Genomic DNA, 68,230 nt, shown 5'->3' with positions numbered 1-68,230 from the left:
GAGTGTAAAGTTCACGGACACCGGCCCCAAATTTAGTATATTCGATATGAAATCTTTCTATCATATGCCTCAACAGAGAAGAAACATATATATTTTAATATGGACGAATCGACAAAAACATACATAATTTACACTGTTTGGAAAAGTCAACTTTTCAAAAGTAACTTTTAAAAATGCATTTATTTAATAATTTGTTTGTTAGTTGTTTTTTTTTTTTTTTTTTTTTTATTTATTATTTTACACAATATACTTTCCAGTATCCAAATAATTGTTTTGTACACTTCTTTGTAATGTTTTTCATAGAAAACGTAGCATTGAGGTGTATTATCCTGAATTTGCCGAATATCACCGAAATGCCATGCGATAACGTTACGGAAAGGCATGTGATAACAATCGAAGCATGTGATAAACTTTTCATATCAGTCCGCTAAGCACCAATTCGAAGAAATATGGAATTTACGTTAATTTAATGCTATTATCATACAGTAAAAATCATATGTTATTTAGTCTAAGTATATGATAAATACATTTATATGCTTGAAGTGGATGGGTTAATCCATCTCGGTAATTTTTATGTATTATTAATTCATAAATAAAGCTGTTTTTTGCTGGAATAGTTTCAAATTTTGATAATAAGAAAGTAAAACAAAAAAATCTGAACACTGCGGAATCCAAATGTATAACAACTATCATATTCCTGCTTTGGTACAGGCATTTTCTATTGTAGAAAATGGTGGCATTAACCAAGTTTTATAGCTAGCTTAACTTCTCTCTTGTATGACGGTCACATAAAATTCCATCAAATTGACAACGATGTGTGAAAAAAACAAACAGACATTATAGGTTAAAATGTCATAAATAGGGATGCTGCAGTATCATTGTGTTATAATCTTAATCACTATAAAAATAACAAGTATGTAAAAAAAAACCCCAAAAGGTACATAAAAAAGCACATCAGCAAAAAACAAACAAACAAGAATGCAAAAAATTACAAAAGTACAATAACAGAATAGTTTTGGTTGATTAACGAATGAATATGTGAATATATATAATTCTAAAATAAGGGAACACATCACTATGGTTACTGTATGGTTTAAAAATCGTAAAGAATAGATACATCCAAGCATTCAAATTTAGACAAATATTCAACGTTTGACCGAACAACTACTTAGTTCAAACATGTACACAGTTAACGCATGAGTTAGTTTGTAGTGGTGTTCAGTCAAGTGGTAAATAATTTTCTGTTATTTTTTTTTTTTGGAAGGGGGAGGAGGGGTTAGTTTTTAAAACTGCAAGGAAATATAATTTCCGTCTCCGCAATCTCAATTCGTTTTGGTGTTACATAACTGACAAAGTTTTGATAACATCAATTGTATATCAGGGTATAGGTATGAATTAATCGGATCTATTTTATATGTTAAACTGATAGAAGCAAATACATGTTGTGACCCAGTAAAATTTTTGACAAGTAAGATTTTCATAAGAGATTTTTAATTACATAGCACACCATAAAAATGTAAAAGAGTATAGAAAATAGTTTATCAGTACAATTTCCATCCAGAAAATGAAGTCTTCGCGCTTCTTTTTCCAAGAATGAATGCTGTTGTTTGAATAACCGAACGGAAGTAAACGTTATCACCTGTGTTGAGAGAAACAACAACAGTTCCAGAATCAGAATCAAAATCTCCAGGAACATCATCCGTTTCACCAGATGTACTCCCGTATACTTCGCCGTTCACCATCAAGTCATAATAGGTAGCTCCATGGTTACCGGTGTAAAGCGTCCACGCAAAGACGTACGTGCCTGACGATGGAGCAACGAAAACTCCAGTATTGTTGAGGTAGCCATTTCCAATGTTGATTTTGACTACATCAAACACTAGTTGGTTATGTTTTTGTAAACTTGAATCGTCTTTAGACATATAGGCATAGAATGCTATATGATCTAGTGGTCCTACAGCGGCTGCTCGTCGACTGTTCTGTAGACTGCCTGAAATTATAAAGAATGGTTAGTATATCTAGATGTCTATCTAGCTTATAGTCAAGGATCATAGTGTTATCAATTATCAAACGTCTATTTACAAAAATAAAATACTTATAAGGACAGAAACATGTTACTGTGATATGATTATTAATTCTATCAAGTACAAAACAGACACGCTGAGTAGTATTTTTAGTGTGCTATAAATAAAATGATGTGGTATGAGTCTCAATGAGACAGTTCTTCATTCAAGTCATAATGTGTAAAAAGTAAACAATTAAAGGTCAAAGTATGACCTTCAATATGGGTACTTGGCTCACACTGAACAACAAGCTATAGATGGCTTCATAATGACTAGTGTAAAACATCGATAAAATTGATGTAAAAACGAGAAATACTCATGAACTCATCAACAAATGACTACCACTGAACAAACTCCTGACTTAAAATAGGAGCATACAAATACAACGAGTTAAAACGTTTAACAGGCGCCAAAGGAGCAGTACGCGGGAAGCCATGTAACGCTATACGGACACTTTATTCTTATGTTGTTTTTCCTTTCTCGTACTCATGTATGCATCGTGCTTAGCAGAGAAGCAGCACATACGTATTTTCATGTCTTTGGTTTGCCCGGCCAGTGGATCGAAGCCCCGATGTCCGATATTGGTGAGGAACACGTCTACACGAAATCAATAAGGCAGTTGCGTATTTCAGAAGACTAACCCGCATGGGCGTCTATATCAATGTTAGAAAACCTGAGTACTTTATGAGCGGATCAAGTTATATCATATTGTTTGACGAAACTACAATTATTTTTTATTATGGATGCAATAACATATATCTGAACATAATTTAAAGAACATAATATTAAAATAGTTTTTGTATTTTATTTGCTAACCTAATATATCAATGCAAATATTCTCATAAACAAATTAATATCATACGAAATCAAAAGTGTAAAATATAAGGGAAATATAATCAGACCTTATTGTGTTTCATGATGATGAGTCTAATTCAGATGCTATATCATATTTGACTTACTTTCTCCAGTTGTGCTCCCTTTTCTCTTTAACGACTCGTCATGTTTAAATTCACTATGTTCGGTGGACGGAATACTTCCAATTGTTAGATTAATGTCTTTTCGCATTAAAAGATTATCCTCTTCCAATTGACGGATTGCTGTTTTGAATGAATGGTTTTCCTTAATAAGAATGTGGTTAAAACTCTGAAGTTGACGAATTTCCATCTGCTGTTGTTTAACTGCCATACAGATTTCTGAAATTTCTTCTTCAATATTTAATGTCAACACAAAACGAATAACAGTTAACATAATACATAAATCGAACATTTTGATTTTTTTTGTTTTCAAAATCAGACTATGAAATATTCCTTCACTTGATACTCAAAACAATTCTTAAATTTACTTAAACCGACATTTATATATATAGCTTTGTTATCTATACATGTACGTAACTTTTGATTCCGGTGCTTTCTGAATGTAGGAGATTTGTGAAATACGTGTAGGTGTATTATCATTTTCCTGGTTCAAGCTGGTCATGTTTTAGGAAAATTACATTACAATTTTAGTCATAGTGTCCATCATATTTCACAGAAAGGATAAATTAAAAGTGTTACTCTGTACATTGAACTTCATTCAAATAAAATAAATTATTTTATCAAACACTTCAGAAATGTACTGCTTTTAAATTTGTGTCTTCATTCACTCTTATTTATCGACAGCTTTTCCCTATGATTAGAAATTTGACCATTCCACAGCACAAGTTCAAAGAGAAAAACGGTGATAGATAATTGTCTCATTGACAATAACATCACAACTCCTTGTGTTTCTAAAGACGGTCCATAACAATGAATTATTAGGCAGAAAAGAAACAATCTAAACGAAGTGCCTCCATTTCAAAAGATTTGATTATAAAACCATCATGTTCGACAGAGTTACCACTTACTTTGTCAATGATACAAAAATGCCTTTAAGGTAGATAGGGTGTCTACCTCCATCTTGGATTTGGAAATACCAGAAAACAAGGTCTAGATCTTTAATAGAATGTGCAAATTTTTAGAGTAGTAGGTAATTCATGTGTAAGAACTTTCACTTCAATATAGAAAATGACATGTTTTATAATATTTATGGTTGTATTTTACAAAAAACAGAAAACTTATGTTTGATTAATTTTTTTCCACCTTTGCCACATAAGGGGAGGCAACTCAAATGCAGGGGCAGATAATTTAGATTAAGATACTTTTACAATATAATGTGTTAGGAATTTACCTATTTATAATTATATTGTAGCAAGAAAACGGGTCCGGTGACCCCATTTTTTCTTTTTCTTAACTTAAAGCATACTATTAAAGCTATCTTCTCATATGTTATCTCAAAATTCTATGGTGTAGTTTAAGCTTTTTTGCAGAAAATTAGGTTTTCCATGCATAATTTATACAAAATCTGTCAATTTTGAACACCGTGTAGCGTGAAAATAAGCCCGGTGACCCATTCTTTTTATTATTTTATTTAAAAAGGCGTGACATAAACTACATTTTGGCAAATTATTAAAAAATTCTATGGATAAAAATTTAGACACCCCCATCTACCTTAAGACCAAAGGCCATGTTTATTTTTTGCCCAATAATTCATTTTTTATGTAACGTCTTTAAAACACAAGGATTTGTGCCTGGATATAAGCCACGTTTGTATGTTACCGTACGGCATTTGGAAGTGACATGTTTTGTATCAGCAAAACAAAAACATCAAATATCCTGATTACTCAACCTGCTGTGAAGCCCGAATAAGAATGCAAATAAGAACGGACGGTGTTGCTTTATATGCCAAATATTTAACTAATACATAACAGTATACTTATTTATTGAAAGGTTAACTCCTCACTATCCTTTCTTATTTGAATGTCCATGGCGTTTAAATACCAAATCCCTTGGAAGTGTTTTAGATGATTTTATTCTCTGATGCATGACTTTTTGTATTATTAATCGTTTTTGGCTTTTAATACTCTTTCAGTTTATTTTAAATTCAATTTAAACATAATACATAAAAACATTATTGCGAGTACTCTCAAATGGTACTTTCGTGTTTATTTGACCTGTTGATACAATTTGTAATGCTTTTTTGTTTTTTTAATGCTTACCTGTTTAGTGATATATCTCTTCTCTCTATTTCTAATATATATCAGCTTTTAAAGTGTATGGTATTACTATATTTTCCCTTCGGTTCTCATGCTATGCAAAAATTCACACACCTGATTAAAGGGCATTTAAACAGTTTTTTGGGTAATTTCTAGAAATAACAAACAAAAGAACTATGTCAATTGGACCTGCTTTGATACAATAACTGCCCTTAAATTCTTATTGCGGACCTATTTTATTATTGTTATGACTTACAATTCAAAACTAAAATCAGCAACAACCCATCGAAACAACATTTTATTCAAAAATTTAATAACATTTTTAGATATCTAGATGATATATTGGCTCTCAATTACGACTTCAGTATCTTCACTAAAGAGATTTATCCTGCCGAACTGTCTTTAGATCAAGCTAAAACTAACAATGAACATGCCCTTTCCTTGATCTTGGTATCTATATCTTTAACGGGACGCTTAATACCAAACTTTATGATAAAAGAGATGATTTTTCATTTCCTACATGTATTGTTAATTATCCAGTTTTAGATGGTGACGTTCCCTTGTCACCATCTAATGGTGTTTACATATATCAATTTGTTTGATTCGCTCGTGCATTTAACACCGTATTTCATTTCAACGAAACAAGTCTCTGTATTCCTGAAAAATTATAACACTAGGCAGTTTAATATCACAAACTAGTCAAAACTAAATTTTATCATTGGTACAAGGATATCATTTGTAAATGTAAATAAATATGCAGATATCTTATACGTTCAGGTATTCTATTACGTCATATCGCTTCAAGAATGAAATGAGATAGTGTTTGCGCATGAATGACTTCAAAGTGTTTGCGTAGCTCAACGAGTACAGACGTAGTTTGCCTTGATTAATAAAATAATTCATTTAATCAATTGTGTCAACGAAGTTGACAATAAGCGACTACAAAAACAAAAAATCAACGTTGTTAATTTTATTATTTTATATATTTTACGACATCTGCCACAAGTGGGCTACATTGCCGATTTACGACAGCTCGAGAAAAAATGGCAGAAAGAATGGTTAAGAGAAATTAAAAGAGGACGATGTTCTCCAAAGTAAAAGCAATAAGGAGGACGATGTCCTTAGTATGATAGATGCTGAACTAGATATTTCTTCGTCGAAGAAAAAAGGTAAAAGGAGTTCGTCTGTGAAGGCTACTCCCAGCACTAGTAAAATGTCCGGTGCCATGTGTGGTACTAGCTCGGACCCTCAGTCTCTTGATAAAACCATAACTGGTATAGACGGCAACATAGTCATAAAATTGTGACAGTCTATTAAAGAAAACCAGAAAAACAAGATGACAAACTTGAATCTTTGACAGACAAAGTCAACGAAATGTATGACAATGAGTACGATGAGTACGATGATGAAAATGATGATTTAGACTTAGAGCCGCAGGCTAAAAAAGCCAGATCAAATGGTAATAATAATGATGTGCAAGACACAATAAAATATTCAGAACTGTCAGTAGAAAAAACATAACAGATTTGTTTAGAAATGGCATGGATGAGAGCCAGTACAATGAGATGATTAAAGATGAGTTAAACCCTAGACCCGGTAATTGTGACGGGTTGGTTATTGTCAAAACAAACCAGCTGATATGGAATTTGATCTCCCCTTTTGCTCAGACGTGTGAAAAGAAAATGCAAAATATAGAAAGATCAGTTGTAAAAGCTGCAGTCTTGCTAAGTAAGACCGTAAGTAATATAGCAAAAACAGACAATAAAACAAATGAGTTTAGTGAGGTTATTGATGAATGCAATGAAGTTTTAGCATTACTATGTCACAAGCAAGAAGAGATTTTTGTTAAATATGAGTTGAATAATGAAAACACTCATCTGTGTGCACAGTCACAACCCTATACCACCTTTCTCTTCGGAGATGATATATCTAAAGTAGCCAAAGACATAGAAGACTGCTCTAAGATAGCAACTCGTATTCACTTTGGACGTGGAAGTTGAAGGTCTAGAAGACGGTTTGGTAGGGGTGGTAGAGGCAGCTTTGGCCGTGGAAGAGGTAGAGGACGTGGTATTGGTAGAGGTTCTTATGAAAGCCATTCACGTCAAGATTTTGCCAGTACCAGTAATGATTCTGGACCAAAAAAATAGGTTTCAGAAAAATGTAAATAACCAAGAAAAAGATGAGGTTAGTACATTGAATGAGTTTGAAGCAGGTAGATTGAAACGTACATGACTAGTGTCGATTAGAGACATGCATATCATTGTGTGCCTGTAGCACAAGAACATAAAAAAATACTTGAGATTTTCATGGGACGATAAAATATTTCAATTTACCTGCTAACCTAATGAGCTAGCTTCAGCACCAAGATATTTTACAAAAATTATGAAACAAGTTTATTCTAGGTTGAGAAATTTAGTTTATACTAATGCTGGCTATATTGATGATAGTCTGCTATGTGCTGATACACATAAAGAATGTAAAGATAATGTCCAAGAAACAATTTCCCTTATGGAAAACTTAGATTTTATGTTTCATCCTGAAAAATCAGTATTTGAACCTTCTAAAAAGATTATATTTCTAGAAAATATTATAGATTCTTAAGAAATTATTGTTACTTTGCCACTTGATAAAAAAGAACGCATTGCAGAAGAATGCAAAAAATTATATTTAAAAAATATACAAAAATAAGAAATGTGGCAAAAGTAATTGGCTTGATAGTTTCAAGTTTTTCTGCAGTAGATATTAGTAAATTCTTTTACAGGAATTTAGAAAATGAAGAAACTAACGCTCTTAAAAAATCAAATGGAAACTTTGATTCTAATACGGTTAAAATACAGTCAATGAAATATGAGTTAAATTGGTGGTCTTTAAATATATTTACACAAAACAGGAAAATTTCTCGAGAAAATCCTGGTTTCATAATTGAGACTGATGCCTCTGGATTCGGAAGGGGCTGTATTAGAGCAAGAAAAGATAGGCGGACAATGGACAGAAAAAGAAAGAGAAAAGCATATCAATTATTTAGAAATTTTAGCTCTCAAATTTGCTGTGCAATCGTTTAGAAAAAAAAAACCAAAACATAACCATGTTACAGTTTTAACAGACAACACCACGGCTGTTGCATACATCAATAATATGGGAGGTTCAAAATCATTAGATTGCAATGAAATAAGTAGAAGTTTATGGTTATTGTGTATTGGAAATGGGATCTGGTTGTCATGTACCCATATTCCGGGAAAATGAAATACAGAGGCTGATAAAAAATTATGTATTTTTAATGATCAAACTGAATGGAAATTGAGGGATATTGTATTTGATAAAATAACACAAAATTGGGGAAAACCTGAAATAGGCTTATATGCCTCGAGGCTAAATTTTCAAAATTGAAAAATTTTGTGCATGGAAACCAGATCCTCTTGCATCATTTATAGATGCATTTTCTTTGAATTGGAAACATTCTAATTCAGTATACATTTTTCCTCCTTTCAGTCTACTGGGTTCTTGTGTACAGAAAATATGGATGGAAAAGGCCAAAGGAATACTGATAGCACATCTTTGGCCAACGCAACCTTTGTTTACCAGGTTGATGGAATTGTTAATAGACAATCCCTTGATAATTCCAAAATCCAAAAAATTGTTAACAATTCCTCCTTAAGGCAAGGAACATCCACTTCAGAGAACGCTATTTCTGATTGCTTGTCTTGTGTCAGGAAACTATACAGAAAACGAGGGCTTTCTAAACAAACAGCCAATATTATCATGTCGTCATGGAAACTTGTTACTGAAAAACAATATCAGACGTTCACAAAAAGATGGTTTCACTACTGTGGTAAAAACAGATTAATTCAATTCAACCAACTGTAGAATTTATTTTAGGTTTTTTAGCCAGTTTATTTGAAACAGGCCTTTGATATAGTTCTCTTAATACTACTAGAGGATCTCTGTCAGCATTAGAACTGAAATGCGAATGATACTTAGTAGGTTCGCATCCGTTAATAATTAGGTAGATGAAGGGAGTATATAATTTACGGCCTACATTGCCAAGGTATACACACCTTTGGGATGTTTCCAAAGTTTTATTCTATTTGAGGAAACTATATCCAGTAAAATTCATCAGTTTAAAGGATTTAACATTAAAATTGTGTATGTTAATTGCATTAACTAATGAATCCAGAACCCAGTCGATTCATCTTTTAAATGTAAATAATGTAAATAAGTTAAAATCCGAGTTTGTTGTTGAAACAGAGGGACTACTGAAACAAAGTAGACATAGGTATAGGAACCCACAGGTACACTTGAAAGCTTATCCTCAAGATAGGAGACTTTGTGTTTGTACCGTGTTAAAAGAATATGTGTACAGCACAAAACAATTGCTTCAGAAAAAATTCAAAATCGTTAATTAGTTATGTCAAACCACACCAAGATGTTACTAAAGATACAATTGCAAGATGGATTAAAACTATTTTGCAAAGAAATGGCATAGATATGAAGATGTATGGTGCTCACAGTGTGCGCTCAGCAACGACATCACGAGCAAAATTGAAGGCAGTTCCTATTTAGGAAATCCTTGACAAAGCAGGATGGACAAATGAAAGAACATTCTTTTAAGTTTTATAACAAGAAGGTGCTTACAGAAGATGTATTTGTGTCGGCAGTTTTGCAGTAATCTGAAGTTGAAGAAGTACTGTACATGCTGTAAGTAGACACTTCAGCTGACATTCAGGTTTTTGTCATTGGCTTTAAAATCTCATTTAATTCCGGAAATGATATGACGTAACAGAATTAAACAATTAAACGAGACTCTCCTTGGTAAGAGTCGAAGTTTGATTGTGATTCTATGAGTCATAGCATCACTGATGGGATTAAATGTCACCCGCCCGCCTTACTTGAATAGGGTAAGTTACAAAAGGGTAATTGTTTAGTATCCAATACTGGTACGTTTTATTTATAGGAGGCATTACTAAGTTAAATCATTTTTGTCTCTATTTGAAATGAAAAAAAAACCTTCTTTAAAAATTGAAGTCATTCATGCGCAAACACTATCTCATTTAATCCCATCAGTTATTCTATGACTCGTAGAATCACAATCAAACTCCGACTCTTACCAAGGAGAGTATCGTTTAATTGTTTAATTTCATATCCAATAATTATAGTAATTTCTTTATAAAATACACAAATATCGGCATTCACCTCAAAAGCTAATCATATCTGTAAACAGGCTTATTCGTAAAGGATATAGTTACTATACTGTTGACAGGTCATTAAGGATTGCATATTTTGGTATAAATATTGATTTACTCATAGTGTCTTTGCATCGGAAATAAACACATTTATTTTTAAACCAGTTTTTGGCATGCTACGGGTTAGGTTCTTCACATATAGTTTATGATGGTATGATTCTAACCCCTAACGGGAGGGATTGTACTTGATTTTCATGTAATGAAGACATTATCTTTCAATCAATTTAATTAAGGTCTGGAGCTGGCATGTCGGTAACTGCTAGTAGTCTATGTATCATTTTCATTTTGCTTAGTTTCTTTTGTTACCTTTTCTGACATCTGACTCGGATTTCTTTTATAATGAGTTTTACTGTAAGTATTGCTATGTGTTTCTTTATCCTAAATTGTCTAGATGTATATGGGGAGAATTGAGATCTCACTAAACATGTTTAACCGCGCTGCATTTTTGCCCAAGTCCCGAGCCAGGAGCCTTTGGCCTGCGTTAGTCTTGTATGTTTTATTTTTATTTTAGTTCATTTACATTTTTTGAATTGAGAGCGACGTCTATTTTTTATTGAACTAGTACACATTAGGGGTCAGCTGAGGACCACGTCTGGTGCGGGATTTTCTCGCTGCGTTGAGGACCCATTTGTTGCTATCAGCTGTTGTCTGCTCTTTGGTCGGGTTGTTGTCTCTTTGAACTTTTCCTCATTTCCATTCTTAATTTTATTGATAGAGATAACACTTCCTGAAGATTTGCATTTTTTTTAAGATACCTGTCCGTTACTGAACACCGTTTTGTTGAACTCTTAGGGTGATTTGGATTTGTTATATGTTGCTGCGTTGTTTCGTTGAATACACTTTTTTGATTTAGACGTACAACATGTCATAGCATCAAAAGTATTATAAAATACTAAAGTAAAACATCAAAGAAACATTTTGTAATTTGTTTTTTGAAATTTTTGAAATTTTCTTTTTATTTTAAACTATTATATATTGGAATGTAGAATTTGTTTCCATCAAATAATATTGATTTTAGCTGATAATCGTTATAGCATTTGACTATTTTAGGTCTACGATATACTACCAAACCAAATAAATATGAGCTACTAGTACTTTATCTGAACTTTAATGACAAGCAATCTTACAATTCAGTTGTTTCGTTGTTTGTCCAGTAAGTGGAACATATGTACTAAATCCACACCTTATTTACAATCTAGATACAAAATAGGCACTGATAATTGTCTATTTATGTGTTAGATCCGTTTCCGTCTGTTAATTTCTTAATGCCCGACGACATTATCTGTTGTCTTGGTATAATACTCAGGCTAGAAATAATTCCAGTTCACGGCATTATTATTATTTGAGTGAAACTAATGAATTTTAGGTTTGCGAGTATATACGTTTATAATTGCTAATGAAAAAGTTTCAATAAATATGATAGTATATATCACGTATTAACAAGCAATTTGCTCACCCATCGGTGTCGATAAAATATTGAGTCCTACCGAGTCTAAAGATCTACCCAAAAGATTCAATCACAATCATAAAATTTTTCAATAATGTCAAAAGTAGATTTGTCTACGTTCTATACTTCTAATCCCCATGGCCAATTTGAAGATGTACTTCATTTACATCTTTATAATTAACAATGCTGTTTTGTATTTTATACACATTTTTATTTAGGGGCCAGCTAAGGCATACCTTCGGGTTTGGAATTTTCTAGCTGCATTGAAGACCCATTGTTGGACTTCGGCTGTTATCTGGTCTTTGGTCGGATTATTGCCTTGTTCACATATTACCCATTGCCATTCTCAATTTATAACAGGAGCGTTTACCATCGGGCAACCTTCTGTAAAATCTATTTTTTTACACATTCTGAACTGCATCATGCTGAAAGTGTTGTATAGAGTTACCAAGACTATATCAATCTAATTACGATTAGATGTCTACACAGATCATATAATTTTCGTAAATGCTAAGTTTATTTTATAGACAACGTGAAAATTGAGGGTTTAATAAACCAGGAAACAAACCACTTATTATATAACAGTTCATAGAAATAAGAATGTAATAAGAGACTTGAAAACATTATAATACACACATACCGACGCGGTTTCAGATATCTAGATTGCTATGTGTATATTGCCTTTACACATAAAGGATGTCAATAATCCGGTTATGGCGAAAATTCAAAAGAAAATGGTGTATGTTACAGATGCGCTCGACTCCAATCAAAACTGACAAGAATTGTCAGTTTTCCTGCCGATGGTTTGATAGATCTTGCTGGACACTCTGACTTCGTCTACCAATAAACACCACAAAAGAGCCAACAGTGCTGAAAGTGGCATTAAAAATATAATCAATCAGTCAATCGCTTGTTACAAGTTGTAATTTGATTAGGAAGTAAAGATACTTAATCGAACAAATAAATTGAAATAGGGATTATACTCTTCCTGTTCTTCCCTAGTTCATTGTGTACTAATTGACTCTTCTTGTTGAAAATATCATTCCATCAAATGTTTATGACAAAAAAATCAAATATTTATCCCATTTGTCGTATAGTAAGAAGAACGATAACTGTAAATGGTTTTCAAGTGCTTAAAGACCTACACATTCTCTTTACTGTATTGTAGATATCAATTATGCCGTTATCTCTTTTGTTTACATGATTATGTTTTGCGTCATATATAATACTTCGGATGCTATAGGAATTTGCATAACCTGTAGAAAAATCAAGGTCGATGACACATACATGTATTTTCTATAGTTTTATCAACTACTTCACCTTGGAATGTTTGCTACAAATTAAACGACAACGTAACATAAAAATATTTGAACTATTTTGTAGGCCCAAGTGTATAGTTGTAGTGTTTAAGTTATCCCTTTGTACAAATTAAAAATTGTACGAAAAAATTGTACACATCATAATTTGTATGTTGATTGTACAAAAAAAGTGTCTGTATAGATTACAATTTGTACAAAATTTCACAGAAATTCGCTTGTAAGTTGTACAATGATTTTTAACACACTTAGGTGAAAAATTAAAAAAGTGGTTCTTTATCATTATTTTGTGGTGAGTGAAATATGAAATCGGAAATTGCATCACATCGTTTGGCTTTCACATTAAAGTTTAGAAGAGCTGTACCCACCTTTACATTCACATGACAGAAACATATTTTAACTGCTTCACGTCGCAATAGTTAAGGCAAAGGAACTGTTGTTGTTAATAAAACGATGTCTTTCACCACAGCTTCAAATTGACTTTAAGCGAATACATATCCTGTTAAAATCCATACAGCTGTATGTTGCAATTTGGCACCCAAAATGACAGATTTTACATTTATGTTTCAGATATTTCGAGGATCAGTCAGGACACGATCAAACTGAGGAAATCTGTATAATGAAATTAACCCAAAACAATAAGTTCTAATAATAACTGTCTCGGTTATTTGGCAAGTTATTTGTCTTGGATCTATTGGCCACACAGAGCACGCTTCCTGACAAGAACGATCTGTGTTTCAATGTCAGTGTCATATTTCAATTAAGCTATAAGCCAATTATAATTGTCCCTTATGTACATACGACTGACTGTTCTTTCATGTTTCATTCTCTGCTAGGTTCAGAACACTTTAAACACATTTATCCTACTAATCAACAATGCCATTCATGCTTACACGATTGCCTCGACTGGATAAATCACTAAAAGAATGTAAATAAGAAAGCTTGATACATAGATTTGGCAACTTATCAAAGCAATCGACCCCAAAGTAATTAGCTATTGCAAAGTGTTCAAAAAGAGTTAAATGGGAAAGTCAAACGATGTTGTGCAATTCGATGCCGTAATTCACTCGCCTGCTCAAAAGTATTTAATGAACTATGTTTGTATTTTGTCCATAAGGTTTACTGTGTGGTTTTAAACAACAGTTCAATCGTTTGTATCAATGTCATTCCCCCCCCCCCAAATTCCATATTATAAATTATTGCACAAGTTATAAATGAATTTTCGTCAAATTTTGTACATATTGTTTTTGTGCAGGCACTTTTTGTTCAAATTGTAATTTGTAAAAAGTCAAATTACAAATTATAATTTATACAATTGTGTTGTTCAATTGTTTTGTATAACTATTCATTTGTACAAATGGTAAAATTTGAACACAACATTTATACACTTGGGCCTACACATATTAAAACTCACTAAAATACTGAACTCAGAGGAAAATTCAATACGGAGAGTCTCTAATCAAATGGCACAATTGAAAGATCAAACACATCAAACAAAATAGTCAAAAATATGTTTATGTTACGTTGTCGTTTGATTCCAAACAAACACTCCAAGGTGAAGAAGTTGACAAAAATAATAATCTGACGAAAAAACATGTATACATGCTAACTTGTACACTACATATATACTGAAAAGTATACTAAGAGTTCATTTCTCTCAGAATAAAATTGCTAAAGGAACATTCTACATTAACATGGAGTATTTTTTCAAGTTTTTTTTTCCGAGTACAACATTTGATATTGCCTGGTTTATTTTAATGGTCTGTATTTATATTCCCTTTGACATTTTCATTTGTAGGTGTATTCATTCTCAATTACAAAGCAGCCAACAATTAATCAACCAAACATCTGTTAAACGATTTACCAGTAGTCTGTTTGTTTTAATTTACATCATATTAACTACAATTATCCATCTGGGCCAATATCCGTTATGCACATCAAAGTGGGGAAATCAAAAGTTGTTCTTAAACAAAAATCGCTGTGTAGTGAAATTGGACACGTTTCTAATTTTAAAACTGTCTGAGCCTAACCACTTGGGTTTATTTCGAAAGTAGAATACCATAGAATAAATGTGTAAAAACTTGAGATTTTTAATGTTTACATATAGTACTAAATTTTCATAGAAGTTTTACAGTGAAACAAGGGTTTTTATCGCCAGGAGTGGCATCACAAAAATACATTTCAGGTCGGGCTAATTTATTTGAAAAGAGAATCAAACTTCGTACCCAGAAAATTAACCACATATGGGAAAATGTGTCAACTTCAAAAATAGCCATCATACATATACAAGTTTACGATATGGACTGAGGTATAGAAGGAAATGTTTCCATTACACCCTACGGAAAATAAATTACGCATATTGACCTATCTAACCACCCGATAAAAACATTCCAAGTAGTACACTTAAGATGCTCAAGTTTGGATTAATCTAGTTTTACCTAGTCAGATTATTGACTAACTGCCAAACAGATAATAATAAGAACAACGAAAAAAAAAAAACAACAACAACAGGATTTGCGGGTTTCTTATAAAAGCTTTAACTGAAACAAAATTTCTTTAAAGGATTCGGACAAGGTTTTACAGTGCCCTTCGTTTAATCTCAGAAACAAGGTATAGTGAATTAAATGTCTTTATCTTTTCATTTATGATTATACTTAGACATTTGTTCGTCTTTTCAAGCAATAGATATTTTAAATTTTATATTCGTTTGACTAATAATATATTTGAAGTATCTATTGAACATACCCACGTCATTTGCTTCACGCTGCAACATTGCAAAAGTGTATACAACAGTAATTATAAGATACAGCGGAAAAACTTTTGACACATAACACGCACAAGATTACACAAGAACTATACACACACAAACAGGGGCTAGAGGCCACACCTTTTCTGATTGGAAAAATATAATTTTAAGCATATAATTGTCCAAAAATATCTTCTGTTTCCGAGAAATGAACTCCCTCCTTTAAAAGAATCTGGGATCCACCTCTGACATGCATGTACACTCACAATCATTTACTAATATGCTTGTGAATATTTTTTTCTAATTGAATATGTTTGGTGCAACGAAAATCAAAATCAAAATCAAAACCATCTGAAGTTTAATCACCACTACCGTGATTAAACTTCATATGGTTTAATATTAAAGTGATATTTATCTTAATTCTTAAATGTTTTAAAATTTCATTTCAGATTCATTTAAAAGATGAATTATTTCAGCTTGGTAACGTATATCTTTTTACTTGCACGAAATTGGCAATATTCAAATCTACAGTATTTGGAAATCATGATTTAATACATACTTGTCTTCAATACATATTAATTATGTATTCAAGAAAAAAAAATCGAAAGTATAGTAGTCTTACAAAAGCCTAAACAATGCTCTTTGATTACCAAAGGAACACAACGAAACAACATAAAGTCTGAACTGCAGCAAAAAATAACGACAAGAAACATAAAACGGACTATTTAAAAACAACTGCCATTTTGTCAATGTTAACTATTTTTTGTTTCAAAATCTTTCAGTTTTCTCCAAATAAGAAAACTAGGCTCGTCAGGAACTTCAAAATATTTCCACGTGTAAGGAGGTTTTCCGGGTTATAAACATTATATGGCTTTATAAAAAAACAAGTAGCAGAGGCAATGGCTTGACTAAATCGAGGACTGAAAACGTTGACGGTCATGTCAGGACAAATGTTCTGAGTACTTAGAGTAAGAATGACATTAGTGTGCTCTTATACAACGCGAAGATAAAAATCTAGACTTAGGTAAGACGATTTATTGTTAAAGTCACATTCATGCTACTGCAATCTGTCGATACCTATATTTTGGCATTGAACCTGTCATGTGATTCTCCGACTGTCAATATCGTTTTTACACTAAATCTATTGGAAGTTTGATGTGTACTAATTGATATTTACTCTTAGGTGGTTTAGAACTTGCTGTCAAAAGATGAGAGTACTCTCATATCTGCACTAAGTGTCATTGTTTTTTGAAAGGATGTATACATATCCTGCCAAGTCTCGTCAACGATTTTTGTACATGTTTATCGGATTTATTTCGAGATGATGAGTTAAGCCCTTTGCAACTGATTTTTGTAGTTAGCTTTTATGTTGTACTGTTAAACCAGTGTCTCAGGTTAGTGCAAGGATGGGGTCAGCTGTCTCGGGTTAGGGGTGTTATCCACAGATTATATGTGAATGTCCCTAGTCAGGAGTTGGTTGTTCAGTGATTATCGTTGGTTCATGTCTGTCATTTTTGATTTTCATAAAACATTTTGTTATAAATTATGTCGTTATGTTTTCCGATATGAATGGTTTCATATTTTTCATGTCGTGACCTTTTATATCTGACTATACGGTTGCGGGTTTCTCATTGCTGAAATTCATATTGTTGCTTGTGATTGCTTTCAACTACTTCCTTTCAATTTATGTAGATAGTTGTCAAATTGGCAATCATACCACATTTCCTCTATATTATTACTACATCTCACTCTTTTTGCTATGACTAGGACTAGGAAGTCTTTTTGGACGTTTAAAACTATAGATTTCGAGCTATGAATATTATTGTCGAGGTTAACTTCTAATATCGTATACAGAAAACAATACAACCATACAGTTTGACGTTTACTTCATTTTAACAGAACTACTAAACACTGACGTCAACCCTAGATACATAACAGTAAAACGCGACGTCTTGACTCCCGCGGTATTCTTGACATTCTCCGGGCGGCGAAAAGTAAATATCAAAAATAAATTACAATCAAGAAAAAAAAAATGAATTAAAATTACTGTCTCTCAAATTCAAAACTTAAACTTAAAACTTTAGCACAGTCACTAGTTTCCAGACTAGTTATCATTCGGTTAAATCCCAATGAGTCTATTTCGTATACACAAATCACAGTATCCATTTTTTCTGTGTACCTGTTCCTTCTTTCAATGAAATTGTATCATGTTATAGGTTTTTGAAAGTAGTCAATAAATCAAATATTTTCGTAACATTCCATAATAAGTCACAACAGTTCAATAGATACCTATCATTCAGTCCATCTTTTGATATTTTCCCTGTCGGTTCTGCTTCCTCAACTCTCTCGATAATTTGGCAACGTGTCTGTTCCTTTATAATTTCTTCTAAGCCAAATTCCTCTGATTTATTCGAAACCAGTACGTTTAAGATACTGGATGTCGTAGACGAAAGTACCCTACCCTACGGCTGTAAGGGTCCTGATAGTAAGTATCCAAGCTTTGACTTCATCGCGATCGGTCCATCTCCTCGTATTACTTTGTCTTCGATAAAGTCCCAATAGTGGTCGGCACCAATAAGTAATGATATCTCAAAATAATCGTCTTTGTTAACTGGGTGAGCGAGTCTTAACCCTTTCAGATAATCCATATTTCGGTTAACGTACCGCATATGATTATGTATTGGAACTGCTATGGTAGGAACAATAAGGACTTCAATCGGAATTTTACGACTATTTTCGGTTTCGATAAATACGGTGGTTGTTCGTAGTTCTCTTGTGCTCGTGTTGTCCTCTCCAAAAGCCGATAAGTGTACAACTTCAATTCCTTCAATTTTCAAATTCAATTTCTTCGCTAGATGCTCTGTTAAAAAAGATCTTTGTGCACCCTCATTAAATAAAACATTCGTATACATAGATATATTACCTGATCATACAGGAGCTACCGCCGTTTTCAGTAGCACATTTGTACGCATCTGTGTCGATAAATGCAAAACTTTAATATCTTCCTGGTTTTCAGTGTCATTTATAAGATTGACGGGTGAAGATTGAATCTGTTTATTTGTATTGCTTGTAATGAACGCTAAACCTTCGCTGTTAACATTATTACTCGCACTACATAAACTGGAATGGTGTCTCTGGTTGCAGTGTCGACACGTTCGTTTCGATTGACACTCATTAGCATGATGATTTCCTAAACAATTAAAACATATATTATCACGAATTACGATATACATTCGGGCTGTGCTATCACTAATATTGGTACAGTTTGTTGGCGCATGTATCTCTTTACAAAAAACACATGGTCTCTCAGTAATATTCCGGGGTTGGCTCTTCGCGTTGTGTGCTGTGTGTATTCGCAGTGATTCTATTCCTGTATGAAACGTACATGTAGATGTGGTTGTGAAGTGACTTTCTGAAGACTCGAGATCTGAATTTCGTTAAGTATACTCTTCCTCAAATCTTTCAAATTCCAACTTGACGGTCCGTGTTGTCTTGCTAGGTTTTGGCGTATTTCTGCGAGCAACTTGTTCAGAATAACGGGTATCAGTAGTGAACCATAAGTGTCTGTAGTCTGTCCGAGTGACTCTAGACCTCGTACGTAAGTTTCAGTTTTGTCATAATAATTGCGGAGGCTTACTAAAGTATAAATTGGCGGCGAAATCTCAAGTAGAGCTTGCATATATGTTTGTATTATAGTATGTATCTGTCCATACCTCTCTTGTAACAACGAAATAGCTTTGCCATAATTAGTGTTTGTCATAGAAAAACCTGATATGGTCTGAAACGCTTCTCCCTGTAGCAATGACTTTAAGTAGTTAAACTTCTGTACGTCGCTGAGTGTTGGATTTGTGTGAATATATGTCTCATATGAATCCCAAAAGGATTGCCAATCTAAAATATTCCCTTTAAAAGTAGACAAGTTCAACTTTGGTAATTTGTGGTACTGATTATTTGTGCTAGAAGACGAATGTAAACTTGGAATATGCATAGACGGGTTCGTAGTAGGAATAATCTCTGATATAGCGGGGTTACATGTATAAAACGAGGCTGCATTCGATTGTACATGAGATGTCGACGTGAAACAGTTTGCGTGCGGGTTCAATTGAGAAGAGTCGCTTGCGGGTACACTATTTGCTGTAGGTGAAATCAAGGTATGCATGGGTGTATCAGAGGGAGTAACGTTACTAGCTTGAAAAACGGTAGTATTGACGGGTAAATTATGACTTTTCGACTGGGAGGGATTAATGAGTTTTCTAATTTGACGAATTTTTGAATCTAAATCGAACATTTACTCATCTGTTTGTTAAATTTCATCCACCACATCTTCATCCGAGCTTGCGTCCACAATTTTATCATTCAGATCTTTAAGAATATCCCTTTTCTGTAACACGGAATCTAAAATAGCTGTGACGTCCTCAATTTCTATTTCGGAAGTGTCTCGTATGTCTCCAAAATTCTTCCAAAGTCTTGTAATTGCTCCTTTATGTCCAGAACGAACGGCTTTCAGCTTTGTATCCATTTTCCCTTTTGGTCATGGCACCATAAATGTCGAGGCTAACTTCTAATATCGTAAACAGAAAACAATACAACCATATAGTTTGACGTTTACTTCATTTTAACAGAACTACTAAGGCGACGTCGCACACTGACGTCAACCCTAGATACATAACAGTAAAACGCGACGTCTTGACTCCCGCGGTATTCTTGACAATTATCGATCCTTGCTGTAACTGCTTTTTTCAGGAATGGGTTGATGTGCTTCATGCAGTAGAACTCGGTTTTATTCTGATTCTACATATATAACATCCTTCTATTTGAAAAAGGTTTAAAGTATATGTATTAAAATAAATAAGTTATTATCATCATATTTACATTATCAGACTCCAGTCGACCAAACTGTCTGAATTGATTTGATTTCCTTTAGAGATTCTATCATATTGAAAACTTCATTTTATATTGTAAATATGACTAGATTAAGACTTCATCTGATAATGGACAATTTTTTGTAGGGAATAGTATCAATTATTGTTCTTTCGATGTCTTTATGGCATGTAACTGATGGTGGACCTGCTCCTGATGTTACAAGATTAGAAATCATAAGTCATTCATGCAATGGAAGAAATCCTGTCTTTTATTATTTCCAGATAGGATATGCAACGTCTACCATAGTCACTTGGGATGGCTCTGTAAGTACAAAACAAAAGTCAAACAAAAGGAGATGAAATTGGTGAATGTGTCTAAGAGACAACAACCCAACCAAAAATCAGAAAATAGCCGAAGTCCATAAATGGGTCTTCACAACACCGAGAAAATTCCCATTCGTACGAAGGCTACTGCGCAACTGACCCGAAATAATATTGGTAAACGTGATCAAGACAGCAACACGTCTAACCAAACATATAGTATCTGCTAGTCAGTAAAATTTGAATCGTCCCATAAGCATAAAAGTTGCAAAAATATATTAAAGAGAATATCAAATATCTCCACCAACATCAAAATATTTTTTATGTTAGATATTTTATAGCATACTATACATTAAGGTTTTTCTTATTGTCGTAGATCGTCTGATGACCCGTAAATCCTTAACATCGTCTTTTGAACTGTTCTTTGAAGTTGCCTCGTTGGCAATCATATTCGTTTTTCGTTCATTTTTTGTACATAAATTAGGCCATTAGTTTTCTCGTTTGAATTGTTTTACATTGCCATTTCGAGGCCTTGTATATCTAATTATGCGGTATGGGCTTTGCTCATTGTTGAAGGTCGTTCGGTGACCTATAGTGGTTAATTTCTGTGTCATGTTGGTATCTTGTGGGGAGTTGTCTCATTGCCAATCATACCACATCTTTTTTTCTATAACACAGTTTATTATTTGTACTCTTTAAGCAGTACTCATACTTTGGGAAAAAGGGAAGAAAAGTATGCTAAATAAAGAAAACAAAGATCAATCTTAGTCTGAAAATTACCATCCTCATAAATCACATTCAATACTTAAATTTTTTCTCAGGATGCCAGAAGGGATTGTACTGAAGTTGAAAGATACCTCGATTGGAGTAGGATCATCACGGGATGGAGATATAGATGTGAACAAAAGAATATCTGTACTGCTACCCTTAAACTTCTCAATGGAAATTTTAGGGATCAACAGTTTCAAGACTGCTGCAATGTACACTAAATTCAAATAGCTTCCCTGACAATGGAAATTGTGGACGAAGAATAAAAAATCTGTTTGAAATAATACATGAAATACATAAACACTAAAGTCAATATTACCGTCAATTACATATCAATGTTTCCTCAAGAGTTGTTAGTTCAAATTTTAATGATGAAAAACTGTTGCAGATGTCACATACATACTAAATGAAAACCTTTTTTAGCTTAACTATCGTGTTTCATTTAGGTAACACAAAATATCGTAGAAGTAAGCATAAAATTGAGAATGGAAATGGGGAATGTGTCAAAGAGACAACAACCCGAACATAGAACAGACAACAGCAGAAGATCACCAACTGGTCTTCAATGCAGCGAGAAATTACGGCACCCGGAGGCGTCCTTCAGCTGGCCTCTAAACAAATATATATACAAGTTCAGTGATAATGAACGCAATACTAAACATAGTTCAAAATGAATAAATAAAGCTAGTTAATAAAGCAAACCAGCTATCATTGGCAATTGTAAGACCGATAGTAAAAAAAAAATTAACGCTACAAAACATGTTTCCATCAGCTGCCAGATGTCTTACAAGTTTCACGAGTTATTGGAACAAACATACAAAACTTACTATTTTGTATGTGGATACATCAATCTCATTGCCCATCATACTTGATATAAATTCAATCAAAATATTATGTAAAAGTTCGATATATTAAAGGTACATTGGGATATTGTATAATGGTTATCCTACATAAACAAATTCGAATGGTATCAGCATGATTCAAGCAACACGACGAGAAGTTTGGAACTTAGTTTTCAATTTTAAATCACTAAAGCTGATCATTAGATGAATTCTTTTTAACAATTCTTTTAAAGTTCTAAAGGTTCTCATTGTATAGCTTTTTCAATTTTTGTGGAAAATACAAAAGTTCAGTTAAGTGTTGGAATGGCTATGTGTCATGTTGAAACTACAATAATAAGGCTAGATGGTAGTGCACAACTTCATTTTATCTTTAAATGTATTTCACACACCATGGAACATTGTGCGATCATTTTGCATGTGTAATAGGAAAACTGCTTGAATTATTGATCATAGTAACTACGTTGTAGATACTAACTATATATGGGTTTTCGACACAATCAAGGGAATAGATGAAATGAATGAGTCGAACGGTTACTAGACCGAGGTCCAAATAAGTAAAAAAATAATTGGGATGAATGCATATACTTTTGCCTTTTAACCAAATGCTTATAAAGAAAAGATTTTCTGTAGCTGCAGATGATACACGAATTAGAAATTAAATTAAATACTTCGAATTAAAGTGGAAAATATTTTAAACTTCATTAGTATATGCTGGTTTCACAATTTTACACGAGGAATTTTATGCGATTTTGCTAGAACTATTTCATAAAAGTAACTTTGAATTTCACACTTTTTACACAACACTAAATAATCAGTCTATGGAAGAAGCGAATCGATAAAAACGTTTCTTATATCACATAGCGATATTGTCTAATATCAATTGTAAATATGCAGACATTCCATGCGGAAAATGTTGTTTTCATCAACAAAAAATAAAGAAAATACGAAATTTAAAACTTAATGTTCAAATATAAACAACAATTAAGTCTAAATATACATTCAGAAGTTAGTTAAAAGCAAAAGTTTATGTACGTGTAAAATTTGGAGTGCTGTGTTTTTCTTATGTACACAAATAAACAAATGCTTTAAATTCTAATATCAATGCGATACTTTAAAATATCATAGCGGTGTTTTTGTTAAGTCAATATTAGTACTAATTAGTATCAATATTAAACTGCTGTACCTATATTTTGACAATTTCATTTATTATGTCTGTTTTGTTCACGCATCGTTGTAAATATAATGGAATTTGATGCGACTGCCGTATAAAAAAAAAGGTTTAGCGCTATAAAACCATGTTAAATCCACCATTTTCAAAATTTGAAAATGCCTCTACCAAGTCAGAAATATGACAGTTGTTGTCCATTCGTTTGGTGTGTTTTATCATTTTATTTTGCCATTTAATTAGGGACTTTCCTTTTTGAATTTCATCGGAGTTCAGTATTTTTGTGATTGTACTTCTTAGTAGTATTGTGTGTTAATAAGCAGTTTAAAAGCCATTGCTTAAATTCAAATTGTTTTTGGTAACATCTTTCAAATCTCTTAATTGGTTTTGCAAGCAAAACAAATCAAATAAGGGTTTTATAAACAATGTCGTAGTTGAATATATATCTAAGTATCAACATTATTGTTAACATCTATATATATAACATCTATTAAATTTTTTAAATGAACGCTTCGAAACAATATATGTCCGATATTCTCAAAACACACGCATGGCAGACTTTCTTTATTGGCAACCTGTGCCAAAGATGAATCCTACTGTCCTCGTTCAAATTGATTCGACACTTTTGAATCTCGTTTTTTATACGAATTAGACCGTTGATTTTACTAGAACCTTGTTGCAATGCAAAGTGTTTATGATTTATAAAAGATTTTCTTTCAATAACTTAATGCATTAATAAAATTGTTTATCAATATGTCAAAACGCTTTATAGTTTCGGCATTCACATTTATTGCTATAGATTTATTAACAAGAATAGTCGCATTCTTGTTTTTGTTGCGGGAACAGTTCTATAATATGCCAATCATAAAAATGTCCATTTAAATAATAAGAAAACAAAACCAATTATCAATTCTCAAAAAGACAACAACCCGACCAAATAACAACTGCAGGCCTCAGATGGGTATTCAATACAGCGAGAACATCCCGCACCCGCAGTGTCGTTTCTGTTTGTTATTTACGATACACAATTAAAAAATAAGGAGAAATTACTTCCCAAAAAGAAATAATAGTGCTGAAAGTAGCTTTAAAACCAAATAACCAATTGATCAATCGTTTGTAAGTTGTAATTTGATTACGAAGTAAAGATGCTTAGTCTGACAAGAAAAGTAAACAATGGAACTACACTCTCCCTGTCCTTTACTGTTTCATTGTATATTAATTGTGTGTTCTAGTTAAATGAAAACATACAATTAAATGTTGATGAACAATTATTAATTATTTGCCCGTAAGATGAACAAGAAATGTAACGACATGTCCAATTAATCGTTTTTCAAGTGTTTAAAAAGGTATCTTCTCTTTAAATTGTAGATATCAATCATGCCGTTATCTCTATGTTTATATAATTACGTTTTTTTCGCCAAATAAATACCATACGGATGATATAATAGTTTGTATTACCTGTAGATATATATCAACTACACCCTGAAATGTTTGTTTTGAAATGACAAAGTTACATTTATGTATTTTAAACTATTTGAAAGGAAGCTATAATAACCACAAGTGCATATGTACGGAAAAGGTCACTAAAAGTTCATTTTTGAATGAAAATATTTGCTATAGGAACATTCTGCATTTCTTATTAAAACATTGAGTCAGCATTTTTATGGTGTTCTTCACTTGAATTTAGTAGTTAATAACGAAGTTCAGGTGTGATTTTGATCCGTGTAGAGAGAAACCCCAAACACATCCTTTAGTGGTGCGCATGGCAGAGCCGGAACAAACAGGTTAAGTGACATGTAACATCGCCTCCTGATTGCATTTCAAATCTAAATTCATTTGTTTAACAACAGCGATAATTTAATGACGCATAATGTCATTAGATTTGGACTTAAAAGAAAAAAGTAAAATCACAAAAATACAAAACTAACTACGAGGAAAATTCAAAATGGAAAGTTCCTAATAAAATGACAAAACCAACAGCTCAAACACATCAAACAAATGGACAACGACTGTCATATTCCTGATTTGGTTTTATAACTAGCTAGATCTCTCACATGTATGACAGTTGTAAAATAATCCATTTTATTTACCAACAAAGTGCATTATTGCCAAAAGTGACTGTTTATTAAAAATTACATATTTTCTGTAATGGCCCTGTTTTTCTGTAATGGCACTGTTTTTTTTCTGAAAGGGCCCTGTTTTTCTGTAATGGCCTTGTTTTTTCTGTAATGGCCCTGTTTTTCTGTAATGGCCCTGTTTTTTCTGTAATAGCCTTGTTTTTCTGTAATGGCCCTGAATTAATGCCCAGTTTGTCTGTATTAAGCCCTGTTAGGGTTTTTAATAAAGTGTAACGTTTTTCGTCTATTACATGCATCATTGGATTTTATTATCATGGTATAATTAAATTACTTATTCTCATTAACCGTTATAAAGTAATTCCTTACAATCTATTTTTATCACCTTCAATCAGATTGTACTTGTTAAATGTCAAATCAATCTTGTTCACCAGCTGGTACCTCGTTGCTTTGTTTATACAGGTGCCTTGGTTGACCTCAGTTTCGGTTGACCTTAGCTCCGGGCTCCGGGCTCCGGGCTCCGGGCTCCTGTAATATAGCTCCTGTAGATTATTTCTTTGTTCAGAGTCATTTAACCATATTGTAATCAGGTTACTAGAGTAGTATAAAAGAGAGAAATAGATAGTTAGAAGATAGAGGAGATACGATATACAAGGAGGAGAGACGATTTTGTGTTTATGTAACTTGCAAGACTTCGTTCAGACTACACCAGGATCCATTTATTTATTTATGTGACCAGGATTCCCTTAATCACGCTACCAGAGATTTTCAGGGTTACCCCGTTAAAGAGTATACTTGGCATTTGTCGTCCGTGGACGTGTGAAACGTAGACACCAAACAACAAAGCACAAACACAAGAATACACACTTTAGTTTAAGTCTCCATACTTAAACTTTTTCGTCACAAAAGTTAATAAAACTAAGTTGTAAAGAGTAAAATACCTTTTTGTATTTTATTTAATTTAGTAACCAGCAACCAACATTAAAGAACCATATAAAAGGATCACTGTTCATCCTGTTTTTTAACACATATCTCTTTCAACTTAATATCTTGGATATTTGGTATATTTAAAGCTTTATAATGGTGAAGTACAAATTATTTTGTTCAAACTAAACTGTCATTAAAAGAGTAAGACAGTACATCAAGTTAGCAGCAACACATACACTTTTGTACAGTTGGTTAATAAATGTATTAAAATATGTTTTTTTTTTATTTTGGCCCTGTTATATGTCCTCGGTCAGTAATAATGGCCTCGGATGTCTGTAATAGCCCTCGGCGTTGCCTCGGGCCATTACAGACTTCCTCGACTATTATTACAGACCTTGAACATATAACAGGGCCATTATAAAAACACCCATTCATTAATACTATAATATTGACAACGATGTGTGAACAAAAGAAACAGACATAATAGGTTGAAATGTCAAAAATAGGGGTATGGGAGTCAACGTTGTGTTATAAACTTAATCACTATAAAAACAAACAAATATTTATACAAACATTGACTTTATATCAGGAATATGACAGTTCTTGTCCATTCGTTTTTGCTGCGTTTTGTTATTTGATTTTGCCATGTGATTATGGACTTTCCGAATTGATTTTCCTCTTAGTTCAGTATTTTTGTGATTTTACTTATGTATTACACAAAAAAACACAATAACGGGATTAGACAGTTTAGAATATTGTTTCTAATAGAAAAGCACAGCAGGTAAAGAGTTCTTATTTGATAGTTTTGTTTTGAGTTAATTGGTCCATTTTTGTGTCCCGGTAACCATAGATCAATTTTTATCAATATTTATTAGATATGAAGGCAATATACACAATGAACTCTATTATGAAATATGCAAAACTCGTTTAATTTAAATGCTTCCTTTTTAAGTACTTTATTCGAACCTATTCGTTTTTTTAAACGTTAATTTTTCAATAGACAGCCTTCTAACTAATATAAATAGTTGTTTATTCACTGGACGTTACTCAAAAAACCCAGACGCATATAAGCGGATTATATTCTCAATATGTCCCTTATACAGCAATAACATTTTCTTTGTAAAGGCTGAAAACGTATGAATATCAAAGTCAATCTCAAAAAGGCTTGATCTATATTCTGTTTTAAAGGCATTTTGAGTTTGAAATAAACGTTAAGGGTGTACTTAGGTGAGGTTTAGGAATTTGTGTCAGAGGTTCGTACTCGTTCGGTTTTTTTTCTGTCAATACATTTTTCTTTTAGTATAAGACTTCAATAAAACTTTAAACACCGTTATTAGGGACCGTTCAATATTTATCAGATGGATGGGCTGGTGCATTCTTAATATTGTTTTATTAAAAAAGTTATTGCCCATCCTTTTAAATTGTGAAAGAAAGTCCTTGCCCATCTAAAAAAATCTATAAAAAAGTCCTTGCCCCTCTAAAACTCTAAGACAATAAAAAATGGTTCTTTTTCTATTTTAAAGTTTTTAAATTTTTATGTCTTGAAATCAAAGAATAGACTTTATACAAAATTTAAAATGTGCTAGTTAATTATATATGTATATATCTATGTGTGTATCAGAACCATACATTTTATTGATTTTTAAAACCAGTATGAATATACATGTACAGATTTGATTTTATATGTGCAGCCTCAAATACAATATTGATTTAAAATAAAGGAAATAATTCAAATTAAGGGACAATAACTCTTGGACTAGTAAACATATTATCATATACTGAATTACTAATTATTGTCCTAAAAACAGAACATGTTTATAGTTCAAATATCAATGTCCCTTTATCTATCTACTTTTCAAAAAAGAAATTTATTACGGTCTTTTTAAGCAAATATAGGCAGACATGTTTTTGACTTTGATTCAGCCTTTTTCGCCTATTAATTAATTCCCTAAATTTGAAAGCTTAACACCAAACTATAAAACAACCTGGCATTCTTTAAGATGAATATATAAATGAGATAGCTGTACAGTTATATGAAAATCTAACTTGATTTGAAAAAGTTATAAAAAAATGAAAGGTGACCATCTGAACTTAGTCGAAACTTAAAATTGTAGCTTTTTTTCAACCTATTAACTAAATCCTTTAAATGACAGCAAAAAAAAACAAAGTACTAAACAGCCTGGCATTCAGTAAGATCAATATACAAGTGATATATCAGTAGAGTTTTATGAAAATGCAAGTTGATTTGAAAAAGTTATGAAAAAAATTAAAGATGACTATTTTGAAATAACAAAAAACTGAAAATTTAAGTTTTTTCTTAAACCTTTTTATTAAATCCATAAGAATGACAGTATCACGCCAAACTACCAAACAACTTGGCATTCTGTAAGATCAATATATAAATGAAATAGCTGTTAAGTTTTATGAAAATCCATGTTGATTTAAAAAAGTTATAAAAAAAATTAAAGATGATTATCTGGATTTAGCCTAAACTGAAAATTTGAGCTTTGTTTAACCTTTTTATTAAATCCATAAGAATGACAACAATACACCAAACTATCAATCAATCTGACATTCTATAAGATCAATATATTAATAAAATAGCTGTAGAGTTTTATGAAAATCCATGTTGATTTAAAAAAGTTATAAAAAAAATTAAAGATGACTATCTAGATTCAGCCTAAACTTAAAATTTGAGTTTTTTTTTTCTTACCTATTAATTAAATCTATAAATTTAACAGCAATACATCTAACTACCAAACAACCTGGCTTTCTATAAGATCAATATATAAATGAGATAGCTGTAGAGTTTTTGGAAAATCCAAGTTGATTTGATAAAGTTTGGAAAAATTTTAAAGTTTACTATCTGAATTTAGCCTTATTTAAAAATTTGAGCTTTTTTTTCTTACCTATTAATTAAATCCATAAATTTTACAGCAATACACCAAACTATTAAACAATTTAGTATTCTATAAGGTCAAAATAATCTAAAAGATAGTCTGAACAGAAAATTCTAGCTTTTTATTCCTTAATTAAATCCTTAAAATTGACAAAAATGAGCCAAGCTACCAGTTTGTTTGAGACATGTTTTGAGTGCCCGCAAAAGAAATATCCTACAAACCAATAAAATTGATAACAAAATTTTTCCTATAAAATATGTTCTGGCCTATCCACTAAATATTTTAAAAAAAGTTCTTGCCCATCCAAATATTTCCACAAAAAAAGTGCTTGCCCCGCCCAATTTTGCACCGGCCCATCCATCTGATAAATATTGAACGGTCCCTTAGTAAAGGTGGGCGAAAGATACCAGAGGGACAGTCAAACTCATAGATCGAAAATAAACTGACAACGCCATGGCTAAAAAAGAAAAAGACAAACAGACAAATAATAGAATACAATACTCAACATAGAAAACTAAAGTCTAAGCAATACAAACCCAACCAAGTGTGGCTCATGTCATTACAAACCCGGTAAATACTCTTGAGGATATCTTATTAATTTTGTAATACGATCTATGAATATTGTTTACATTGGCATTTACATCGATCTTAAGCTTATTGTCATCAACTAAATTTGTATTCTTTTCGAATGGTTTTGGGGATGTATAAATACAAATGCAAGTTAACTTTCTATTTAGAGATTGTTTTATCTAAATATCATATGCTACATATTTATTATATGGGTAAATCCTAACGATCATACTGCCTGTTGATTCTTATAATTTGGCATAGCACAAGACATGCCTCGTTTGACTGGCCATGCTGTTAAAACACCACATCCCTGGGGATGTGTTTTAGTGTTTGATGTATGATTTGTTTTATTGTTTATTGTTTTTGGCTTTTAACTAGCTTTAAGTTACTGCAAATATTCTCAAGTCGTATTTTTTCGTTTATTTGACATGTTGACATAATTCGTAATGCATTTCTGTAATTCATTAATACTTATTTCGTGCTATATTTAGTTTAACTATTTTTGATGTACCACTTTTGATAAGTTTTTAGTATGACGATGCTTGGTTTGCTTTTGTAACCTTTGTTTTTTTCTGTTTTAATTGTTTTCCACTAGTAAATGGGGCACTTTATAGTGTTATTTGGTATGAGCCAAGGCTCCGTGTTGAAAGTCGTACTTCGACAAATAATCATAACATTTTATACATTGTCACTTGGATGGAGAGTTTTCTCATTGGAACTCATATTACATCTTATTTATATAGGGTTGATAATATCGTTTTATTTTATATTATTTGATATATTTAGTTTAAAAAATCTGTTAACGGCTTACATGAAAGTGAAAAAAAAGAGAACAATGAAATCCCTCGATAAAACACGATCCGAGCCGAACAGTAAACCTACCGTGACAGTATGTCTTACCACAACATTAGTAGGATTAGTTTTTACCTGGTTCGACTACAATAATTGAATAATTTGTTACATGCGAAGTAGATGAAAACAATAAAGAAACAAAAAAAACAGGATTTTGTGGTTTCCTTGCGTAGTATAAAAACTTGAAATGAGCAAATTTTCTATAAAATTATTTAACCGCGGTATATTCAGTACATTTCGGTAAATCTCAGAAGCAAGGTACAGTTAAGTTATTGTCTTTATGTCTTTATGTTTACATTTATAATTAGAAATTTTGTTTTACAAGTAAACTTTGTTTGAAATTTTATATTAGATTGACTTATTATATTTAATGTAGCTACTATATACGTGGCTTGATTGATGTTTACGTCCCATACATGTATACCACAGCAATTATAATGACGTTAATTGTCTTATAAAATTTTCAATTTTTTTTTTGGCGCACACATACAGTCACCATTAGCATACGCTCAACATAAAAATAAGTGGTGGATATCTGAGGGACAAACACCCCTCTTTTTTCATAGAAAAAAAAAATAGATTAATTTTTTTCAGCAAAAAATCGTTTACAGAATTGTTCTATTTTCGGAATAACGATCTCTCCCCTTTTTCCAAAATTCCACCAAAAAATCGTTCACAGAATCTCTTCTGTTTTCGGAAATTACGATCCTTTTTCCGAAATTCCTGGATACCCAAAAAGTAAATTTGATTATTATTTTATTTAAATTATCTTTAAACTGAATATGTTTTTTTTTTAAACAAAAACAAAAGTTTTTAAATTAGAGTGGTATTTATTTTTAATTTTGAAATGTTTTAAAATTTCATTTCAGGTTCTTTAAAAAGATGAAGTCTTTTAATTTGGTAAAGTACTTCCTTTTATTTTCTAAAAAGTGACAAAATCCACATCAACAATATATCGTCATCATGATTTAATACCTATATGTCTTCAATATATATCATTTATGTTTTATTGAAAAAATTATCGACACCGTAGTGTTTTGTTTCTTTATCAAAGTCCAAACGGGCGTATGACATTTGCGCCGATTTTGAAAATATTCATTCTTTCATTTGCGCCGATTTCATTTTTTCATTTGCGCCGATTTTATATTTGCTCCTAATTAGATTTACAGGTACGTTAATACTTGTACATGTACTATACTATATAATACCATTGGTAAAATCTGGTTATAAATCTTGTTCATTTATGTTAATTTTGATTCATATTGTTCTGGAACTTCGTTGCAACACGATGGACATATTGCACACTGAAACGAGCCAAAGAGGGCCATACATATTGAAAGAGTAGTGTCCTGAAACATAACAACATATCCTACAAATGTACCATAAAATCGTGTAAAGCCACGTCACCAGTGATTCTATTGTCAAACCACAGAACGAGCATAATCATGTGGCAGATGTCCGAAAGACAGAGGCTAAAGAACTATGGGTACGGTCAAGGAATAAGTCTGGAGATGTATCTTGTAGGTCTTCTTCCACCTCCCCATGGTGATTCATTAAATTTGTACAAGTGGCTAACGGAAGAGGTCTATAATAATAAATGAAAAATAACATGACTTGGATGGAGAGTTCTCTCATTGGCACTCATACAACATCTTCTTATATCTATTCACCTGTAGTTTACCTGTAAAAAAATCGGCGCAAATGAAAAAAAAATCGGCGCAGATGAAAGAAAAAATCGGCGCAAATGAAATGCAGATTGGCGCAAATGCAAAACGCCGTTCCAAACAACACCCTGTGATTACGTTTTTGTTAACAGTTGTCATTATAATTAAGTTCTAGTCTGTCTAGTTTGTCAGATAGATAATACGACTTTGTAGTTGTTCTAATTGCTATTTATTATATTGTGTCGCTTACTCAGAAGACATTTATAAAGCTACACGGGCTATCAAAGTCTCCGTTTGGTGGCAAGTTTAGAAACTTGAATATCTTTATCATGATTGTCAAGATGAAGAAATTATTTAAAGTGCCTCTTGTCCAAGGGTTCATTGCGACTTTTGGAAGATCACTTCTCAGTTTTTCTTAACTTTTAACCTGGTGAAGTATCAAATTTATTTTCTAAAGTAGTTAGATCCCTTGTATTTGTTCAAGTCGCTAGGTATACTCGGAAAATTAATGGAACGTAGGGATATTTCGCGATTAAAAAAATCTAAATTGTGAACTTAATATTTCTATAAGTTTCCTAACTTTCATTTTTTTTATCTTTGAGTTGGAATGCTACTCTGGTATCTTTTGCCCCTCTTTCAGTGAAAAGATAGCTTTGTCGGGAAAATTCCTTTAAGCTGGGGTCACACATTCTCAAGTGCTACTGCCGTCATTGACAGGACCTTTCCCAATTAAAAAAATCTAGGGCGCTAGACACAGTGGTGCACGCGATGTTGCCATGATTAAATTGATGCAGAAGTACGAATCTCGATGAGGGAAGAACAATCATCGATGAGGAAAGAACAAAAATTAACTCAAATTTGTGGATCTAAACATTGTTGAACTATATTTGAGACGACTTTTACATAAATTATAGTGTTTGTACTGTATAACCACAGGATATTCGACGAGGAACGTCTGTCGTTAATTTGTCAGATATTAATAAGACATATAAAGCATGACCTACTAAACAAATCTCGCCTTGCACCTGTGAATCAATGCTATTGGACTTTAAAAATGATACATTTATAATTTAAAAAGTTCAAACATGGATATTTTTTGTAAATATTGCACGATTCAAACTGTATCTCATATTGGTCAACTTTTCTGTAGGAATTAGTAGCGATTCTTATTCTGTCGGTGTCTTTATGGCATGCTACTGAAGGGGGACCAGCTCCTCGTGTCACAAGATTAGAAATTACAAGTCATTCATGCAATGGAAGGAATCCTGTCTTTTATTATATCCAGATGGGATATGCAACGTCTACCATGGTTACTTGGGATGGTTCTGTAAGTACATCAAGTAAAAATAGATATAAATATTAAATATAGATAAAAAAAAAAAAAAAAAAAAGAGAAAAGGGAGATTGGTAAACTTCAAAAAGACATCAATCAGAAAACTATAAAGAATGAGCAACTCACGATATAGGAATTAAAGACAAAAAAACCATATTAACAAATGCTCACAGTTGTCAAAGTATGCTTAAAGTATATCAAACAGATATATCATGTTAAGGAGGGGGTATTTGCAAAAAATACCAGTCAAGAGAATGTTAAATTTCGCAAGCCGTACAGCGAGGGAAATTCATTCTCAAGACTGGTATTGTTCGCAAATACCCCTCAAAACATGCTATATCTGTTTAATAACATCGAATGTTAACACTCAAAAACGCATTGATGATCGTGACTTTACAAGCGTCCAGTCGGATAGAGTATTTTTTGGCAAATACCACGGCCGAGAGGGTAAAAAGGCAAATCCTTTTTGTATATACCACGGCGGCGTTAAAAAATGGACGATATTCATTTGATATCAGTAAGTTGTTGAAAAATACACTGGCTATCAACCAATCAAAACCCAGGATTCTTACATAAGGTGTAATTAACTCAGTGAGCTATTGTGAAACCATCCAGTAATTGGCTCTAAAAATAGCGACTGTACTATGATTGTTTACATTTATTAACTGAAAGGGTACAATATTTTCATGATATGAACAACTGTGTTTTTAACCTAATATTATCTGAAATCATAGACTCTCAGCATAGCACGGATATTAGACATGTTCTAAAACATATGTCCATTTTATAACGTTTTATTTATTCTTTGTCGTATTGATACCGTTATGGGATCTATTTGTTTCAGAGTTTTAAAGGTAGCAAATTGGTTTTTTTTTAGATATGCATACTATTCTTGATTTATTTCATTTTGCATATATAAAAAAATATTTGCAGAAGCCGTTGGTAGGCGCTTCTTTGAGAATACCATATATATATGGTATTTTTTTATGCTTGAAAATAAACTCATCATAGATACCAGGACTAAATTGTGTATATACGCCAGACGCATTATTTGCAATTATTTGAACCGCATAAAAGATCAATACAACTGACAGTTGAACATCAATTTTAGTCAAAATTATTATCATCCTAAATTTTATTTCATAATGTTTATATTTTTTCAGGATGCCAGAAGAGATTGTACTGAAGTTGAAAGATACACCTCGGGAAGAACCATCACTGGATGGAGATATAAATGCGAAAGAAGGAATATCTGTACTGCTACCCTTAAACTTATCAATGGACGTTTTAGGGATCAGAAGTTTCAAAACTGTTGCAATTAACATAAAATTTTAATAAAACTTTCAACTAACTTTCCTAATAGAAATTTAGAATGAAGAACATCAAAACTTTATAAAAATCGATATAGACCAAATATCTCGATATCATTATCAAGTAACCTAGAAATATTCCTACAAGCACATTAGTTGAAATGTTTAAGGATGGGTAAATGTTGCAGTTGAAATATTTATTAAAAAAGCAATACTTCTTAGTTGTTTTTTTAAGTTAATAAAACTTAATCCTCTCTTGTCTTGCTTTTGTTTAAGTATATTTTTTGTAATTATTATTACATAGCTTACTATAGCTTGATTCTTGATTTTTGTAATTACATAGCTTATAATTGCTGGATATAATAAAAAGAGATTACTTTCTCCCCTTTGTATATGGTAAATATGTTTCTATAGAAATAAGACGATTTGATAAAATCACGATTGATATTAAGACAACTCTCCACCAGAGACAAAATGACATATACGTTAGCAACTATAGGTCACCGAACAACCTTCAACACTGAGCAAAACTCATACAATAAAGTGTTAATATGGTCATTATTTCCTCAAATATTACCTTTATCAATAGATATGTTACGCGCGATTTTAGTTTGATGTCAGAATGGAACATGTGAAATTTTCCTTACAAAATGATTATTAAAGAGAGACAACATTGGAGATTGTATAAACAGATCCTGTCAAATTCAGCTGTCGGATTGTCTGTTTGATTTCATGTTATAGGTCACAAATATTTGTAAATTATCGATTTACCTGCATACAAGCGTCTTTTTGTGGGTCGGATCAGTCAATGAAATGGTTCTAGTCGGTGGATCTTTCTTGCTTCACTTTTCAAGACGTTTTTTTTTCCAATGAATACACATCCTGATCACAGCATACCACAACATAGTGAATACATACGCATCAATCTCAAACTAAAGCTGCATGAATTAAGATTTAAATGGGTTGTTGTTCTCGAGAGGCTTAGATCGAAACGCGCGTCTAACGTATTAAATTATAATCCTGGTACCTTTGACGACGGAGGACATTTGAGCGCATTGATAGGACATTTTAGCGGGAAAAAATAGGACGTTTGAGCGCCAAAGTAGAATCCATTTTAGCGAAAATTAAAATTTTTAAAGCTCATTTTAGCGAAATATTTTTGACCCTTTTTAGTAAATAAATAATATATAATAAATTAAAAAATGATTAATAGACTCAAGACAGCACAATATAAAACAATATAAAATATGTCCATTAAAATACAGCACTAAAAGACTCAAAACAGCATAACATAAAACAATATAAAACTTTTCAATTAAAATACAACACTAAAACTCTAAAAGTTTAAATAAAATGTTAAAAGTCTGTTCTATCCTGGAATTTATAACCTAGAGAACGTACTTAATGGGGTCTAGATATACCCCCTGTACAATACTGTTCATAGAATTGCATTAAGGACTGCTCTTTCACTTTTCTCGATTGTGGTGCACATTCCTCTATACCGTGTATCTTTATATATGTTGTTGTTTGTAATTTTATAATAGTATCGAGGAAAACATAAATTGCTGAGTGACAACTATAAAATATAAACAACTTAAACATTAAACGAATATAAATTACTGTTCATGGTATATATAGTAAGGTGAGCATTATTCAACCAGGTTAATTTTCGCTAAAACAAGCTATCGAAAATACAGGTGTGCGGATTAATCCGGCGCTTAAATGGGCTCTGGCTCTAATGTTGGCGCTCAAATAGTAATTTTAATGTTTTCGCTCAAATGTCCTGCGCCTACCTTTGATAACTAATTAAGCTTATTTCGAAAGAAACTGACTACTACCGTCGACATATTATTTCTTTATTCCAGTTTTATAAATGTTTGCACACAAACTAATTGTAATTATTTTTTGTCAAATTGGAAGCTAGTGCCCCTTTAACAGTTGTAAAAACTTTCGTCAGTAATGTCGTCATTAAAATATGTATTTCTTTTACATTTTAAATATCTGCATTACAAGTGGTAGGTTTAAGAGTACCAGAGTTTGTGTCTTATCCGAGTTTCCAAATTTAGTGCTGGAAGATTTACAATACAAAATTTTTTTTTACAAATGACTTATGGCACCTATTTCCTGAACATTTTATAAGGTGGACGATAATTCCCTACCTTTAAAACTGATCTTCAACGTTGCTGATTAATTAAGTGAGATCAGGTGAGGAGAGATCAAAGAACATTTTAGAAGAATAAAAAACAATCAAGTGTAGCAAAAAATGATGTTCACATCTGATATTTCATTTTTCCAGTCATTCGTATTTCATTGTAGTATTTAAAGAACTTCATGAATAATAAATATAAAAAAAAAATGTTTTTAAAAATAGAATTTCTAACGAAGCATTGATTCTTCAACGTGATATTGAAAATATGATCCAAGTTTGAAATACGACCTCTTTCTACTTCTAACATCAGCGAATTAAAATATTGAACCATATATGGCAACAGCTTGAAAATTGTTTCAAGTGTAGTCGAAAAAGGGTAAGTTTTTACAAGAATAGAATGGTTTATTTATTGTGCTAGGTTTACGTCTATAGGAAAGTCGAGAACAAATTAGGGATAAATACAGTGTTTTGTTTTTGTGAATTGGTTCGGCCTACGAACACTCGAGATTTCAAGGATTGGAATCCCCCTTCACATGGCATCGTATTTAATGACTCCATTCTGATCACAGATACTAATATTAAAAAGCAGATAAATGTTATTAGATATTTTTCTTAAATACAAATTAGTACAAACAGAAGTATTCTAAAGAAAAACTCATCATACATTAAATGAAGATTTGTTTTGAATCATTTGTGTACACGTATTTCAAAAGCAGTCAAATATGGTTAAACAGCAACCAAACTTTTGCATTTAGATTTTATAGCCGTAAACAATGTAAGAAAAAATTAACACTTAATTAATGTAGTGCATCTGTTCTTTAAGGTGGTTTTACCTTTCTCGAGAGGCTTAGATCTAAACTTTTGAAACCCAGGGATGAACGAAAATGTTAGGTGCTATATGATTAGAGTAGAAGGAAAACATGGTTAAATCAATTCAAGAACAGTTTTCTTGAGGGACGTACAAACCTAAACTAGAAATCAACGGACGCATTGAAATGTTAACAGCTTTAGAATTAAAATTGACAAACGAAAGGCTAAATTCATCTTAAAACAACTGAAAAAAACTCGGGGAATTTGAACCTTAGTTTCTTGATAATTTCTTTATTTACAAAACAGGAATTTCTGAAAAGTAGGTTAAAAACCATGTCAAATTTGCACCTAGTGAATGAATTCTATGCATACTTTTCTATGATAATTTAAAATTTCTTTTAAGTGGTATAAGATGTGAGAATTTCACCCCCTCCCCGTAATAAAAATAACATGCGAATATTTCCCATATGCTGCAAATACTAAACAGTTACATATAACATGTAACATTGTTATGCTTAATATATACATGTGTAGTTATTTGGTTAACATAGTATTCACCTTTTCTAACCTCACTCTGAGTTATTGGGATAAATTTTAATCTATAACTGGATGACCTAGCCACGGTTGACAAGGGTGAACTTTCTTTAAATTTTTTACTCGTGTAGATAATAGTACTTATCCGTTATTTGGTTTTACAAGCAAATATTAGTTTGACTAAATTAATTTTAAATAGCTCATATATATTCGTGGGTTGATTTGTGCTTTATACTACATCAACGTAAAGGACTATATCTCAGCGAAAATACAAAAACAGTTGCATGCTCGTTTAACTATAGGTTAAAACATACTCTAACTATGTAGTCAAGTTTTTAAAATAAATAGGCACCAAGGTTTCTGTTTAAACAAACAAACAAACACATAAAGTCATCCCTCTGGTCTGTCAGTGACCATGCACACAACATTAATAAAAACCCACACATTTACAATGCATTACTGTTTTACAAGAAAAAATTAAAAAAAGCAATACCTCGTGGTTAGTTAACTTTGTGCGCTTTTAAATTCAAGAAGAATTTATTTTTAATTTTTTAATGTTTTCAAATTTCATTTCAGGATACTTAAAAGATGAATGCTTTCAACTTGGTAACGTATTTCCTTTTATTTTCACGAACGTGATAATATTCACATTTACAATCATATGGTCATGATTTAATGCATGCATGTTTTCAATTAATATCATTAATATAACATGGAAAACATGTTTAAATAATGGTGTTCTTACCAAAGTCTATATATACAACGCCCTCAGAATACGTCATTTTTTTTAACCTGTTGCTTTATATATTATGCAGTTCATGACTACAGGCTCGCAGTAAACTTCAGTACGTTTTTTCCGTAACTGTATGAAATATTCCCTTGTTAAGAAAGTCATTTCAATAATCAAGGATTTTTTTGGTATATAAATATTTGGAGTAATTGAACAATTGGCAGATTTAAGATATACAAAAAACTCGTACATGTGTAAGAGATCATGACAATATCGAGGAAGAAAAATATTGACGAACATGTTAAAACAGCAACGTAACGTTGAAGGACTAACCCAAGGTAGTAAAATTCCTAAACGATTCTTATCGCTTGACCCTTAAGTGAACTATGACCTACGAAAACTGGACGTTAAAAACTGCAGTGTTCGCGCTACAAATACTTACGATGATTGCAGTAACTTTTTTTAAAGGATCGGTTATTATGCTTTATGCAGTAAAATCAAGTTATTTTTCTAATCCTACCTACATTAATACCAAAAGCATCGAAAATTATATGCAGTATCATATATTTTTATAATGTATTACCATATCCCTGTCGAAACAAACAGTTTGAAAAGATTTCATGTCTCGTATCATACTCATGCAGTATGATACGAGACATGATGTCCCTCCATGCGAAAAATAGATAACTTATCACAACTAAAAGAAATAGATAACATGTCACAACCAATAGAGATTGATAACATGTCACAACCAATAGAGATGGATAACTTAACCAGTTCAAACATTCATATGCTTTTTTTTATATTAAAATTGAGAATGGAAATGAGGAATGTGTCAAAGGGACAACAATTTGACCATAGAACAGACAACAGAAGGTCACCAACAGGTGTTCAATGTAGCGAGAAATTCCCGCATCGGGAAGCGTGTTTCAACTGGCTCCGAAACAAATATATATACAAGTTCAGTGATATATACTTTTTGTTAATATTGCACGATTCACACTGCATCTGATATTGGTCAATATTTTTGTAGGAGTTAGTAGCAATTATTGTTCTATCGATGTCTTTATGGCATGTAACAGAAGGAGGACAGCTCCTCGTGTAACAAAGTTAAAAATCATACATCATTCTTGCAATGGAAGAAATCCTGTCTTTTATTATGTGCAGATGGGATATGCAACGCAAACAACAAAAGTTTGGGATGGTTCTGTAAGTACATTAAGTTCATATATATAAAGAAGTAAACACAAGAAGTTGGTGCAACCAAACGACGACCCAAAATGTATAATGACATCTGCAAATCAAAATATGGTTTTAGATGATAGACACGTATGTCAAAATATAAATCGTCAACGAATCTTAAAAGTTGCAAATAAATATGATAGAGAATATCAAATATCTGTATTGATAAAGTTGTCAAGCGATTCTTGTTTAATTTCATTGGGCATTTGAAATTATAGATAGTATAAGAGCCGATTGTCAATGGTTCCTTGTGAAAACATTTCGGGTATTTTTCATGCTGAAACTAAGATCAAACAACTGACAGTGTAATATAAATCTTAATCTACAAATCATAATCATTCTAAATCACTTTCAATATCATACTTTTTTTCAGAATGCCTCACGGGATTGTACTTGGGTTTATCGTTACCATACTTGGGGAAGGATAATTACCGGATGGATATCAAAATGCGAAAACAAGAATATCTGTTCTACTACTCTCAAACTCCGCAACGGAAGATATTGGGATAGGCAGTTTAAAAACTGTTGCAATTAAATGCACATTAATTTCAAATAGCTTTCCGGCCAATTGAAATTTCGAATGAAGAATAAAACTTTGTTTAAAATAATACATATACACACTTTCAAATACCTACAAATGTTTTCTCAAGCTTATTAGTTGAAATTCTAAGGATGAAAAATTGTTGCAGTTGTCATAACATAATAAATGCAACACTAGTAATATGAAGTATATCTAACTTGTTTTTAAGTTTCCGGTGACGTCCGTTTTCACTGAAATAGAACACAAACTTGTTAAGAAGGCGGCTGAAACTCCGAGTGCGAGATTTTCATGCTGTGTGGAAGACCCATTGGATTCATTATGCTAAGAATGCATGCATGACTTTTCTCTCAGTCGACATTTAAAATCCCCTACCCATACTCAGGCAGATCTCCATCGACTGACCATTACCAGTAAATATACTGGTTGACAGATAAACAAATTCCTCGAGCCGTTCAGCGAGAAAAATTTGTTTACCTCCAAACCGGTATTTTTAGCAAATAGTCCTTGTAAGCATGATATAATTGTTTAATGACACCGAATGTTCTTTTTATCCATCTCAATGAAAGGTCAAGAAGTCTTCGGACGTCGCTTTTTATAGACATGGTATTTTTCATCTGCCATGATATTTGCTATCAAATACTCCGGGACATGAAATTTCCACATGACAAATACACCGGGAGAAAAAAAAATCTTGAACACATTTATATATAAAAAAATGTGAAAAAGCATTTCTCTCATGCAATCAAAATATAGCATTATTGCATTAGGTAAAATTACATTTAAAATTGTATATTTAAAATATGTTAAAGGAAAACGGCGTGAATATAGATGACACAAACAACTTAGAAGTTATAATACTATACACTTAAGGGAGGAGCATGACTTGAAGGAGTAGATTATAAGACCGAGGTCCAAATCAATAACAAGAAAATAATTAGGATCAATGCATATAGTATTTCCTTTTTACCGAATGCTGAAAAAGAAAAGATTTCAGTAGATGCAGATAATAACGAATTAGCAATTCAATCAAAATGTAGGTTTTCACGCTATTGGCAACAGTTGTGTCTATTCCTTGTGTTGGTAAACAATTCTTATCAACGATATAGCAATTAAAAATAGGGGAAATTACAAAATGAACATCAAAACTATAAGTCAAAGAAAACAGACAAAACTATTGCAAAACATAAAAGTTCTCAAAACAAATATTAAGTATACATGGTATATTCTATCAATAACATGGAGTGAACCAACATACCCGAGGAATCAACACTTCCTGCTCAACGTGTGACACACTCGTTAGTGAACTATATTCGATGAACCATATTCGATGATAAGATATTCAACAATTGCTGTTTTGTAAATGTCTTTTTCCTAACCCTAATGAATTACCATCAGAAATGAAGGGAACGTTAATTCTCTATCCCAAACACTTAACGAATGTCAATGTTTTAAAATGTAAATATAAGAAAGAAGATGTGGTATATGTTTGCAATGCGAAAACTGTTCGCACGAGACAACAGGACACAGAAATCAACAACTATAGGTCACCGTATTCAACAAAAAGCAAAGCCTTGCATAGTCAGCTATAGAAGACCCCAAAAAGACAAATGTAAAACAATTCAAACATAAAAACTAACAGCCTCATTCATGTACAAACCTGATGCTCCGTAGGGCTGTATACGACTCTGAACGGTTGGGGCAAGTATGGACACAACATTCAAGCTGGAGACAGCTCTGAATTTGGATTGTGATTAAATAGTTGACACAGCATAGGTTTCTGACACAGATGAATGTGGTTTAATGAACTTGATTTTTTGTTTTTGCTTTTGAGCAATTTACTGTGCTGTTGAATATTAATCCTCTCAAAAAAAAAAAAATATTTGAAAAAATTTTCTTCTTAATTTCTGAAATCTGAAATGAGAAATTGACCCCCCCCCCCTATTTTTTTTCACCTTCCCCTTTCCCTTATTCCTAAAATGATCTCAATTAAAATTTCTAATGGAGTTAGCAACAATAACTACTCATTTAAATACATCATAAAGTATTAAAAGATAAAATGTCATACAGTCATGGTTAAAATTAATGTTAATATTAATTAATAGTAACTTCTAAAAAAATAAATGGGGAATGTGTTCAAACGGACATGATGCCCCCGCTAGCATATAACGTTATAAAGGGACATAAGTCAAGAACAGTAAAAGTGAAGCTGTCAAAAACTGAATTTAAACTGAGTTTGGAGGTAAAAAGCATTATATACACATTTCATTAAATTTAAAACTTAAGTTAAGAGAACAGAAACGACTTTTTTTCAATTTTTCCACTTGTAAAGGGGCATAACCCTAGAATGGTAATCAAAGTGCTTGTAATCACTGAATGGTAAAGATTGCTTTAATTTATCAGTTGGAGGTAAAAGTGAATATTGCATTGAATATTGTATATAGCATTGATTTAAGTTGATTCAACTATTATTTTGGACAAAGACAGATAACTCCAAATTTCAAAGACAATTTAAAAAAGCATTGGATTTAGGTGATTCAACAACCATTTTGGACACAGAAAGATTACTCCAATTTAGTGTCTTGAAACTACAAAAATGCTTGTTTTTGGCTCCTTTTTGGCCCTTTATTCCTACCAGTAGACTGTTTGCCTCTTAACCATTAAAATGTATTCCAACCTTCTACTTATGGTATTTAACATTGTGGTACAATTTCAGAACAATTGAAATACTTATACACAACTTACTGTCCTGACACTAGATAAATGCTTGATTTGGGTCCCATTGGGCCCCTAATTCATAAACCTTAGGAACCATAACCCCCAAAATTAATCCCAAACTACCTTTTATGGTTATAAACATTGTGTTAAAATGTTATTGATTTCTATTTACTTATACTAAAGCTATTATCCGGAAACCATTCGTCTTTGGACGACGCTGACGACGACGACGACGTGATACCAATTTACAACCGCAAAAATGTTTACGGTCGTATAAAAAATGAACGTTTACCAGCACAAAGCGAAAACATGGTTTGCCACACATAGGATAGACACAACTGTAACTGATAGCATCGAAACCGACATTGCGAAATAAGAAAGCAGAACATACATTCATTGAAAATACAAAACTGTAAAATACAAGCAACACGAGCCTCTCTTTAACTAATCAAGAGGTAATATCGGGTATCCAGACATAAAAGGCAATTTTTTTTTGTCATATAAAAAAGATCTGTTGTGTTGCTTATGATATGTAAAATTCCTGTGTTGAGTCGCACTCGGTGTCATAATCGAGCTTAATACAAATCATTGGCCATGTAGATCTGTGAAACAAGAATTTTTCATAACAGCGGACCAACACTGGAAAATACAGGTGTATTGGATAGGGACAGAAATTTCGCCTTGCAATAGACTTCCTACAGAACCTTTAAAAAGCAGTTAAAGGGTTCTAAACATGCAGATATTTTGGATAAACTATGTGTAAGACAACTTTCAATTTTCCAAACTACATCAATAAGATTATTGATATAAAAATTGATTGTACAAGGCTCTTTTAATATACGCTACAAAAATTACACGGAATATACGCTTTTCAATATCGAAGGAAGAAAAACTTTTTAATGTCAAAGGAAGAAAAACTTTTTACTTGCAAAGGATGAACAAATTTTAATATAGAAACTAAATTTAAGAACATAATTGATCATAAATTAAAACACTTATAAAAGGTACTAGTAAAAAGTTTCCATTATGCCGACGAGCATTTTATTGTCATAATAAGAGGGATAACTCTTGATTTTCAGTTTTGATGTGATGTTATATATCGAACTGAATTACTGCATCATTAAACTGAATATGTCTTACAATTTAAGAGCAAGTAATAGATATAAACAAGTTTATCAAGTTTAAGTGATAATGGTTTGCCCTATTAACTTTTAATTAAAAATAAAATTTATCAAGAAAAATATTTAAAAAAAAAAACAATTAAAAAGGAAATTGAATTCGTCTCATTTTTAACAAAGTTTCGTTCTCCGCCAACTGTGTTTGTAAAAATCTCATGTATTTTAAGATATAAAACAGACGAGTAATGTTCATAACTAAATATGATTAAGAATATCGTCGACCGAGAGAGTGTCAAAACAGCATATGGCCCTGCAAGTTGCCGATACCAATATGTTGCCATTGTACTCGGCTATGTTATTATTGAGACAGCTTATTATATTTTCTCACTAGATCCAATCAAGGGGACCTAAATCTAAGAATACATAGTATATTTATTAACTGCAATTGAGCTTTGAACTCCCGGTAGCTTTTTGATTTGTATCCTTTTTCGTTTCATTTGTTTCTTTTGTGAATAATTCAGAATTAATGAGCTATCCTATTTTCAATAAATTTCTATAGTTTCTTTTAATGTTTTAGGTCCAGGAAATCGTGTTTGTTCTTTGATTTTCGTTTTTTTTAAAGATTGGACTCAATTATTATATTTTTCCAAAGTCATTCCCTTAAGATATATATGAAGTGTATAACAATTCCATGTACATCCTACTAGAATATGCAAGACGGAGATGTTTGGTATATTTGACACAGCATCATACCTTGACTTATATTTGAATGGTGTCAGATATAACTTAAATAGGTAATGGACTTTGCCATTTGTATTTACAGCTTTGGAGAAGGTAGTCGATACATGCTAAACTTAACATACGCGTTTCTAATTCAATGAGTTATGGGGATATTCAGCCCATGCAGCCAGTCTCAATTAATATAAAAATGGTTATATTTCATTTGACGAGCGTATTACCGTCTAGATGAACTCCGAATAAAGTTGTACTTCGACTTTTTATGTTCACTACAAAATGTACATATATGTATCGAAAACAGTCGCTATTTTAAAAGCCCTAATATGCCACCAATATGCATAGGTAAACCCTAAGTGTAGTATATAACAAGACGAAATAAAGAAACCCCTTGACTCTTTAAACATACTAAGATAAGAAACAGTTGAATCAAATAATTGGAAGGAAAAAAAGAGAAACGGATGTATTTGTAGCTTTTTAATTTAATTTCCATCCTGCAAATGACGTTTTGGCACGATAAGCATTGTTCCTTATAATTGAGGCATTGGCCTGGTGCGACGAACGAATGTACACACTATCACCCTGGTTTAATGATACGACTATAGTTCCAGAGTCTGAGTCGTAGTCTAAAACATCATCCGTTTCGCCTAGTGTGCTGCTATATACATCATTATTAACCAAGACGTCTAACCATGTCTGTCCTCGACTTGCTGTATATATCGTCCATGCAAAAACATACACACCTTGAATCGGAGCATTGAATGTTCCCGTGTAATGGTTGTAGCCACCTCCAATATTAGTTTTAGCAATGTCAAAAACCAGTTGGTAATGAACGCTTGGGGCTGGGGTATTTGATGACATGTACGCATAGAAAGCTACCACTTGAGGTTCACTAGCTGGCATTGAACGTATAAAATTCCCATCTGCAAAAATAAGAGAGCTTGTTAAAAATATAAATCGAAAGAACCGGGGTCTGTCTCATATGCAAGTAATTCTTTTATAATAGATGTACAAAATTCCTTTTATACTTAGACAGAGATGAGTCTGTACTACAACTGGTAAGATACATGAGTGAAGATAATAATAACACATAACATCTTACGACAAAACAGATACAAAACAAAAACAAATATCAATTAATTATATAACTCCGTTAGAATTTTATTTTTACTGTCTTTTTTTATGCCGCAGTCATACCAAGTGTTCATAATACGATACTTTGAAAAGTATACGAACGGCGGACATCAAATGATTGAAACAAACCCGTATAGGAAAATCATCTGAAAAGTACAGATTCGATTTCGAGTGATATGAAATTCAAAGCCAATACTGATAAATAAAGGCAACAGTAGTATACCGCTGTTCAAAATTCATAAATCGATAGGGAAAAAAACAAATCCTGGTTACAAACTAAAACTGAGTGAAACGTATCAAATATAAGAGATCTACGACACAACAGAGACACAACACCGAAATGTAACACACACAGAAACGAACTATAATGTAACAATGGCCATTTTCTTGACTTGGTACAGGGCATTTTATGAAAAAATGATTGATTGAACCTGGTTTTGTGGCATGAAATTCAAAACCAATACTGATGACGATACTTCTAAATATAAAATATGCAAAGAAAATAACGCTTTTTAAGTCTTATTTGTTGAACAGTTGTCAAGTCATAGTTCCAGAGTACATATTAATAGTTGATTTTTTCAATACTATATCAGTAAATTATAGTATATAAACTTTATTTGATTGAAAGAAACGGGTGTATTACAGTTAAATACTGCTTTTTGAAGTCGAAAAGAGCCCATACTATAATCGCAGAAAAAAAAAATTGGAAACCACCAAATCATAAGACAAACGACTGTACCAGTAATCGATGAACTTTAAGATTGAGCAACACAAATTACACCAAAAAAAAAAAAAAAAACGCTAGTTGATATCAGATGATTTGAAGATGCAAGCATATCCTGCACCATTTTTAACGCTCGTCGTGTTGCTCATGAAAATTACACTGTGTTTTTCATAAATCACGTCAGGCCTTATTATAACCTTACGAAATTAAAGCCAACCTGCAATGGGGTCGACCAAGGAATTGTAAATGAAATACTTCTATATAAAAAGTTTTATAATTTCATTGGCTTGTATCTGACGAATAACGAACACACTGTGGTAATATTACAATGAATAACGAAACCAAACATGCCAAATATGATATACTTACTTGCATGACTTGCTGGCAACATAGGTTCCACATTTGGCATTTGCCTATTGCCCAAATCCAGGTTATTTTCGACAATGCTGTCGTTAACTGTTTTGTTTGTTTGAATATGCTCTCCGTCAGGTAATTCGTACGGTTTTCGTTTGGTCTGTCCAATCGAAATCAGTCCGTACAGTTTCTGAATGTCTTGTCTTAGTAATCTGTTTTCATTTTTGAGAGACAAGTTTTCCTCCTGAATAGATTGAAGTAGCGTACGGATTTCATGTATTTCTTTTTCTACATCTATCGCAAAAGAATAATGAACGAAACTAAATGATATTAAACACAAAAATATTATGGTCTGAAAACTTTTACATAACATCATTATAAGACGTTCACATATAATGGTTGAAAGATAAGAAAACTAATTTAGTCAAAACTATTTCTCCATACGAATTAGTGCAGACTTTATCTAGTTTTATACAAGTAATGTGCGTAATTTATTCTTACGTTTATAATACGAGTGTATCAATTAAATAGTGCATTTTTATATTTGAATATTCTAGCATAATTATGCATTCAAATTCTAATATGTATTAAATCAATGAAATGATTAAAAAAGGACTATGATTTGATAAAAAAAATAGATATAAGTAGATATTTATATGTTTCATGTATAAATAAACTATCCGAAAAACGTTAGTCACTATATATCCTTTTATCAAGTTAATTTAAATATTATTCTCAAAAATGACACTGATTTTGAAATTCAAAAGAAGGAAAGATGATTCTAAAACTTTCCTTTGCCAAAAAACGTCTCGATGCAAACAATCATGTTGGGCTATATCTTTCTCTTTATAAATCAATACCACTCTATTTGAAAAATCAGTTTATCTCATATACCTATTTACACGTAACAGACCAATTTCAATATAACATGGCTGAATTCGAAAAGTTTCACGATATAGCAACTGCACAAGTATCGGTGTCAAACCGTTAAGTAGATTCTGACAGATGAAACCACGGTCACGGGATAATTTCATACTACAAATGAAAGAAATTCGAATAATATAAAGGTTCATAGGTTAAACTTCAGAGTAAAAACAAGGAGACAGTAACGGGATGTCGACATCTGTTTGACAATTATATAAAGATAAATTAAAATGGTAACAAAATGAAACTTTAGCATGCTTCTTTCGGATATATCCCATCCCCAATTATTAATTACTGTTATATACAATTTTTAAAAGTACTGTTCTGACTTATCCTATATTTAAGTGTGACATAATTTATACGTGGCGGTTCATCATCAAGTTTTGACAAATATTGCCATTTTTACACAATAAGATTTACCATGATTACATAGACATGTGTTCCTCATAGGTTTTAGGTCATGCATGGCAGTACCTAGATAAATAGAATTAAATGCATTTTATATTTTTGAAAATATAAAACTGTCCAGGATTTTGATGTATTCTATGAAGGGTTTTGTTAACTGATGATTGCGTTCTTGCCATTGCGTTATCATTTCTCTCAACTTATGAGTTTTGAACATTCTCTCGGAATATTCCGCCTCTTTTCCCCCCTCATGGTAAAATATAGGAAGATAATAAATGCCATTTAAAATTCGAAAGGTTACTCGGAACTCAATTTACATAGCAAATTCAATTATACGTGTATTTCCATGTGTTCAAAATTACATTAATATGTACTCATTTACCATTTATCAATTCCTTAAAAAAAATGCAGCTAGCAATAAAGTTATTGTTAATTGCGCTTCTTTTTTCTCGAACGTTGATATAAAAACAGCTCTGCTAATTCCTCATACTCAAACTTCGAGATTACATTGTCTTAAAAAGGTGAGTAATTAATTTTCTCGAAAAGGGATCGTAAAGAGTCTATCATCATGAAGTCATTTCTTCTTACTCCAAAATCTTAATTAGTTTACCTCATAAATTAAAACTTCCATTTGAAACATGTTATTATTTGCGTTAAGTCTTTTTCTTTCCACTAGAACTTTCGTTTTTTTCGGCATTAAACATTAGGTTCCATTTTTTAACAAATTAACTGGCAACATTCAGCAGGGTTTGTAATTTCCTTGATAAAACAATATCGTCCGCGAAGATTACTTCTAACTTCTGTCGCTACATGTAACTTAGATTCTTTTCTTTTATCATAGAGACAAAGTCAGAAATCAGAAAAAAAACATAATGAAGAAGATAAAATGCATCCTTGTTTTGGGAAAAATGTTTGATCAAACCAGTTTGATTCGTATTTTCCAAAAATGACCTTGTTACTTAGTACGTTTTTTTTTCAAAATAGAACGTATTAGTTTAAGTTATTATCAAATTCATGTTCTCGTTTTTGTGCAACCAAGGGTTTTTATACGCCCATTAATAAAAACTATAGTATTTATTCTTCCATTATGTTTGCCTTAAATTACTGCGACGTTTCTTTTGCGGTTCAGTATATATATAAAAAAAACAGACAAAACATAAGGCAGTGAGGGTCATTTGGACGCATATATAAGATGAAATGTAATAAATATTCTGAAAGATAACCATATATCATGTGAAAAGAATTCGTCTTAGACTTACCATAAATTATAAGGATACCACAAAGTAGTGCGCAATACTGGTGTAAATATACACAACCAGTCAACATCAGATTTGTTCAGTTTCGGGGTGTCATATCGTTATTTTATAAATCGAAATGTGTACATATTAACCTTTTTTATATTACGGTATATCTCAATGGTGGGAGCCGTGATGTAGTGGTTAGTGCATCGGACTACTAACACAAAGGTTCCTGGTTCGATTCCCATTTGGGATGAAAATTTCAGGAACTCAATTTTCGGCTCTCCATTGACACCATTTGCGAGTATGGTCTTGAGGAAGCGATGATAGTCCGTCGGAAGGGGACGATAAATGGCTGGCCCGTGTTAAGAGAGAGCTATATCTCTTGCACGTTAAAGACATCCTTGTAGATTTCGAAAAAGAGTAGGCTAATGCCGCTACAAGGCAGTACTCGCACCCGCAAAGTGGAAAGGGATTAATATAAGTTGCAAAACTTGTTTCCCAATCCACTATAAATAAATATGTTTAAACTAATGGTGAGAACATTTTATAAAAACTTTGTACCAATTCTGTGACATGTCATATCATCATGATTTTGATGCTTACATAGAATGACTCTAAATATTCCCATTTAAGGGGAAACGTTCAGTGCTAATTAAATATGTTCAATCCCGCAACATTACTTTTTCGGCTTATTATCTAAGAGAGTCGAAAGATACCAAAGGGATATTTAAACTCATAAGTCTAAACAAAACAAACAATGGCATGTCAGTAAACGACGAAAGGACAAACAATTATTATAGTACACAAAACATTACATAAAAAACTAAAGACTTAGCAACACAAATCCCATAAAAAAACTGGTGCTGAGCTTAGGTGTTTCTGAAGAGAATCTGCACCACGTGTGGTACCCGTCGTGTTAGCACAAACACGGTTTTATTGAGTATTTGTCACATTCGATGGAAAGAGGACGAGATTGTTGTCAATTTAACATTGTCTGTGAAACAGATATTCAATAACGGTGAACCAACTCGAAACGGCATCTGTATAATTCTCCGTGAATATTTATACTTTAGCACTTAGATCTCCTGGTTCGTTCAACGAAAAAGAAAAAAAAAATCCTGCATTTTGTTTTTTAAGATCCCCCTTCCATCATGTCCATTGTTCGTCAGAATACAGCACATTTATACAATATAATAGTAGATTTTAAGTTTTTTTCCCCTCAAAGCAAATAGTATTTTAAACCCTAAAAAAAACGTTTTCTCTAAATGAATGTGCAGTTCAGGAGGCATCAGATAACAGTGTTTTATAAACGTGTGTTTCATTTTTCTTTGGTGAGTACATGATTTCTGAACGTATCTAACATTTAAATAAATTTCTAAGTGTAATTCTACTTTTATAATCTTATTAACGTCGAATTTAAAATAACAGCAAGACATCAGCAATCATTGAAATAAAGGTAACTGACTTGACACATGCACATTGTGCATGCCACGTGTGTGATGAGAGTAATATTTAAATGATATAAGCTATAAGAAAATTGCAAATGTATTTGTATGCACTTTTAAAGTTTTCGCAGTATATTAAGTATACAATTTGCATCATCTTTGTTGGCCATGTTGTAAACATATGGTTAATTTATTATTGTATTCTGGGAGAACGGATACAGCAGATTTTAAACAAATATTAAATAAAGTATACCTTTCAAAGGTAATAGGGAACCAGTCCTATTTTTAGCGTTGTTTAACAACGTTAACATCATCCAGATTCAAGTCATGTGTATCCTTTTTATGTTGCTGTGCGTATAATAAAGTATAACTTTGTCTTTATATGTTTAGTACTGCAAAACCGAGAGTTGAAGAGGACCGAATTGGACTGAAATGCATAAAACTTTTTTTACTTAAATGTATCACACTCCATTTATTGAAGTAAACAGGCAATTCTTTTTAACATTAATTTACTTTTTTTATGTAGTTTAAACCCAATTATTTTAGAATCGTACATTATAAACTCTGTTGTCGAATGTTACAATATAAACATAACAATCCATTTTCACAACAAACAATCTTTTACTTCCGAAGTCATATATCTTTAATTTATTTGGTTAACGTTGATTAAATGTCTAAAAGTAATTTAATAACTACAAATGTATTGATAATGCAAAAATAAATTGAAATCCCTAATAACAACAAACTTGTCTAGACTCTTGGGGATTAACTGCTTGATATGTTTCGTAGACGTCATTTAACTGTTGGAAACCATTCGTTGTGCTCTTGATGTTTTCTTCGTAATTGTTTTTGTTGTATACATGCTATCTAATCGACGTATACACACATCTCCGTTTGATATCATTGAGCTGCTTATTTTGGTTAACCTTTTTTTTAGTTTCTGTCTTATTGATAGTTAACAAAAAACCCATCAAAGTATATTTCTAATAATTAAGTTGTATGAAAAATGACCGTATCATAACCGTTATCATCATCATCATCATCATCATTATCATTATCTTTATTATTATAATTATTATTATAATTATTATTATTATTATTATTATTATTATTATTATTATTATTATTATTATTATTATTATTATTATTATAATTATTATTAACTGTATCACTACTGAAACCTCTATAATATATAACTTGTATATATAAATCATCTTCATATTTATCATTAAAAAAACTGCTTACTCCTACATTTAATAACATGTTAACAAAACTTTTACATAAAGAAGCTGTCCGACATCACAGTGTTTGTGTGGGTCTCTCTAAATTGCAATATTGATAAGTTCAAACATATAAAAATCAATGTATCGGTAAGATTTGTGCCAGCATTAAGCAGGGTTAGGTCGCTTCATGATATAACTTATTATCCTTCTCTAAAGGTTTCATTTCGTATTTGAATTATAGTTTCTACCTTTTTTTTATTAACTTAAGAAAGTAACAACATTCAAAAAGAAACCGATTAGTCGAGCATCATTTTGGTAATTCGGTACTACCGAGCGATACTCGAGTACTCATTGACATCCCTAGTTCAAAGACATAAAAATCAGTGCATCTGTAAGATGTGTGCAAGCAATAAGCAGGGCAATGTCGTTGACTTCATGCTTTTACTTAGTTTCATTCTCTAAAGGTTATATTTTGTATTCATAGTCTGGTTTCTACCAATGTTATGTAACTATCATGCTCCATTGATCGACATATGGGACGTCGTCAATTAAATTATGACTTAATAAGATAAGATCTGTAACGGGTGAAGAGAATCTTGATTGGTTGGCAGTTCATATGACAGAAATACTTTGAAAAAAACTTAATATAAATTTTTAATTTTTTTGCCGTTTCTCTATTTTGAAATTTAAATTTGAACGAGAAATACTTAGATAACGTAAGTTATTATCATTCGTTTATAGCAATTTTAGATCATGGAATTCATAGGGCTCTGGTGAAATATAAACCTTATTGATATGCGGGATTCGTTTTTTCTAACAAGTTATAACGGTTGAGAATGATTCTATCTATGACAAATTAATTTTTGTATTATTTTTCATTATTATCTCCAGTTCAGTTGTTTTTTTTATGTTTTTCCCTTTTGCTTTTTAAGCTGGTTTTCTTAGTTGTTGATCTTATCCTCTAACTTATGTTTAATTTTGTTTTTGTATTATTTTGAATTCTCGTTTTTCTCGATCGTAGAACCGCTAAATATAATTTAATAATGTGTATGGAGACTAAATCATCAAGATGAGACACAACAAGAAATCGTTAGCTAAACTGTGCCTTGTTACAGCTTTTTTTTTAAATATGGTTTATAAATCTAACAAAAAATAGTTATATACATCATATTTTATTTTCTGGATTAATTTGAACAAATGCAGATTGAGATATCGACATATTTCACTGTCATAGTTAAGATTATTTGTGTGTCCGAAATGTGTTTTTTTTTTTCTTAATTTACTTTCATGGCTTGCATGAATTACAATATATTTCTAACATTAAATATGAAAAATAGATATTACAAATATTTCACATTAAAAATGTTAAAATAACACTTCATTTACAAATATCTCACGCTTTCTCTATGTTCTATTTTATTTTATATTTTTATCACTTTAGGTTTGCTGTGTATAAGTACAAAATGAAGTGTTTCTGTTTAAACCTTTAACGTTCGTTGACTTTTCAAAAAAATGCACATTTTCACGATTGATCGTCCTTGTTTGGCGCTCAAGCAATCAAATGTGAAAAATTACATATATTTGATGTTTGCCTCACGAACTATTTATTTTTCATTTGCATAACTGCAATAAAAACTGAAGTATGAATTAAGGTAGTTCAGGGGTATACCGCCATCTTGATTTGTACAATCACAGTAAATAATCGGTCTAGTTCTTTGCCCAAATCCGCAAATTTGGAGACAGATTTGCAATTTGTTGGTTACACTGTTTATTTATATAAAGAAAACTTAGTTATTCATTGTACTATCGTAAATGTTTAACAGATACCAAATATTTGTACTTATAGAATTAATTTTTCATATAAGCCATTTAAGTGGATATAACTCTTTTAGTACTAAATTTATACTGGACATTTAAGGAAATTTTCATTTTCTACTTGTAGCCAGAAAACAAGTTCGGTGACCACATTTTTCTTTTTTATTTTCTTAAAATATATTATAAAACCTATTCTCATATTTTGTTTACAAATTTTGTCTTGTAGAAATCTTTGTATGCAAAAACATGTGTTTTTTTTTTCATGAACAATCTAAGCACATTTTGGCAATTTTGAACGATTCTTACCTTGAAAAATAGCGCGGTGACCCATACTTTTTATCATTTTAAAAAAAGCATAGTTTTATAATTTTTTTTATATACCCCTGAACTACTTTAAATAATTTCTGAAATAACTTTTACTCGGAGCAGACTGTTACAAAACTGTACATTCTTGTTCCTCTCTTCGAAACTGGAGAATATTCTCTTAATTAATCTATTCCGAGAAATTAAAAGTTGTCTGTACTTTAAGAAGATATTTTTAGATATTAATATTTCGCATCAAAAATGTTAAAATAATGCCTTCTAGACTATCTAAAAATTGAAGACTCATGTTTCTAGAATGTGTAGATTAACTTCTTGTGTTTTTTTTATGTTTTTTGTTTGTTGGTTTTTTCATGTATAAAAATTGATATCATAAACACTTCATATTACAAATCTTACCGCTGCGTTTATGTTTTTTATGTTTTATTTCTTTATCACTTTTGGTTTGCTACGTATAAATACAAATTATAGATTAATGTACAAAAAGATCGTATGAAGTGTTTCGGTTTATGCCTTTAAAGTTCATTGACTTAAAAACAAAATGCACACGTTAAATGAACGATCGTCCTTGTTTTTCTCTGAAGCATTCAAATGTGAAAAATTACATATTTGATTTTCGCCTCACTAAATATTAAGTATTTCTATGCACAACAACAAAACTAAAGTATGAATTGAATTATTTCTGAAATAACTTTCACTTGGAAGAGACTGTTCCAAAACTGCACATTCTTGTTTCTCTCTCTGACATTTGCAAATATTATCTTGATAGATCTATTCCGAGAAAGAAAAAAAGTAGTCTGTACTTTAAGAAAATGGAATTATCGTCAAGTATATGACAATATATATGTGGTATGATTGCCAATGAGACAACTTTCCATGAAAGTTGAAATGAGTGAACGTAAGCAACTACGGGACCCGTAGTTCAACAATGAGAAAAACCAATACCTTATAGTCGACTATGACAGAACACGACATGAATAATATGACACATTTTAATTGAAAGAATTCTAGTGAAATGCCCTCATTTGTTGTAAAATTATCATTTGGTGAGATAACGTCAATTGCTTAAAAATAAGTTCATCATGAATTATTTTGGTGGTTCTTGGTTGTTTCTATAATGAAAATAACTGCGAAAAACAGCATACATTCTGTAGTTTTCATCATTTTTGTGAAAACTATACATATCATGACGTCATTGTGACATCATCAGATAAAAAACTTTATATTTTTCATTTATATTTCATGACTCTATGCTTTTCCAAACATAATGTGTCGATTTGAAATACATTGTAGTTGTCGAACATTTTTATGAATTTTGATTTAAGAATGATTGTTTCCTGGGTGGCGCAATTAATAAAAAAAAAGGTTTTGTTTATAAACTTAAGAAAGCAACATCATTCTAACAAGAAACCGATTAAACGAGCATACTTTTGGTAATCGATACTTAGTACTACTTAGAGATACTCGAGTACTCGAGTACTATAAAAAAAGAAGATGTGGTATGATTGCCAATGAGACAACTATCCACAAAAGACCAAAATGACACAGACATAAACAACTATAGGTCACCATACGGTCTTCAACAATGAGCAAAGCCCATACCGCATAGTCAGCTATAAAAGGCCCCGATAAGACAATGTAAAACAATTCAAACGAGAAAATTAACGGCCTCATTTATGTAAAAAAATTAACGAAAAACAAATATGTAACACATAAACAAACGACAACCACTGAATTACAGGCTCCTGACTTGGGACAGGCACATACATAAATAATGTGGCGGGGTTAAACATGTTAGCGGGATCCCAATCCTCCCCCTAACCTGGAACAGTGGTATAACAGTACAACATAAGAACGAACTATAAAAATCAGTTGAAAAAGGCTTAACTCATCAGATGGACAAAAATACAAGTGGACTTGAAATCCCTAGTTAAAAGACATAAAAATCAGTGTATCGGTAAGATTTGTGCAAGCAATAAGCAGGGTAAGGTCGCTTCATGATATTACTTATTGTCCTTCTCTAAAGGTAACATTTCGTTATCATCCTATGTAAGGTAACTATCATGAACCATTGATCGACATATGGGAAGTCGTCAATTAGATTATTACTTAATAAAATAAGATCTGTAACGAGTGAAGAGCATCATGATTGGTTGACAGTTCTTATGACAGAAATACTTTTAAAAAAGGCAATATAAAGTTTTAAATCTTTTGCCGTTTCTTTACTTTGAAAGTTGAATTTGAACGAGAAATACTAAGATAACGTTTTCATCATTCGCTTATAGCAATTATAAATCATGAAATTTAGAGAGCTCTAATGCAATCATTATCTTATTGATATGTTAGATTCGTTTTTTCCAAAAAAGTTATTACGGTTGAGAATGATACTATTTATGGAAAAAGAAATTTATTAAAGTTTTTCTTTTGTGTTTATTATTAACTCTATTTCAGTTTTTTGATGTTTTTCTTTATTGCATGTTCAGTTAGTTTTCTCAGTTATTTCATGTATATATTTTCATACTTTACTTTAACTGATGTCTAATTTTATTTTTGTTTTATTTTGTATTCTCGGTTTTATTTTTCGATCGTACATGTAGAACCGCTAGATATAATTTAATAATTTGTATGGAGACTAAATCATCAAAATGAAATACAACAAGCAATCTTAAGCTAAACAGTGCCTTGCTACAGCTTTTTTTAACATAGTTTATAAACATAATAACGAATAGTTGCAGACACAGACACATCGTATTTTATCATCTAATGCAGATTGGGATACAAGTCGACATATCTAAAAGCCAAAGTTAAGATTATTTGTGCGTTCGAAATTGCTTTTTCTGGATTCACCTTGATCAGGAAACCTCAAGGAACAAAATTTGAAAGCCAAGTATATTGAAATACTCTTACACTCGAGAAATTAAACACTCTTCTTCATATTTTTTTAAACATTGGAAAGCATAATTAACTTTTTTAATTCAGCTTCTCTCGTCGTGCCAGACTGTATCTTCTCATTTTTTCGAAGGAATTCAAATCAGCGAAGCTGTTTATTCACCTTTTTTTAGTTTTTTTTTCTAAAAAAGACAGATAGGAAAAACATATAAATCAAAAAACTTAAACACATTAAATGTTTCTTCGAAATATTATAAATGACTGTAATAATAAACAAGTTCTATCATTGCAAAATCTTATCCAACACCTTCAGATGGGATTATTCCTTTTATGTGTTTATAATAATATAATATATATATATATAATGTATATTTAAATGCAATAAAATCTGAAAATTCTGAAATTGACAACATGTACTTGTTTTCTGCTTTTTTGTCTTGTTTTTTTTGTTGGTCTCGTTGACACATACTCTTTTTCCATTCTCTATTCTATTTTTTACCAAAATCACATTTCTTCAGATCTGTTAAAAAGTGCCGTAAAGACATCAGATTTTACCTTCTTCGATCTATCATTGCATATATTTTTTTTTATCTAATAATCTTGGTTAGTATCGAAAGCTAGGTAGTTTTATAGAAAATTGTTTTACTAAAACTATACATTGAACAAATTAAATCTTCATGGGAAGCTGTTTTTGTTATTGTTGTCAAGTTCTTCCGATACTCGAAGATGACATTAAGTATTCCAGTACTTCCATTCCATCTACTTCAATTGAAAAATGATGATATCTGTAGAAGAACAATACGTTAGAAATTGCATAAGCCCTTTTCTGGATTTACATTCAGCAGGTGGGCTCAAAATTGAATATTTGAAGGCCAAGGATATAATTGAACCGAAACAGTTACAGGGCTTACTGACAAAAAAATGCACATTACTAATGGTCAAATTCATCTATGATGAGTTTATTTACACTAGTCATTTTGGGGCCCTTTATAGCTTGCTGGTCGGTGTGTGCCAAGGTTCCGTTTGGAAGACCGTACTTTGACCCTAATGGTTTAACTTTTTAATATTTTGAATTGGTGTCTCATTGACACTCATACCACATCTATATAGTTAAAACACTGCATATCAACTGAAGTCTACAGGACACATTGCTTGATTAAAAAACCAAAAAAGAAATTTAAACACTTCATGCGTCCAAAGCGCTTTGCTGGACTTTCTTTCAATAAAAAAAAATCGAATATCTGAAAGCAAAGGTGTATAATAACCGAAATAATATGAGATGATATGTGACAACTAATAACTAAAAACTAAAGGCAAAGATGTAAACAACTACTAGTATACACCGTTCGGTGTTCAATAATAGTTATAAAAAAACATATAATGGAGTTATATATAAATGGTCACTGGATAACAAAATGTGATACCAACCAAGAGAGGTATATACATAACGGATTAAAGCTGATACACTAAAACTGGAAACAAATAGGCCAAATGACAATAGAAAAAAACCCGTCTGTCAGAACTTAAATGCAAGCCCCTTTTTCAAATAAAAAATGTCCGTCATTCCGATAACCGTAATGTACGTTATTGTTTTTAAAAAGAGGATCCAATTAACTAAACAAAAATCAATCAAAACAGAAAATAAGAATAAGACACATAGATCTAAAATCTTATTAGGAGTTCTTCTATTAAATCTACAGTTCTTATGGTATACGTTGTTTTTGTGTTACCAATATTTGTGACGCATAGACAGAAACGATAGGTTGACTATAGACACTACAGACTGTACTATCTATCAACAAAATTTGATCTGATAACTCTAACATAGAATACTCATATGCCATTAGGACATAAAGTTACCCTGTCTATACCGTCTATAATATATCCAACTTTCCAACTCCTCAAACACTACTGACAAGTGATATGCAGACGACGCGCGAGTCTAGCGAAAAAATAAATTGTAAGCCTAGTATCTTTAAATAACTTCTATAATATTACCAATGCTTCTAATTTTCAGATAATACTAAGAAAACAATGTCGTGTTGTACAAATATTATGAGGAAAATTCAAGCCAAAAAGATAGAAGTAGATGATCTTGGCAAAGCAAAACAATTTAGATTATTCAGCATTGCTCGTCCACATATGCAAAGCTTCCATGCTTCATGGTTTTGTTTCTTTGTTGCGTTCACGTCATGGTTTGGTATTCAACCTCTTCTCCCCACTATAAGAAAAGAGCTGGAATTATCTAAAACAGATCTTGCTAACTCTGGAATTGCTAGTGTTGCCGCTACAATTGCAGTTCGAGTGATAATTGGACCAATGTGTGACAAGTTTGGACCTCGAAAAATAATGTGTAGCCTTCTGATTACAGGTGCTATACCAATGGCACTAGCAGGCTTAATAAAAACTGGTACGGGGCTAATCGTTTTACGTTTTTTCGTTGGAATATTAGGTGGAACTTTTGTTCCTTGTCAATTCTGGACTTCAGCCATGTTTAATTCGAAGATTGTTGGAACAGCTAATGCCATAGCTGGTGGGTGGGGTAATTTAGGGGGAGGATTCACATTCATATTGATGCCAGGATTATTTCAGTTGATGAAAGTTATAGGAGCAGACGAATTTCTGGCATGGAAATTAGCAGTCGTCGTTCCATCAGTAATTTGTATATTAACAGGTACGTCAAATATTTCAAAAATCAATATGATTTTTTTAAACAAAATATAGATTGATGATATTTTTACCAAATCAATTATACTCACATAAACCTCTTTTATGATGTTTTATATAGGTTTCCTTTAGCATCATATATTTTTTTATAGTATACACGCAAGTGGAAGGGAGCGTTTGTATGAACAACTGGTATTTAATGTTGTCAACTGTTGAAAAACAAACGGTGACTTATAGTTGCTTAAATTTACTTTTATAGTGTTTTTCTCAATCGATTGATGAATTTCGAACAGCGGTATACTACTGTTGCCTTTATTATTCAAGTAGTGTTCTCTCATATTGTTATTTTTTTTAATCTCCGATTACGTTTGATTAAAGGTTATTGTGCTATCATTGGTATACATGACTACCTATAATAAATTTATGAATGAACAGACAAAATGACACAGCAACACGCCGACACTCTCAGCTGTAATTTGCCTCCTTTTTTGGTACACAATGCCAAATGTTTAGAATTTGTATTTGAATCCGGACTCATATTACAATTACGATACTTAAAATATAATATCTGTCAATCTATAAAATCTGTTTTTATGTTCATAAACTAGGTGCCCATAACGGAAGTTTGTTGAAGCAATATATTATTGGTAAAGTACTATCAACATGAAAATAGAATACTCACTGTTTTTCAGGTATTTCTATAATTTTCACATCTGATGATTGTCCACAAGGACATTGGGACAATCGGCTATTGCCAACAGCACCAACATGTTCTGTAGACAAAACAAATCAAAAGAAAGGAGTCGACAACCAAGGATTCGAGCACATCTCAGATAAAGACAAGAATGCAAATAAAGGTAAAATATCTACTTTTGGATTTAACTTGTAGATTTAAGCGCTACTGATACAGATTAATCGAGAAAAGCGCTTTGAAAACACAGCATTTATAAAGTAATATTCAAGTGTGTTTTTATTTTTAAACCAATTTGATACATGACAATGTTAGAAAGAATTGGATTTATAGTACACTGTATATTTTAAAAGTTTTTTCGACATCAGATCGTCACCATAGTTATATTTTTTCAACTGATAAATAATTACCGTCAATAAAACATGTCTACCTGTATTTTTTTTCTTTTTCAGCTGTAAAGGAAACAAACATTGACGGAAAGAAATTTGAGCCTTTATCATCAGAGATTCGGAACAACAATGACAAACGCATATCTAATCAAAGCAACATATTTTGGTCCGTAATAACTACATTGGTTTTGGTGATACAGTATGGGATGTGTTTTGGTGTTGAAATTGCTGTCAATACCGTCATGAACCTTTATTTCTTGTACAACTTTAAAAAGGAGGGTTGTGTTGAAGGGAGCAATTCATTCTCTAACATTACAATCACAAATATGACAAGTGAGGTTAAAGAGACGGACACAAATGAATGTAGTATCCTAGATCAAGATACTGCAAGTTTAATTGCATCATTGTTTGGTTTAATGAATCTATTTGCTAGGGCCATGGGAGGAATTTACTCAGACATAATGCGACAATATTTAGGTATTGCAGGCCGTCTAGTTGCTCATTTCACCTGCTTAGTAGGTGAAGGTATAATGTTGATAATATTTAGTCAGATGTCTACTATATCCACGTCTATTGCTGTAATGATATTTTTCAGCATGTTTGTCCAGATGTCTGAAGGAACAACATTTGCCATCGTACCGTATGTTCTGCCTTCTCACGTAGGCATTGTTGCGGGGTTAGTTGGAGCAGGAGGAAATGCAGGAGCTCTTGTATGGAATACATTATGGCGTCAGTTTGTAGAACAAAATCCCAGTCAGTGGTTTTGGCTTTTGGGCATTATAGTTTTATCCGGAAGTTTGTTGACGTTTTTAATCGAAGTTCAGGAAAAACGAATTTGGAATTCATTTTTGTGTTGTAAGCAAAAGCAAAGAAAATACACCATATAAATCATTTAATCTTTTTCGAATGGACATCAACATTTATACTTCATAGTTTTCAGGTTTTTTTCCTTTTCGTCCTCTGTATTTGTCTGTGAATGGTTGATAAACAATGACAACTGTTGATATAAAGAAACACAAGAACAACTAAGTTAATGTGAATGAACATGTGTCTGTAGTCAGTAGTTCAAAACACATTTATCCGTAATATACACACCAAGGTATACAAACAAATGACATGAACTCTTAGGTAGCAATACACAGTTAGAAGTTTAGTTTCGCATTATGGCCCCTGTGAATTTTTTAAATATGAAAGTTTTTGTACAATAAAATTGATTTTTAGATAATTGAAGAATAATATAGCCTTCTTAGTGGGTTTATATGAACATTAAGATTGTTTTTAACATGTTTTATAGGCCATTTATATGATTGACAGTCCGTATTTTCCTATCCGTACCGTTCATAGGTCCATACATTATTGTAGTGTTTATCAACAAAGATTTTGCGCTCGATCTTTTCAATTCAATTTTATGGAAAAACGAGCAGATAAGCATATGATTTTTTTGGGACCACTTGATAGATATAAACCTATAGATTCAGGAAAGGTATTACTGTAATTGATTGAAATTTTCCTTTAGACCAAATTTTGGAGACTTTTGTGACATGTTCACCCCCCTTTTTTGCTATTTTTTGTATCTAATAAATGCAGATTGTTGCCATGGTTACACCCAAGAGGGATTATATTTCACCCTTGTGACCATTAGAAATCAAATCTATGGAAGATTCTCTTTCTATATGTATATACATGCATAACACACATATAAAGCCTTCTTTGGTAGACAGGAGGGGAAAGAGGGTGTTTAAAAATTATGAGTGTCAATTTTAAGTTTTTTTCCTAACTGTGTATTGCTACCTTAGAAGAACAACCGGATGCGTTCACGTCAATGGAACTTGACGGTTCCGAAAGGCTATTTAGAAAATGACTGTACCAAGTGTTGTATATGACAGTTATTATCAATTTGTTTGCTTTGTTTTAGCTTTTGATTTTGCCAGTTGCTTAGGGACTTTCCTTTGTGAAATTATCCTTGGAGATATTTTTTTTGTGATTTTACTTCTTAATTACGGTGCCATAATTGAATTTTGTATTTTTGTTCTGAAACAGAACGTTCACAAAACTGAGTGTTTGTGCATGCATAATTGAAAGGAAATTGATGTTATATCGTCAAGCAAATTTGTCCCGCTTTGGATAGGTAAATTAATATCTTTTATTTTTTTTCACATTCTCATGTTTTCATTTCATAGCTTTTAAATTATTTGTAGTCGAATTCACCAAAATTAAACGGGTGAGCATTCCGTATTTGATTCTTTGAAGTTAGCATGATTTTCGCGTTTTTAACTTGTATGACAATGCGACGCAAGTCGTGAAATTTAATGATGTACATTCTTTAACCCTGTAGTCATGTTCAGTTACAGATTTTAGTTTTTCGTAGGTTTCAAAGCATATTTGCAGACATTTGACTTTCAAAAACGTTATTTAGTGAAATTCTGTGAAAATAGTTATCAAAGGGACCAGGCTTATACTAAAGTGCAACAAAAAAAAAAACAAAACAAACAACAATGCAACACACACAGAAACGAACTATAAGATAATAATTACCATCTTCCTGACTTGGTACAGGACATTATAAGAAAAAAAATGTAGGTTGAACCTGGTTTTGTGGCTAGCCAAACCTCCCACTTTCATGGTAATGTTTAATATAACACTAAATGACAACATCACATGACAGGACTACTAAATAAGGTAATTTATGCCTGGGATTAGAAAATCCTTGAAAAACTATATTCACAGTTGAATATAATATCAACGTTAAGGATATGGTATATTTTCCCATGACACAAAATCCCTATATGCACAGCAAAATGCATAGAATCAGTTTGAATTGCTGTTCGTCATCTCAAAATCACAGAGAGCAAAACACAACTCTTATCGCAATGCATTTCAGTTTAAGATGGCAGCTAGCACCGATTTGATTGGAATGGTTGCAAGATAATTTGGATAGACATTATAAGATGCATTACCACCAAATCGGGTCGGTGGAAAGAGCATACTGGAAATAGTTATCAAAGGTACCAGAATTATAATTAATACGCTAGACGCACGTTTCGTCTATATAAGACTCATCAGTGACGCTTAGATCAAAATAGTTATAAAGCCAAAGAAGTCAAAAATTGAAGAGCATTGTGGACCCAAAATTCCAAAAAAAAAATGTGTCAAATACGGCTAAGGTTATTTATTCCTGGGATAAGAAAAATCCTTAGTTTTTCGAAAATTTCCAACTTTGGTAACAGGAAATTTTAAAAAGTACACATTTAAAACAAAAGCCCTACGCATATGTGTAAATGTCAAACTATGTAGAATATATTTGGTAATTTAGGTATCAAATGAAAGATGCAAGACTAATTCTCTTTTTAGAACACATATTGTCTGATTAGTTTGAATAATACAAAAATGTATGAATGAGTTCTAAAAATGAGGACATATTGCCTTTTTCTTAGAAGTACCTGGTTTAATGTATACAAAAAAGGAAAATCCGTGCGGTCTTGTGTGTAAATAACGGTTTATTGATTTCCAAACAAATGATTGAAAGTGAAACAATTACTGTACATATAAATGGGGCCAAGACTAGGTTGTGTGCGACTATCCAAAAGTTCAGGGAATTATCTGGTACACATAAGAGAAATTATTGAAGAATAATTGCAGTAGAACTTTATCGATACAGCAGAGCATACATCTCAAGGACGGAGAAATTTTCTACGGTCTCTAATCAGCATGAGCGATAAACTATTACATTATTAAACTACAACCATGATAAATAATAAAAAAAATAATATATTCTACATCATCAAATGAAACTTAACATTATAGACATATAATTACTCTTAAAAATAAAATTATCCAGATGAATAAAATAAATTTAGATAAAATAAATGTCATTATCTAATTTATCAAACTGTTCAGATTTTCTAAGCTTAGCATTACATAAGCCTACAAACTATGAGAAGACAAATAAATATCACTATCAGGTTCACTGGATCTACAATTGAAATTAACACTGGCCCATTATGCTTTTTCTAAAAACTCCAGCGCTAAAAATATATCGTATCGACTTGTACGTGAAGTCTCTAACTTCCTTGTGAAAATACATGTGTCGCTAAATAAATTACTTGTCACAAGCTGTATTATAAAGATCATCTCTCTATGTTGTCCGTCCTTGATCTCTTATTTTAAAATTTGTGTAGTTGTATTTGATATTTCTTCATGACTCTTAACTCTTTTGCTTGATATGCATTACACATTGTAATATATTAATAGTTTATGTTGATATCTATTTCGCAGTTAGGTAATTTTTTCCCTGTTGAAATATATATGTATACGCCTTAGTTTAGTTTAAGTATATATCTTAATTCTTTAGAGAAAAGTGCAATTAATAGCACGCAACTTTCAGAAGTTAAAATACAAAGAAATAAGCTTCAATGTGTATCAAAATTGTATCAGAATTGGACACGGTGGAAGGTTAAGAAACCAAACTGCACCCGGTTCCTGTACTATAATGGCAAGTTGACTTAAATCTAGCTATATCGTTAATAAGGGATGCAAAATGCAACTGACGAATCAAAAAGTGTCTTAATTTAATTTCCATCCTGCAAATGTTGTCTTTGATCCGTAAGAATCGTTACTTCGAATTTGTGTAGTGGTTTGACGAAACGAACGAATGAATACGGTGTCACCTTGGTTCAGCGATACGACTAAAGTCTCTGAATTTGAGTCGGTATCGCAGCAGACATGATCAGTCTCGCCATATGTTCCCCCGTATACCGAATTATTAACTAGAATATTAAAAAAAGTCTTTCCATTATCTCCTGAATAAATTGTCCACGCAAAGACATACACACCTGCTACTGGTGCTGAAAACGCGCCCGTGAATTTGTTATAAGCATTTCCAATATTAGTTTGTGCGGTATCAAAGACTAGAGTGTGGTGATTGCTCGAATTGTCTTCATTTTTTGACATGTAAGCAGAGAATGCCACAACTCCAAGATCGCTGACCGGCACTGTGCTTATATCCTGAAGTGTTGCATCTGAAACAAAGATGATACAAATAAGATTATAAAATTTCATCAATATGAAGATTCAACCGAGTAGGAAAATCGTTTAACGTCCGGTTATTTACATCTTACAAAAGTACTATATAGATGCATATAAGTTAAGATGAAAAAAAAGTGCCGTGAATTAAAATGTGGTATTGGCAATCCATTTTACTTCATGATTTAACATAAATATTACATAAAGATAATATAGCTAATTGATACACTTGCGTCTTTTGTTTGTGTGTATGTGTGTGTGTTGTTTTAGAAACTACTGTATATGTAACCTTTATTATGCCTGCAAAATTATAATTATATACAAAAGAATAAAAAACTTCCGCAAAAGTATTAACACAACAAAGAAAAATAAGAAAGATTTGCTAGGATTTTGATCATAGTCAAAAATTACTTCTAGTAAGAAAACAATACTCTATTGTCTTCCAAAATAAAATAAGTATAACAAAAAAATAATGGATCATGTGTGCTAACCTTTAACATTTGTGGATTGTTTTGGATTTCCCGCTCTCTGCAGGAAAATTTCCTTATCTGCAGAGCCTTCAGTTGTAAAATGTGTATGGTCTATTCTTGAATCAATTTCCTTTAATTTATCTACTATCTACGTCCTTTCTAAGAAGTATATTTTCCGATTTAAGTGATTTATTGTCATTTTGTAGTTTCAGGATTTGGGATGGCTGCTGTTTCAGTATCTCATGTATTTTGCGTATTTCTTCTCCAGTATCACTTGCGAACACAGAATACGAAAACAGTAAGAACATAAATAACATTAACATTCTCGATTCCATTTTACTACTAGAAGTGCAGAAGTGCTGAGATAAGATAAAAAGTACGCAATTATCTTACATGACCCTGAACAGAAACAGAACACCACATTGGAAGTATTTGATTACAAATTTATACAGATCTTTCCATTATATATTA

At 31.9% G+C, this 68,230-nt stretch overlaps 5 long non-coding RNA genes across 5 annotated transcripts; 4 read left to right on the top strand and 1 right to left on the bottom strand.

The window, feature by feature from the left end:
* The first annotated feature begins 15,600 nt into the window (after window positions 1–15,600).
* On the top strand, window positions 15,601–22,261 carry LOC143082961 (uncharacterized). Its single transcript, XR_012980515.1, has 4 exons — window positions 15,601–15,746; window positions 16,332–16,362; window positions 20,892–21,068; window positions 21,887–22,261. It is a non-coding gene; the product is annotated as an uncharacterized LOC143082961 (long non-coding RNA).
* Window positions 22,262–31,365: 9,104 nt separating this feature from the next.
* On the top strand, window positions 31,366–35,725 carry LOC143082962 (uncharacterized). The gene is made up of 4 exons (XR_012980516.1): window positions 31,366–31,422; window positions 32,034–32,064; window positions 33,979–34,155; window positions 35,325–35,725. It is a non-coding gene; the product is annotated as an uncharacterized LOC143082962 (long non-coding RNA).
* A 2,179-nt stretch (window positions 35,726–37,904) lies between these two features.
* On the top strand, window positions 37,905–41,666 carry LOC143082963 (uncharacterized). The gene is made up of 4 exons (XR_012980517.1): window positions 37,905–37,996; window positions 39,541–39,570; window positions 40,728–40,903; window positions 41,310–41,666. It is a non-coding gene; the product is annotated as an uncharacterized LOC143082963 (long non-coding RNA).
* Window positions 41,667–61,882: 20,216 nt separating this feature from the next.
* LOC143082966 (uncharacterized) lies at window positions 61,883–64,498 on the top strand. The gene is made up of 3 exons (XR_012980519.1): window positions 61,883–62,044; window positions 62,331–63,395; window positions 64,064–64,498. It is a non-coding gene; the product is annotated as an uncharacterized LOC143082966 (long non-coding RNA).
* A 1,402-nt stretch (window positions 64,499–65,900) lies between these two features.
* Window positions 65,901–68,124, bottom strand: LOC143081686 (uncharacterized). Its single transcript, XR_012980031.1, has 2 exons — window positions 67,781–68,124; window positions 65,901–67,285 (listed from the first exon to the last, which is right to left on the bottom strand). It is a non-coding gene; the product is annotated as an uncharacterized LOC143081686 (long non-coding RNA).
* Window positions 68,125–68,230: the final 106 nt, after the last annotated feature.

This window comes from Mytilus galloprovincialis, chromosome 7 (genome assembly GCF_965363235.1).
Source record: "Mytilus galloprovincialis chromosome 7, xbMytGall1.hap1.1, whole genome shotgun sequence".
Lineage (NCBI taxonomy): Eukaryota > Metazoa > Mollusca > Bivalvia > Mytilida > Mytilidae > Mytilus > Mytilus galloprovincialis.
Note: the sequence above shows the minus strand (reverse complement) of the source record. Positions and strands in the feature narration are given on the sequence as shown.